We start from the raw sequence: 72,089 nt of genomic DNA on the forward strand, positions 1-72,089 counted from the left end.
CAGACCCATAGAATGGCAGATGTCCTAAACAGCACTCTGGCCTCAGAATCAGCCCTAAAGGCATTCGGATCCGGCTGAAAAGTCCATGAGAGTATTTCAGGCATGGAAAGCCAAGACACTCTGGGGAAAAAAAAAAAAAAAAAAAACCCTAAATGAAAGATCTCTGTGAGTGAGATCCCAGTGGAAAGAATGGGTCATCAAAGAAGGAGGTACCTTTCTCTGAAGGGAGGAGAGAACTTCCACTTTGACCATGGCATTGTCTAAATATGATCAGAGTCGGTGAACTCAGGGGGCTTCCATAGCTTTGGCAGCTCATGACAAGAGCCTAGGTTGATTACTGATGCCATAAACAAGAGTGTCAATTTGTTAAGTCAACAACAGGAGTCACTGTGCACTTACTCCTCATGTAGGATCTCTGTCCTTAGTGTGCTGTACATTGAGATTTAATGCTATAACTAGTACTCAAACAGCTTTTTTCACTTTATGTTTCTGTGTGGGAGCAAACTGTTGAAATCTTTACTTAATGTATGCTAAACTGATCTTCTGTGTATAAAGAGAATCGAAAATGAATCTTGATGTGAATGGAAGGGGAGAGGGAGTGGGAAAGGGGAGGGTTTGGGTGGGAAGGATGTTATGGGGGGGAAGCCATTGTAATCCATAAGCTGTACTTTGGAAATTTATATTCATTAAATAAAAGTTTAAAAAAAATCCTATTTGTGAAGTTGCCAGTAAGAATAATGCATTTATAAAACATAAAGCACTGCTATTACATTCTTTTTCAAACATGAGTGTGCATCAGAACCACCTGGATGGGGGTTGTATAGCACAGATCTCTGAGTCTCCTCCCAGAGTTTTTCATTAGTCGGTTTGTGTAGGGGCACAACAATGTACATTTTGAAAAATTTCCCAGTAGATGCTGCTGCCAGTCGGGGATCACATTTTGAAAATCATTATGCAAGGCTATGAGCTAGATTATTTGAATTCATTTGTGAATTATGAGAACATTTTCACCCTTACACAGTTTACATGCTAGTAGGAGAGAAAGACAATAATATGAGAAACAAATATGTACACAATATGAGCTCAGCAATAAATATTATAAAAAAAAAAGAGTAGGCAAAGGATAAATAATAGGCAGTATAGATTTTGAAAGGGTGACCAAGGAAGGCCTATCTGAGGAAGTGACATTTAAGCAGAGTCCTCAATGAAATAAAGGAGTGAGTCATCGTAGACAGGAGCTTTCCCAGAGGGCTAGCAAAGAAAAACAGGAAGGATATTATATGGAAAGGGTAAGTTTCTAAAATAAGACAATAATATCATATCCAGTGACAGGAAAGATGAAAACAAAACAGAAAAACAAAAAATGTGGTTATGACTGCATCTGCATCTAAGCTTTTTGTATGCACCGCACAAAGATATGACAAGAATGACATTGGATTATTAGGAGGTTAATAAAGTGGGGAGACTGACTCTTTTGATGCGGTCTTCATTGAAGCAAACCCAATCATCAAGTGATAGCAGGCATGCAGAAAATAAGTGATTCTCTATTCTAGGTGAATATATAAATAAATGATGAATAAGAGGTGTGGCTAATGGCTAAACTATAATGCACTGGGTAGTGAAGAAACCTCACAAAATTCAGTTACTATACATTAGCATGTAATGAAATTTAGAAGAACAGAGCATGGTCACAAAAGGTCTTAAGAAAGTTCATGGAAAAAGTGTAATATGAGAAAAAAAAACAGAGCATGGATTTAAGTTGTTTTATACCAACAGAAACTTTTCTCAAAAATATTTGAAATATTTTTATTTAAGGGGTGAGTGTGTGATTCAGAAGGTTAAACTAGAGCTTGGACAACAACATCCCATACCAGAGTGCTTGGTTCAAGATTAGACTCTGCCACTTCTGATTAAGCTTCCTGCTAATGCACATCTTCTGCATTTCAAATAAATAAACTTTAAAAAAATTATTTGAGAGATAAAGTGACAGAGAAAGTAGGAGAGGGAATAAACTCTCTGGTTACTGTCTCAAACTCATGGGCAGAACTGGGCTAGGGCTGAAGATGGGAGCCAGGAACTCAATCCAGGTCTCCCACATGGATGACCGGAACTCCATCCCTCGCACCATCACTGCTGCCTCCCAGAGTCCTCATCAGCAGGAAACTGTAGTCAGGAGCCGGGGTCAGGTGCTTTGATGGAGATCACAGATATCTCAAAGAGTAGGCCAAATGCCCACCTGTAAGCTTATTTTTTATTTCACTTTTTTAAAAAAATTTTAAAGCTCCCTCATACCTTTCTCTTGTTCATTCATTGTATTTCATATATATTTTTAAAATCACTTTCTTTGTCATTTTTCTTTCTGATGCTACTAAATGTAAGGTGTTGGTGGTTGTTCAAGTATGTGTCAATTAGCTCTTAGAAGAAAAACCAAAAAAAAAAAAAAAAGGGTCAAAAGTAAAAAAAATGTAATACTTTGTATTCATACATTTTGTATCAACAATGAAGCTTTTGGGTTGGTTCACTATGAAAATAGCCACATTTTTAAAGAAAATTTTTGAAAGGCAGAATAATGGAGGCAGAGGAAAATATAGACAGACAGAAAGACATTCCATCCACTGATTCACTCCCCAAATAGCTACAATAGCCAGATCTGGGTTAGGCCAAAGCTAGAGGCCAGGAACTCTCTCCAGTTCTCCCACTTGAGTGGCAGTGGCCCAAACACTTAGGCCTTCAGCCACTGCCTTCCCAGGAACATCAGCAGAAAGTTGAATTGGAAGCAGAGTAGCCCAGGCTCGAACCAGTGCTCCAACATGGGCTGCCAGCATCTCCAGTGATGTCTTAACCAGTTGTTTGTGATTGGAAAAGAGCTCCTGTAGAGTAGATAGAGTAGATGGGAGTATGGTGGGAGCCTTAAGTGTAGGGAGAAGGGAAAGACCATAAGCAGTGACTATTTCCTGTATACTGGTAACATAGAGCATGTTTCTAAAAGATCCCAATTTTCCCTAGAATAAGCGGTCTTTGTTTTATAATATGCCTAGAAATCCAAAATGGAAACCAATACTCTAAGAAAACTCTCTCTAGGCGTATATTCTCATTACATGGCCAAGAAGCAGCTTCATGGCTCATTTTTGTAAGACCAGGCACTTTCAACTATAATAACAAAAATGAAAGAAACCCTTGGGTACTACTATTTATTTCAATGATATACCTAAAGCAGGATCTTAAAAAAAAGATATTCATAATCTAGTTAATCTGAAGAGTCCTGGTTCTTTACTGTTCCAAGACTGATGATTCAACTCTACTCCTAAAACCTCAGGAGAGTCACTTTCATTTCATTGCTTCTCAAATTTTTTTATTTTCTTGAAGTTTGTGAAGTTTGGAGAACAGCTCAATCCAGTGTATTGTTCTGCCTAGGTATTCACCTCTCAATTCTAAGTCACTCTTCCTGTGATTTCTTTCCTCGAATTATTAAATTTTGCTTATTATTGAAATAGAAAGCATACAGAATTAGGAGGAAATTTCAAGTTATTTTGTGAATAAAGCTTGAATCTAAAGACCTGGTTTCAAATGATAGAAAAATCATTTACAAATATTTCCCAAAGAAATAACCGTCTTTTATATCCTTATTTTTATAACATAAATTTGTCTAGAAATATTCCCTTTATTATTGTTTTTGTGAGACAAAAGAGCCAAAAACATTTTTATTGAGGGAGGCGATTTTCAGTTAAAAGCAGGAGTTAGATTCATTGTCTTGTGGAATGAACAGTCTCATATAGTGTGGTGGAGATTATTGTTTGCTTTCAGCAATTTAATTAAAAGCTCAAACAAGTAAAGCCCACAGGGGATTTCTCCCACAGGCTAATTTATTGCTAAATGCTATTCTGAGTAGTACAGCACAGAAAGTAGACTGTCTGCTCTAAGTAGCCTAATTTATGAAGGGAATTAATGCAAGTGGCAGTTCTGAAAAGGTGTCCTTTCTATGGTGCAGGAAGAAAGGTTTTCAGCATTTCACCTGATTATCTGTTTATTTTGGACTAATTTATTATGTATAAATAATGATACCGTTTCCAAACAAATGCTTCACCTTATTATGTCTTATTTTACTGTGTATGTATAGTTTTTTCAGTGACTTTACATATATGTATATATTTATATCTTGGCAAATACACACACATCAGTGAATATATATTTTTAATTTGCTACAATGTATTATTTTTAATATATATAAGTATGTAAGACTGATTCTTCTTTCACAAGGAGTAGGGAACTATCACTATCACATGGAATCCTTGGGGCTTATGTAAAATAGTAGAGTTACTAAAAGGTTTAAGAACTGTGATGTGATGAATGCAGTTACACAGTGCATGTAAATAATATTATTGACATCTACTCTACCATCAGAATGTCCTTCAAGATCCTTTATTTATTTCCTCTCATATCTTTGCAAAAAGGGGTACATTGCTTTTAGGACTCATAATAGGGTAATGGATGAGCAATACTGCAGTATGGGAGAAAGATGAAACATTGAGCCTAGCACACTAATTCATATTGCAGACCCTAATACCAACCAAAATGCTTATCACTAGAGAAGGAGAACTTTGTATCAAAACTGTCTCAGTGTGACTACTACACTGGTTTGCCAATTATTGATCAAAACTTTTGAAACCAGCTCACTTGTCTATAAAATGGCATTACTTACAAGATTAAATGGAACAGCATGTTTAATGCACTCAACATTGCACTTCTCATGGTGCTCAATAATGTCTAAAATATGGATAAATTGGGGCAGGCATTTAGTGTAGCAGGTAGAATGCTGCTCAGGATACTCATTCCATTTCATGGTGCCTGGGTTCCAGTCTCAGCCCCACTCCCAGTTGCAGCTTCCAGCTGACATGTACCCTGGGAAGCAGGTGAGGACACATGTAGTTGGGTTCTTGTCATCCATGTGGGAGACTGAGATTGTGTTCCTAGCTCCTGATTTTGAGCTGGTCCAGGACATTATGGATATTTGTGGAATGAACTAGTATATAGGACATTCTCTCACTCTCTGTCTGCATTTCAAATAAATAAGTACTTTATACATTTAAAATATGGATAAATATAGTCATATTAATGTGATTGCAAACAATGTACTATGCAAACAATGCATTCTCACAAATATTTCTCTAGGGTTTAAGTGTTTATTTATTTCATTATTTTTTAAATTTACTTGAAAGGGTTACAGAGACAGGCTCAGAAAGATGTTTCATTCACTGCTTCAATTCCCACATGTTTGTGGTAGCTAGAGCTGAGCCAAGCCAAATCAAGGAGCCTGGAACTCCATCCAGGTCTCTCACATGGTGGCAGGGCCCCAGGCAATTCAGCCATCACTTTCTCACCCACAGGGTGCCTTAACAGGAAGCCAGATCATTTATGGGGTACTGAGAGTCGTATCAGCACTCAAATATGGGATATGGGTATCCCAAGCAGCAGCCAAACCTGCTATGCTACACTACCCACCCTGCCTGGGTTTTAGGTAGTGTTCCAAAGGAAGAGTTATTGAACAATGATTATTGGTTCAAAAAGATGAACAATTTGAAGGCCCTTGGCACACATTTCCAAATAATTGCATTAAAAAACAAACAAACAAACAAACAAAAAAAAACACGAACCCACTTCCAAAGGGGAGTGGTTAATTAACCTGGCTGTGGGTTTGTCACAGCTTGCCTTGATTGTCTTGATGAATGTTCCTTTTATACCCAATTTGCTTAAGGTTTTCATCATGAAAGGATGTTGTATTTTATCAAATGCTTTCTCTGCATCTATTGGGACAATCATATGGTATTTGTTCTTCAGTCAGTTAATGTGATGTATCCCATTTATTGATTTGCAAATGTTGAACTATCTCTGCATACCATGGTTAGATCCCACTGGTCCAGGTAAGTGATCTTTTCTGTGTCATTGGATTCAATTGACTAGTATTTTTTGAGGATTTTGTATCTATGTTCATCAGAAGAATTGTTCTATAGTTCTCTTTCTCTGTTGTATCATTTTCTGGTTTAGGAATTAAGGTGATGCTGGTTTCATAGAAGGAGTTTGAAAGGATTCCTTCCCTTTCAATTGTTTTGAAAGGCTTGAGAAGAATTGGAATTAGTTCTTTAAATGGCTGGTAGAATTCAGCAGTGAAGCCATCTGTCCTAGGCTTTTCTTTGTTGGGAGGGTCTTTATTACTGATTCAATTTCCATCTTGGTTATGGGACTGTTTAGGTTTTCCATGTCTCATGACTCAGTTTTGGTAGATTGTTTTTACGCAGGAGTTCATCCATTATTTCTAGGCTTCCTGATTTGTGGGCACACAGCTCTTTTTTTTTTTTAACCTTTATTTAATGAATATAAATTTCCAAAGTACAGCTTATGGATTACAATGGCTTCCCCCCCATAACATCCTTCCCACCCAAACCCTCCCCTTTCCCACTCCCTCTCCCCTTCCATTCACATCAAGATTCATTTTCGATTCTCTTTATACACAGAAGATCAGTTTAGCATACATTAAGTAAAGATTTCAACAGTTTGCTCCCACACAGAAACGTATTTGAAAAATACTGTTTGAGTACTAGTTATAGCATTAAATCACAATGTACTGCACTTTACGACTGAGATCCTACATGAGGAGTAAGTGCACAGTGACTCCTGTTGTTGACTTAACAAATTGACACTCTTGTTTATGGCATCAGTAATCACCCTAGGCTCTTGTCATGAGCTGCCAAGGCTATGGAAGCCCCCTGAGTTCACCGACTCTGATCATATTTAGACAATGCCATGGTCAAAGTGGAAGTTCTCTCCTCCCTTCAGAGAAAGGTACCTCCTTCTTTGATGACCCGTTCTTTCCACTGGGATCTCACTCACGGAGATCTTTCATTTAGTTTTTTTTTTTTATACCAGAGTGTCTTGGCTTTCCATGCCTGAAATACTCTCGTGGGCTTTTCAGCCGGATCCGCATGCCTTAAGTGCTGATTCTGAGGCCAGAGTGCTGTTTAGGACATCTGCCATTCTATGGGTCTGCTGTGTATCTCACTTCCCATGTTGGATCATTCTCTCCCTTTTTTATTCTATCAGCTAGTATTTGCAGACACTAGTCTTTTTATGTGATCCCTTTGGTTCTTAGTCCTATCATTATGATCAATTGAAAACAGAAATTGATCACTGGGACTAGTGAGATGGCATTGGTACATGCCACCTTGATGGGATTGAATTGGAATCCCCTGGTATGTTTTTTTTTTAACTTTTATTTAATGAATATAAATTTCCAAAGTATGGCTTATGGATTACAATGGCTTCCCTCCATAACATCCCTCCCATCCGCAACTCTCCCCTTTCCCACTCCCTCTCCCCTTCCATTCACATGAGGATTCATTTTTGATTCTCTTTATATACAGAAGATCAGTTTAGCATACATTAAGTAAAGATTTCAACAGTTTGCTCCCACACAGAAACATAAAGGAAAAAATAATAGATGATTTTTTAAATGATGATGAAATCAGATCAGACCTATTGTCATGTTTAATCCCAGTGAGAGTCAAGTTGGGAATTGATAATTTCTTCTTCTTCTTTTTTTTTTTTTTTACAGAAGATCAGTTTAGTATACATTAAGTAAAGATTTCAACAGTTTGCACCCCCATGGAAACACAAAGTGAAATATACTGTTTGAGTACTCGTTATAGCATTAAGTCTCAATGTACAGCACATTAAGGACAGAGACCCTACATGAGGAGTAAGTGCACAGTGACTCCTGTTGTTGACTTTACCAATTGACACTCCTGTTTATGGCATCAGTAATCTCCCTATGCACCAGTCATGAGTTTCCAAGGCTATGGAAGCCCCTTGAGTTCTGCGACTCTTATCTTGTTTAGACAAGGTCATAGTCAAAGTGGAGGTTCTCTCCTCCCTTAAGAGAAAGGTACCTCCTTCATTGAAAACCTGTTCTTTCCACTGGGATCTCACTCACAGAGATCTTTCATTTAGGTGTTTTTTGTTGTTGTTGTTGTTGTTGTTGTGTGTGTTTTTTTTTTTTTTTTTTTTTGCTAGAGTGTCTTGGCTTTCCATGCCTGAAATACTCTCATGGGCTTTTCAGCCAGATCCGAATGCCTTTAGGGCTGATTCTGAGGCCAGAGTGCATAGAGCTCTTTGTAGTAATTCCTGATGATTCTTTTATTTCTATGGTATGTGTTGTTGCATTTTCTTTTTACTTTTAGATTTTATTGAATCAGGTCTTCTCCCTCTTTGGTTAGTGGGGCTAATGATATATTAACTCTTCATTTCAGCCTTCATTTCACTGATCTTTTTTTTTGGTAGTTCATTTTGCTTGTTCTTCTCAAATTTTAATTCTTTTGTTCCATCTACTAATTTTGGGTTTCATTTCTTGTTGTTTTATTAGAACATTGAGATGCAATGATAGCTCATTTATTTGGTGCCTCTGTAATTTCTTGATGTGGGCACCAAGTGCTATAAACTTTCCTCTTAACAATGCTTTTGCTGTATCCCATGTTTTGATATGTTGTATTGCCAACTTCATTTATTTCCAGATTTTTTTGAATTTCTGTTTCTATTTCTTCTGTGACCCACTGTTCATTCAGGGGCATGTTGTTCAGTCTCCATGTATTTGCATATGTTCTAGAGATTCTTGAGTTGTTGATTTCCAGCGTCATTTCGTTGTGGTCAGAGAAGATGCATAGTATGATTGTGATTTTTTTTTGAATTTGCTGAGACTTGCTTTATGGCCTAGCATGTGGTCAATCCTAGAGAAATTTCTATGCACTGTTGAGAAGAATGTGTGTTCTGTGACTGTAGGATGAAAATTTCTGTAGATATCAGTTAGGTCCATTTTATCCATAATGTCAAATAGTTCTGTTGTTTCTTTTTTGATTGTCTAATTGAAAAGTTCATTGCTGAAAGTGAGCTTTTATGTCCCCCATTATTATGTATTGGAGTCCATGTCTCTGTTTAGATCCATTAACATTTCTTTTAAATAGGCAACCTAGAATTGAATGCATGTACATTTATTATAGTCACATCTTCCTGTTGAATTATCTCTTAATCATTTTAGTGCCTTTGACTTTTTTAAAGATTTATTTATTTAGTTGAAAATCAGAGTTACAGAGAGAGAGAAAAAAGGCACAGAGAAGATAGAGAGCTCTTCCATCTGCTGGTTCATTCCCCAATTGGTTACAATGGCTGGAACTGTGCTGAACTGAAACCAAGAGCCAGGAGCTTCCTCTGGGTCTTCCCGTGTGGATTCAGGGGACCAATGACTTGGGCCATCTTCTACTGCTTTCCCAGGGCAAAGCAGATAGCTGGATGGGAAGTGCAGCAGTGAGGACTTGAATCAGTGCCCATATGGGATGCCAGCACTGCAGGCAGCAGTTTTACCCACTAAGCCAAATCGCCGGCCACTTTGTCTCTTTTAACAGTTTTTGTGTTGATCTATTTGATCTGATATTAGGATGGTAATATCTGCCTTTTGCTTTCCATTAGCACAGAGTATTGTTTTTTATCCTTTCACTTTCAGTCTGTGGGTATTTCTGTTGGTGAGGTGTATTTCTTGGTGACAGCAAAATGATGGGTCCTGTTTTTTAGTCCATTCAGCCAGTCTGTTTCTTTTGACTGGAAAGTTGAGGCCATTTACATTTATGCATAGTGTTGCTAAGGAGTGACTTGGCCCTGCCATTTTCCCATAAATATTCCTATTGTTTACTTTGGATTTCCTTTATACTCTACTGGGAGATTTTTTGCGTTCACATTCATTGGTAATTATGATTATCTTTTTGTGTTTCTGTGCATAGCACATCATTAAACATCTTTTGTAAGGCTGGATTTGAGGTATCAAATTCTTTGAGAATTTTCATATTCACTATCTCATTTAATATATAAAATAATCTCAGAAGAGATAGAGAAAGACATACAAAGAATGTATAAAGCACAAAAGATCCGTCTAATCTCTGGGACTATGTGATATCCCATTTCCGGTGTTGTGGGACATAGTGGCTTTGGAAGATAATGGCATGGAGAGAAAACAAGTATAAAAGTCTGAATATGTGAAATTGAAAATATCTTTACCAAACCCAGTGCTATACCCTCCTCTTAAGAGAGGAAGCAGGGGGCTGGTGCTGTGGCATACTAGGCTGTCTCTGCCTGTGGCTTCTGCATCCCGTGGAGGTGCTGGTTTGTGTCCCAGCTGCTCCAGGTCTCTACTGTTGCCTGGGAAAGCAGACGATAGCCCAAATGCTTGGTCTCCTTGGGAGACCAGGAAAAAGCTCTTCGGTTCTGGCTTTGGATCCAACTAGTTCCAGCCATGTGGCCATTTGAAGAGTGAACCAGCTGATAGAAGACTTTTCTCTCAGTCTCTCCCTCTCTTTGTCTGTAACTCTACCTCTCAAAGAAATAAAATCTTAGAGAGAAAGCAGAAAAGAATGGAAAATTCTTTTATATTCTTCATAAATACTAATAGCCAGGATGAATAGCAGAGCTCTGTGCCCTGCAGAGAGGGCACAGTATATCTGCCTTGGTCTGATTTAAAGCACCACTCCTGCAACTGTACTAGGCCAAGGACTGCCATATCCATCCTTGGATAGTACTAGTATCAAATATGGTGGGACAACTCCAACTTGATATGGATTAAGATTGTGTCATGTTTAGCAGCAGAGAATTGCTGAAACAAGACCCATTGTTGTGGTTGGATCCTCTGTGGTGATATTAAAGCCAATGACCACAGGCTCCTGGTTTGGCTGCTCCAACAGAAAAGGGGAAGGGGAACCATAACCGTACTTTATGAATGGGAGTAAGGTACCCCTGGGGTGATTCCAAAATTATCTTGGAAAGAGCAACTTTTTAAAGAGCCAAAGTTCCAGCCAGCCAGAGGAATCAAGAGCCATGTTTATTTCAGCATTGTAGCAATCACTTCATAGACAATCTGCCCAGCTCAAAATAATGCTCTTAATTTCCTCTCACATACATAATCATTTATCTCAATTATCCATTATTTTCCTAAATGTCCCTATCTCTTGGACATGGTTGATTGGAGCAGAGTAGACATCTGACAGAATCACACAAGTCATCAGTAAGGTAAGCCAGGAAACTACAGGATGGCCACCTTTCATTCACTGTACAAACTGAAAAGCAAGGAGAGCAAATTTTCATGCTGAAGATGACATGGACTTTTTGCTTGCCTGGTTTCCCAGACTTCTGGCAGCTGCTGATGCCTTGGTTATGGATCCTTCATAGATCAGCTGCAACCCTGCTTTGGAAACTCACAACCTTTGGATAGCATCATCATGTTGGCATATAATAAATCTGGTTGTTTTATGTTGAGGGGAAATATTGTCCCAGTCAACTAATGGTTAATGTTACAACGGCTTACTGAAACCTAGTATGGTTAGATCAGGTCATAGCATATTGTTGACATTTAAATGTTTCTGTTTCATTACCCTCCTTTTACATTATGAGCTTCTCAATCTAGTATATACATTATAGTTCAGTTATGTCTTCATCCACTTAGGATGTATTTTAGTATACATTAAGTATTCATTGAAGTACTCTCATAAAATAGGAACTGTGCATCTTAGATTTAAAGGGCTGTTTTAGATCTGGAGACAGTTCTCATTATTGAGAACTTGAGTAGACATAAACTCCTTTATTTGGAATTCTGTCAAACTTTTCAACCATGAGTTGGGAGGTGGGCTTTATGAAATTTAAGATCTACATGTCCCCAACACTCTATGAGTTACATTATTTACCTAGGTTTAAATTTTGTTTCACAGAAGTATATTTATTGCTAGCAGCATTCTAACATAGTGAAATTTGAGAAAAAAAATAAAATCCCCATGGAAAATGTTCAGTATTTAACATCAGCATTCTCTGTGGGTAGAACAGAAATGAAGAAAAGAACAATGTGTCTTGAAGATGGGAACAAACATAGACAGGCTTGAATGAACTTTGATCTGCAGCAGAAGTTTCCTGTGGTTACTGACTTCACAGAGACAGAGAGGTAATGAGATTCCTGCAGAGGAACACAGCAAACTAAAGTAGATTCATTGAGCCCAACACGGCTGCTGGGCATTAATTTTCAGATAATGGAGCATAACTAAAATAAGTGCAGGCTGAGAGCTGCAATCGAGGCTCCAAATTTAAAGGAAGCCAGTGGGACATGGAGATGAGGAGTCAATGCTGGCTGTCATGGACTTAAAATAAATTCCAGAGCAGATATTATTAAAATAAGCTGTTCTTCAGTAGCAAGTGTATTAACTGTGCTTTAGGAAGACCAAATCACATGATAGGCTTAGATAAAGACAGTGAATAGAAACCTAAACCCTGCTTTGATGTAGAATCTTAAACATTCTCTAATGGAAGTTTTATATAATATTGGTTCCTTTATTCAATGAACATTAATGCAATTCAGTTTTTTTTATGTGCCAGGTGCTGGGCATGGAGAAATGAACAGAACTATGCCTCTATCTTCTAGAAGCTTAGAGTCTACTTAGTGAAATAAAGTACCACTGACTGCAGAAGAGCGTGGGACTGTTAGTAGAGTGTGCTCTGGGTGTTAGGGTAGGAGGAAATGGCCTCATTGGGTTCATACTGGGGAAGGGGTTCAAGAAAAGATTTTCTTGTGCAAGATCTCTGGTCTCGGTATTTCTTTCAGGAGACACACAGCTTTTTTTTTTTGTTTTCACCCACATGAAGGAGAATATTTCTTAAAAAAATGTTTTTTATCTTAGTGAAACAGTCTGGCATATTTGGTGGATTTAAAATCACTTTTTGAGGTGAATAGAAAATTTTATAAGGATTTCTTTATTTTTATTCCTGTGGCTGTCTTAAAGGTAATAAAAATGACTGTAAATGAATGAGGTCAGTTTATCCCATACACCAATGTCCTATTTCAGTGTTCCCACATAGGTATGGGTATTGTGTGTATATCATAAAATATTTATTTGCATATATGTATGCACACAGATACTGAAATTGAAGTGCATCTGAGTATTTTACAGACCAGGTATATGTTGCAAGAAGTAAATATGCAACAATCACAGGTTTTATTTGTTTATGGTTTGTTTGCTTTAAGAGGCACAGAGAGAGCTTTCCTATCCAAAAATTCACTCACAAATGCCTGTAATGACTACAACAGGGTCAAAGATGAGAGCTGGGGACTCCAGTCCCCCGTGTAGGTCCAAGGAACCCAGCCACTTGAGCTATCACCACTGCTTCTCAGGTTCTGCATTGACAAGACCTGCAAGGCAGGAGCTGGAGCTGGGTATGTAATCCAGGCATTCTGATACAGGGTGCAGGATTTTTTTAGGCCAGATACCTGCCCCTGGTGACAGCTTGACCTCCTTTCCCCCAGATGGTAGATTATACATGGACTTGCTTTCAAGAATACCAAGTTCAGAAATTCAAAAATAATAACTTTACCATAGAGAACCTAGCAAATATTATTTTTTTAAAAGCTTTTATTTAATGAATGCAAATTTCATTAAGTACAACTGTAGGAATATAGTGGTTCTCCCCCGCCAACCCCGATACCCATCCTCCCACCCTCCCAAATATTATTCTTAACCAAAGATGTAAAGGACAGCCTGACAAGCTGAGGAGTTTGATAGTTTTTCCAAAAACCTAGAGCCCCAAACTAACTGTGAGAAGAATAGTAAGAAAATCTAGAATGGAAGACATTCTATGGGATATGTGGAGAGTATTTTTCAAGATTTCCAAGGTCCTAAAGCACAAAGGAAAACAGAGAAATTTTCACATAGGATACTAGGGTGAAATAATTTCTCCATGCAGTGTGATAACCTGGATTGACTTGTGACACTGAAAGAGTGTTCACAGAAAGACTAGTAAAATAGAAATAAATCTGTAGTTATGTTAATAGCTATAACCAACATTGTTTAATGTTTTTGAAAATATTTATGTCATGATAATGGAAGGTATAAATAAAAGAGAAAACTGGATAAAGGGTATATAGAAACTAATAGAAACTACCACTTTTTTTTTTTTTACGATAACTAATGCACTTTTTCTGTACCTTTGAAATTATCTCACACTGTGAAAAAAAATTCCCATGAGGAGATATCCAATTTGAGTATGATAAGGATTAATATCTAATACACCATTTTAAAAATTTCAAACCCATCTAAAAAAAGAATCAGAATGCTTTTGTAATCTGAGAATGTTGAAACTTTGTAGAGCTGTGAATGAAATAAAACCCATGATATTAAGTGACAGAAAGTATTAATACCAACAATTGAACAGACAAATTGCAGCTCATTAAAGTGTGTTTTCAATATGTATTTTTCCATTTATTTTTCCTGTCTTTAGCTATAATTAATAGTGTCATGAATACAAGGGAATTGTAACCAGTGAAGAATATAGTACCATAATATTTTAAAATATCCTTTAAATATTATCAACCAAAAAATTGAAAGAATAAAAGTTAAAATGTTTAATTACCCAAAATTTCTCTCTCTACTGGCAAGGTGTTGACTAAAAAATATATATATGTAGTGATTTATAATTTTTTGTTGTATACACATGTATAAAATAGGATATAAACAAAACTAAATAGTATTAAAACCTTAGACAATACCACTTCATGTAATTGTTATGTATAGTTATATTTGTGTTCACATATATGGATTTTTTCTTTTTTACTTATATTATTTTTAAGAACAGTATTTTTACATATTTAGGGACTACATTGTACCACTTATACATGTGTATAATATACAGTGATCAAATCAGGGTAGTCAACTTTTGCCATTCTTTAACCTTGTGATTTCAGCCTTGGAGTTTCTTTCTTCTATTTGTTCATAGACTACATACTAGCTTATTGTGAACAGTCTCCCTACTATGTGTAACACTATCCAAGCTCTCTCCCTACTGCACCCCTCCTAGCCTCTAGTAATCACCATTTTGCTTTGAGTTCAGATTGAGTTGTTTTGTTTTGTTTTTGTTTTGTTTTGTTTTGTTTTGTTTTAAGCTTCCACATTTGAGGAAGAACATGTAGCATTTGTCCTTCTGTGTCTGGCTTATTTCCCTTAACATGATGTCTCCCAGTTCCATTCATTTTGCTACAAGTGATAGGATGTCATTTTTTTATCCTGTGTAATGCCATACTTTCTTCAGCTATTCATCTGCTGGTAGCCACTATAGATAATGTTTTAAATGCATTCTTTTGGACTAAAGCATACCTTCTCTCTTAATGTTCTTAATGGCAAACCCTCCATTCAGGCTATCTCACTGTAAGAATCTTGCAAACATTCCTAGAAACATCAGTAGCCAGGAGGCTGAGCCTCACGACGTGATACCTACCTTGATATCTACAACTCTACTGATCATTTCTAGCTTATTTCAATTAACCACTAACAGAGTAACAGATCAGAATTCATCATCACATTCTGCTTTTGGACTCTATCATTTGAAATTAGTATATTGTAACAAAGGGTTCAAGACTGAAATAATTTATTCAGTTAAATTATTTGAAAACACAGATATCAACAAGTTTTCACAAAAGCAAAATTGTCAATTTTGCATACTGCAGCTTGATGCGCAATAATTAGAGTAGTTTTACCATCACGTCTCCTTACCTATTTTTGACCTACTAAAATTGCATTTATTTACCCTGTGATTTGTCTTCTCAATCCCTGAAAATCAACAAAATATTCCTACAAAAGAATTAACAAAATTTTTAGGCATCGTACATAATTTTAAATTGTTAAAATTGTGGTTCTTCTTTTTTACTTCTGGTATAACTTGGCAATAAATTTTTCTGGCAATCTAAGCTCAGTTTAGTCACTGGAAAAAATGTAAAACTGATAAAATATGTTTCACTCTTAAGTGTTTTTGTGAGCATTATATAAGGATACAAATACACAGTAGAGGTATACAGTAGATCTATGATAAACATGAATTTTATTTCTTCCTCCAGATAATCTGGCATTATTAGCCTGAATCTCAAGGTCAACCATGATGATCATTGCAGGCCATCAGGAGGGATCACTTTTTTTTTTAGCAAGTAATTGATGAATTCCTATAGTTCTGGCACTATGATGGGTTGCGATGATAAATGGTAAATAAGCCAATACTGACCTTCATTGAGCTTACCATTTAATCAGAAAACTCAGCAGAAAATGAGCCAATAAACACATTAAAGTAGAATTACAGTAAATATGAAGACCTTGAAGAAAGCAGAGTGAATAAGAATAGAATAAAAGTCATGGTGCAGCACTAAGAGTATGTGACTCAGTGGCAGGAGGCAAGCCTCTCTCTCGCCTGCCCACATATCTGTTCTCCTGATCCAAGATTTGATTCCTCTTTGCTGCTTCTGAGTCTGTTAATCTTGCTGAAGTCAAAGGCTATGGCTATTTCACCATAATATATTCTATTTGAACCTCACTGGGGTTTATGAACTCTAAGTTAAAGGTTAGATAAGTAACATAGAAGTAAATTATTGATATGGAAGAATGCATTTGACACAATAAATGCTTATCCATAATTCCTTACTTTCTGATCATCAGCACAGGGCAACATTATTACATTGTGCTCAGCATGTTTTCTGCATTTGAAGTTATTAAATTTCTTTCAGGTTTCATGTGTTCAAGTTAACTAGATAACTTTTAAGATCTCAGATATGGATACTTTGAAGTGAACACAAGTTCTAGCAAAGTATTTAATTGGAAACAATTAAGGGTTGCTTCCTGGAAGAATTCTAAAAATGCATGAGATTCCTTAACTGATAGAATTAACTAGTCATTACTTCTCAGGTGTCCTCAACTTAACTGGTGTACAAAGGAGTCCATATGTACTTGACTAAACAGTTGCTCTAACTACTTGAAACTTAAAGAAACAGAAATGTATCACTCTTTTCAGGGCACCTCTGATTTCCATTTCTCCTTTCCTCCTTTTTTGGCTTCCTGTCTATTTCATCTCTTCATCTGTCTCAAAAGTTGCCATGAACGTGTATGAAGGACACATTAATATTAATAGTAAGTTGATGATGGCCTTTCAGTCTCATAACTCGAGAATGGACTTGGCAGTGTTCTGATCACAGAGAATGATCAATAAGACTCATTTATTTGCTGTGACTCTTCTGAAAAGTGCTGAGATAATTCTTTCAACACCTTCTATACCCTCATGGCCAGTGCTCAGTATATGTCTCATAAGTATGGGTGAAGAATAGGTATCAGTTTTTCTTCTGCCATCATTTTGTTTGAAGATCATATTGTCCTAGCTACAGCTGTGGAAATATTTTGGTCATTGACTCTGGATAAATAACTCTTTCTGTTTATCCTAGTGCAAAATACTGGAAAAGTATTCACACTCATCCATACCTTTTTCTCTTCAAATTGAAACGAGGCTGCTCATAGAATCATTTATATAAATGACACATATCAGCAGCTGACCTTGAAGAATATCAACATTTTCCAGATACAAACAAGTCCCCGCTTGGCACTTTACTACCGATAATGATCCAGAACAGGTGTTGATTCTCAATTTGCAGGTTCATTATGGATCTCTTAAAGTTTAGAAGTTGAGTGTGTGTCTCATGTGATTCCAAATTTTGCCATTTTCATCTATAGAGTGGGTTTATGATCTCTTACTTCCTAAAAACATATGCTCTGCAATGGTACTATGGACCACAGCATATTCAGTATTACACAAACATTCTTTCTTGTGAACCATTTACCTACAAATGTGATGGATTCTTAGCTCCACTCCTCATTTTCGAAGTTCATTTAGATGACAGACTATGGATTTCTTTATAGTAGTTTCACTTTCCCCCCACTAAATACATTTTTAAAAGCTGTACACATTTCTTGTGCTACAGTCTGCAAATCATGTATTTCCAGCAACATGGATAAATATATTGCTGCCTGTCTGAATCTTTTGTTTTGACTTCTATGTAGCAAGGACTATACTATAAACAAAGTAGACAAAGTAGAATTAGTCACCAGGGCTTTATCAAAAGCGAAGATGTCATATTCATAAATGGGCTGTCATACTTTAAGATCACCAGCAGCAGGCTCTGATTTTTATGTGTGTACAATGCCAAAAGCTGGTTTTTAGGATAAGCCATGTTTTAAGTCAGGAAAAAGTAATAGAGTTATCTGGTGTATCTTTAGAATGTTGCAAACCAGGAAACATACTGGAGTTAGTGAGAGAACTATTTGATTTACACTGATATAACAATGTAAATATATTATAAATACAACATATTAGAAATGTAATTTTCAGCATGGGACACAAGTAAAAGTGGGGACTACATATGTCAGGGCCAATAATGTTAGCAGAGATACCAAGGCCATAGTTGATTTAGTAAGAAAAAAATACATGAAATAATGTATTTGATGAAGAAGTAAATAATTTAAATTCGGCTACTTTCATTTACAATAAAGTATTTGAGTATTCAAAGTATTGTCACATCTTTTGATATTTCAAACCTAAATATTTCTACATCTTATAAGACTTTGCCATTTAATTATAGGTACTTAAGAAGTTATTGCAGGAATGCAGAAGGAAAGGAACAAGATATAAAGCTGTCATTCTTTATTTTTTAAAGGTTTTTTTACGTAACAGATGGAGTTACAGAGGGAGAGGGGGGAGGGAGAGATCTTCCATCCATTGGTTCACTCCCCAGATGGCTGCAATGGCCAGGGATGATTCAAACTGAAGCCATGGGCTAGGAGCTTCTTCTGGGTCACCCATATGGGTAACTTGCTTTTTTCATGTCATTAGAAGGGAGCTGGATCAGAAGTAGAGCAGTTGGGACACATATGACGTTCATATGGGATACTGGTGTTGCAGGTGGCAGATAAACCCACTACATCGTAGGGCAGGCTCTAAAGCTATTATTCTTTAAAAGCGTGTTGTTTGCTAAATAATCCTTTACACATCTTCACTTGAGTTTTCCTAGTTAAGGCTCACAAATAGCTTTATGTATCAAAATGTTATCAATTTGCAGGAAAAATAATTGAAAATTTGAAAAATTTGTCTAATGTATATGGATGTATGCAAGTACTCAGTAGTGGAGCCAGGATTCAAGCTCTTCTGTGTTATCCTCTATGATTTCACATTTTCAGAGGAAGCTTAGTGATGTCCAGCTATGCAGAAATATATGTGCTTGTTTGTAGGAAGGATTTGAACCTGCATTAAGGCGTGATCTAAAGTAATTTCAGTTGTAACAGGAGCCGTGAGGCAAACAGATGAGATTTTTAAGGGTTATTAATTGCAATGTGAGGAAGAGCTATGAAATTAGAGGAGATGCAGTCCACTGTCATGAATGAGGTAGCAAAGAGTCTGCAAAGGCATTGAGTACTTCTCCCTCGACCGAGTGGATTCCCAGATACGGATGCTCACTGAAGTGATAAAGAACAGGAGCAGACAAACTTAGTGCCTCAGGAACACAGAGATTATGAAAAACCCAGTGTATTGACAGTCTTTGACGTGTAAAATTTGGAAAGAGCCCATATTGGAAATGTCTGTGTGCTTTCTTGTTTTATTTTCCACCTGCTATACAACTGGTATTTAACTTAATGAAAGATGCTTTTTTTTTTTTTTTTTTTTTTTGACAGGCAGAGTGGACAGTGAGAGAGAGAGAGACAGAGAGAAAGGTCTTCTGTCGCTCCCCGTCTTCGTGGAGGAACAACACAGGACCCTGCGCTGTTCTTCTGTCTGCTCGGCCCTCCCCGGGTTTGCTGCTGGTCCTTCCCGGGTTGGCTGCTGGTCCTTCCACCTCCGTGGAAGGGCGGTTCCCCCTGCCACATTCCCCACTTCCGCGGGGGAGCGGCACACCGCCGGCCGGCTCTCTCGGGGGCTGCTCAGATGTTCCTCTTAGATGTTCCTGGTGCATGTTGTCTCTCTCCTCCTTTATAGTCCTCTTCCACCAATCCCAACTCTGCTACCCACACGCCGAGTACGCTGCTCTCCTCCAATCAGGAGCAAGTCCTACAGTTTATTGGCTGAACTGGAGGCAGCTGTGTAGAAGCTGTTTTCTTCTCTCCCAGTGCCATATTGTGGGAGAGCAGATGCATAGAATAAGTCTTAATTCCAGTAACTTAGTCTAGTCCGAGTTGCTCCCAGTTGCTCCCCACAGTCTTCCTTTGCCGTTGGTTCACCCTCCAATGGCCGCCGCGGCCGGCGCGCTGCGGCCGGCGCACCGTGCTGATCTGATGGCAGGAGCCAGGAGCCAGGTGCTTTTCCTGGTCTCCCATGGGGTGCAGGGCCCAAGCACTTGGGCCATCCTCCACTGCACTCCCTGGCCACAGCAGAGGGCTGGCCTGGAAGAGGGGCAACCGGGACAGAATCCGGCGCCCCGACCGGGACTAGAACCCAGTGTGCCGGCGCCGCTAGGCGGAGGATTAGCCTAGTGAGCCGCGGTGCCGGCCGAAAGATGCTTTTTCTATCCAGCTGTCTCTCGTGGATTGACAAAAATTTATTCAGATAACATTTTAAAATCAGGATATTTATGAAATAGCATACTTGAGAAATTTAGATTTCTGTAGTAATGCTGAAGATCCCCATCTCCCAACATTTACACATCTAGTTTTATTTACTATAAAGAAATTCAAGCACCTATGCATGAGGAAAAAGACTTTTGATTCCAAAATAAAAAAATTACATCTATCAACAGGAACTTGGATATAGTTACATGACATACTAAGTAAAAATAAATGAGCTAGAATCATTTTTATCAGAATAGTTGGTTCTAGAAAAAATGCTGAGTGAAAAAGTTAAGTTGCAAGGTTGATATCATCTTTAGAAAATAAAATATGAACAAAACAACTGTTTCTACTCCCATAAAACACAAAGGAGCTCCAAAAAAAAGTGGAATTAAAAGATAAGTTTAATTTGGTGTAAAAAATTTAAAATGGATGCATTCTTCCAAAAATTTTCATGAAAATGCATATTATGAAAAAGTACACATTTAAATTCTTTGCATCAAACTAAAATTATCTTTTAATTTTATTTTCCCACAACCTTTTTGAAGTACCCAGGTGTTACAGTGTATATGACTAGGTACAGACAGGTTTAGAGAAGAAACCATTTCCTTCAGGAAGGAACTTACTATTGCCTAGGAAACAAAAAGATTAAAACAGAAATAAAGGAATCAACAAGTACATCTGTAAGTACTTCGTCTATGTGTGTACGTGAGAGAGGGAAGGAGAGAGAAACTGTGCTTGGGCTCTTCGGGAAGAAAATTCGGATTCAGAATTGAGTCTGCTGGCTACTTGTCAAGGGGCAGTCTTGGGATCAACATCTGTTGAAGGAGAGGGAAAAGGTAAGGAAGCAAGAGAGGGCAACGGGGGGAGCTGAACCTGCAGTGCAAGCCCAATGACAATCTCACCTGGCCCCACGAGGACTCTGTAGCTAAAAGCGCCCAGTAGAGAGGCCCTGCACTGGGTCACTGGGGCAACCCCTGAAGGGGCTGACAGCTCACAGGTGTCTTGACTGACAGACAGTATGTCTTGTGGCACCTGACTCAATAAGCTTTTCATTTGAAGGAAGCGTAGGCACAACTCAATAAATGAAGTCACAGACAAATGAACAATAGAATGAATAAATATGTGCAAAGAAAATGGCTCACAAACAACTATGTTCCTTAGTCTGTAAAGACAGATCATAGGAGAAAAATCAGTCAAACAACCTGGTAGAAAAAGGGTGATCACTGTTGAATGTAAGTGTGGAATAAGAGAGGGAAGAGATGTGCAATTCGGGACATGCTCAAGCTGACTAACCTCAAACGGTAGAGTTAGAAACATACCAGGGGATTCCAATTCAATCCCATCGAGGTGGCATGTATCAATGCCATCTCACTAGTCCCAGTGATCAATTTCTGTTCACAATTGATCATAATGATAGGACTAAGAACCAAAGGGATCACATAAACAAGACTAGTGTCTGCAAATACTAGCTGATAGAATAAAAAAGGGAGAGAATGATCCAACATGGGAAGTGAGATACACAGCAGACCCATAGAATGGCAGATGTCCTAAACAGCACTCTGGCCTCAGAATCAGCACTTAAGGCACGCGGATCCGGCTGAAAAGCCCACGAGAGTATTTCAGGCATGGAAAGCCAAGACAATCTGGGGGAAAAAAAAATGACCTAAATGAAAGATCTCCGTGAGTGAGATCCCAGTGGAAAGAACAGGTCATCAAAGAAGGAGGTACCTTTCTCTGAAGGGAGGAGAGAACTTCCACTTTGACCATGGCCTTGTCTAAAAATTATCAGAGTCAGTGAACTCAGGGGGCTTCCATAGCCTTGGCAGCTCATGACAAGAGCCTAGGTTGATTACTGATGCCATAAACAAGAGTGTCAATTTGTTAAGTCAACAACAGGAGTCACTGTGCACTTACTCCTCATGTAGGATCTTTGTCCTTAGTGTGCTGTACATTGAGATTTAATGCTATAACTAGTATTCAAACAGTATTTTTCACTTTATGTTTCTGTGTGGGAGCAAACTGTTGAAATCTTTACTTAATGTATGCTAAACTGATCTTCTGTATATAAACAGAAATGAAAATGAATCTTGATGTGAATGGAAAGGGAGAGGGAGTAGGAAAGGGGAGGTTGCGGGTGGGAGGGACGTTATGGAGGGGAAGCCATTGTAATCCATATTCTGTACTTTGGAAATTTATATTCATTAAATAAAGTTTAAAAATATATATAAAAAAAAGAAAAAGGAGCAATAGACACGAACAGGCTATTTATTCCTATGTTCATACATACACACATGTGCAAAAAGCAGGCAACAAATGTTCACAGACTAGTGAGAAAATAAATCCCCTCGGGTTAATGAAGTACAAATTGAAACCATAATTTAGCTTAAATCTGCATTTAATAATTAAAATGACATTCTATTAGCAAAGATATGGGAAAAACACATTATATTGGCATGTATTTTTTAAAACATATGAAAGAAAATTTAGCAATTTTTTTCAAGTTTATGCTCTTTGATTGAGAAATTTGTCTTCCAAAATATATATTTGATAAACATGGTCACTTAAGTGCACAGAGAATATACAGTTGATTAGATTTATAGTGTAAATAACTGGAAATCAATAGCAAAACCCCATAAGAACATGAAACCTATTAAATAAATTAGAGTCATATATTAGAGGAATGTGCAATCATTTGAAATATTGGACTATATCTCTTTAAAGTATGGAAAATTAAAATCTAATTTTTAAAAAATATATATTAACCTTTACTTATTGAAATGTAAATTTTATTTAATTATTTGAAGAAAGGGAGTAGGAAAGGAAGAAGAAAGATTGATTTTCTGTCTGATTTTACATCTGCTGGTTCACTCCCCAAATGTCTGCAACCACTGGAGCTGGCCCAGGCTGAGGACAGGAACCAGGAATTCCATGTATGTCTCCCCTAAAGGTGTAGGGATCAAAGTATTTGAGCCATGATTATCTGCTGCCTCCCAGGGTGTGCATTAGCAGGATGCCAGATCAGGAGCAGGACTGTGTCCTTGGCACTCTAATAATGAAGGCAGCCATCCCAAGTGGCAGCTTAACCTGCTGTGCTATAATGCCCACCTATAAAAGTCAAATTTGTAATACGTAAAGTAGAAAAGTGTCCTAATGTTATATATATGGAAAAGTTCACTCTATATAACTATTCAACTCACACACATATACTATGTGACTGTCTTCTGCAGAATCCCACAGAAGAATATTCTTTAGATAGTTATAACACTGTCATGGGGATATATATTAAGTAAGTCAAGGTCAGGGACAAAAGACTTAGTTTTTTTTTTTTAAAGATTTTTATTTATTCATTTGAGAGGTAGAGTTACAGACAGTGAGAGAGTGAGACAGAGAGAAAGGTCTTCCTTCCGTTGGTTCACTCCCCAGCTGGCTGAAATGGCCGGAGCTGTACCAATCCAAAGCCAGGAGCCAGGTGCTACTTCCTGGTCTCCCATGCGGGTGCAGCGGCCCAAGCACTTGGGCCATCCTCCACTGCCTTCCTGGGCCACAGCAGAGAGCTGGACTGGAATAGGAGCATCTAGGACTAGAGTCAGTGCCCATATGGGATGCCAGTGCCACAGGCGGAGGATTAGCCTAGTGCACCTTGGTGCCAGCCCCAGTTGTTTTTTAAAGATTTATTTTATATATTTGAAAGACAGAGTTACATAGAGAGAGGTCTTCCATCTTCTGGTTCACTCTCCAGAAGGCTGCAACAGCTGGAGCTGTGCCTATCCGAAGCCAGGAGCCAGGAGCTTCCTCCGGGTCTCCCACTTGGGTGCAGGAGCCCAAGGACTTGGGCCATCTTCTACTGCTTTCCCAGGCCATAGCAGAGAGCTGGATAGGAAGAGGAGCAACCAGGACGAGAACCGGTGACCATATGGGATACTGGCACTTCAGGCCAGGGCTTTAACCCACTGCACCACAGCGCCAGCCCCAGGACTTAGTTTTCAATCTGTTATGTTCAATTATTTTCCCTATGAATCCATTTCTCTTTAAAAATTACAGGTTTTCCAATGATCAACAAATAAACAGGAATGAAGCAAAAACTCAAGACATAAACTGATATGCAAACTACTTTTTGTTCTGATTCTTAGGTTTTCTAGTTGCTCTATTTGTAGTAAATGTATTATACAAACACATAAGGATATATTTCTGAAAATATATTAATTATTTTCCAAATTTAAGACAAAGTCATTTTTACTGAGATATCACAGAAGTAACATCAAAGTTTGGGTTAAGGTTTTACATTTCCTTAAATTTATTTCCAAGAATATTTAGTATACCAAATTAGGTATCTAGAATTTTGCCTAATGAAAATTAATAACTAGCTCATAAAATACAGATGCCATAAAATAAGAAAATACAAATCTCTCACAATAATCACTAATAAAAAGTGTTAAAATATTTTTTGGTATTTCTATATTTTGATGTGTGAATTTGTACATAAACAAATGAGAGGATTTTATTTTAATTTTTTTTTTGACAGGCAGAGTTAGACAGTGAGAGAGAGAAGGAGAGAAAGGTCTTCCTTCCATTGGTTCACCCCACAAATAGCCGCCACGGCTGGCGCTGCGCTGATCCGAAGCCAGGAGCCAGGTGCCTCTTCCTGGTCTCCCATGCAGGTGAAGGGCCCAAGCACTTGGGCCATCCTCCACTGCACTCCCTGGCCACAGCAGAGAGCTGGACTGGAAGAGGAGCAACCGGGACAGAATCTGGTGCCCCAACTGGGACTAGAACCTGCAGTGCCAGCACCGCAGGTGGAGGATTAGCCAAGTGAGCTGCGGTGCCGGCCTATTTTTAAATTTCATTTTTGTACTTACCCACCATGAATATTTGCATGTTTTAATGTTTTACTATGTATTTATAATGTAATCAACACTCACATTTCTATTTGAATAAGTTATTTTTCAATTTAAAGTATTATTTATTTGAAAGCTGTGTGAGAGAGAGAGAGATTTCTTTCATCTGTTGATTGACTCCCCAACTGTCCACAACAGTCAGGGCCTGGCCAGGCTGTGGCCCAGAGTGAGAAACTCCATCCAGGTCTCCCATATGGGTGGCAGGACCCCAAGCACTTGAGTCATCGTCTGCGGCCTCCCAGGCACATTAGCAGGAAACTGCATTGTAAGTGGAGGTAAGACTGGCTCCCTGGTTCTCTACTGTGGAATGTAGGTCTCCCAAAGGGTGGTTTAACCTGCTGTGCCACAGCATCTGTAAAAACTTTAAAATTTTATTTTTAAAAGTCAAATATTTTGATACTCTGTTTCTCATATATGAACATAAGAAAATATTAATGATTTTATAGCTTCTGAAAGAAGGTACCTCCGTCATTTAATGCCAACTTCCTGGAAAAGGAATCCTAACAAGACATGGTTGTAGTCACTTGGGAAATGGCCTAGCAAATTCAGCTCAAATACAGCAATCCCAAAAACATCACGGCATGAAAATGGAAGAAAGTAAACAACTCTTCTAGGGACTCCACAATGAAAATGGCTGTGAGCAAACCTTTGTAATACTTGAAAATATATCAACAAAAGCATTTCAGAACAGTTTGAACTCATCTTCAGTATACTGCTTTCATCTCGGAAAATGAGCAACACATGCAGAAGAGGTTGGGGACTTGGTTTGCATTACATGGGATATGACGATCCTCTGCCTCAAAAAATGTGGGGGCATATATTCTAGACATCGAATTATGGTAATTGAAATGGGAAAATGTCTACAGCCATTCTCGATGTGTTTGGGTTAGTTGCACATGAACATCTGCTTTCCCTTTACAACCCGAGACTGGAGAATAGCATCAATTTGCAGGCATTAACAACTTCTGCTCACAAAGCAGCAGATATGCCTCTGTTGCAATGCCACACCAGCCAGTCTGCTCAGGGAGCAGGATCTAAGTGCTTACACCAACAGCAAGCCAGGAATGTACTGCAAAGGACCAGCGTGAGTGCTCGCCATTTTGTATGGGGTTATTCTTCCTTACTCTTTAGTTTTGATAATTTGCCAGTTGTGATTGAAAATGGCTACAGTATTTATAATATATTGATGTTCCTGAAAATTCTCCCAATTTATTCAGCCTTCTGCCTAGAGAAAAGCCATGGTATTGTTTTAGATCCTTTGTCTATACACATTATACCGTATTGTCTCTGCAGCTGGCTTTCCCATGCATATTGATTGATAAATGTGGACATACTATTTCATTTCAAGGGATGCATCCTCTCTCATTTAGGAATTTTAAACAATTTTCTAATTATTCCTTAACAGAAAACATTTTACTAATGTGAACAATGTTCCAAATATTTAAAGACAAAATAATTCTACTTTTATGTAGAATATTTGGAGAACAGAAACAGAGAGAATGTGCCCCATTTTCTATTAGGAAATGAAATAACATGACAAGGACTTCAAAGGAAAAGAAAATTGAAGATGCATATCTATCAAAAACATAAGCAAAAATCCCTCATCGTCACTTTTCTAATATACTGAACAGGGCAGTGCAGTTAAGCAAGGAAGAGAAATAAAGGGAAAATAATTGGTAAATATTTTTGTTCAAATATCCAATTGAATCTTCAGGTAAACTTTTAAAGTTTACTAGAAAATAACCATTATTCAAAAATAAATTATCCGCTGGCACCGCGGCTCACTAGGCTAATCCTCCGCCTAGCGGTGCCAGCACACCGGGTTCTAGTCCCGGTCGGGGTGCCGGATTCTGTCCCGGTTGCCCCTCTTCCAGGCCAGCTCTCTGCTGTGGCCAGGGAGTGCAGTGGAGGATGGCCCAGGTGCTTGGGCCCTGCACCCCATGGGAGACCAGGAAAAGCACCTGCCTCCTAGCTCCTGCCATCGGATCAGCGCGGTGCACTGGCCGCAGCGCGCCAGCCGCGGCGGCCATTGGAGGGTGAACCAACGGCAAAAGGAAGACCTTTCTCTCTGTCTCTCTCTCTCACTGTCTACTCTGCCTGTCAAAAAAAAAAAAAAATTATCCATATAACAGCAACAAAAATGATAAAATTAAATTTTATTAAAAATTTTTCATTAAAAAATGCCACCACCTTTGAGGCCAGCATCCCACACGGGCTCCAGTTCCTGTCCCCAGGGCTCTGCTTCTGATCCACCTAGAAAATGCAGCTTGAAGGTAGGTACCCAAGTGTTTGGGCCCCTGACACCTATGCAGGAGACTTGGAAGAAGTTCCTGGCTTCATTCTGTTCCAGCCTTGGCTTTTCTGCTTGACTGGGGAGTGAACCAGCAGATGGAAGACCTCTCTCTCTGTAACTCTGCCTTTCAAATAAATAATAAATCTCAAAAAACGCCAAGATGTTAGAATATGGTGTGAAAACCATAAAGCACAACTGAAATTTTAAAAACCCACATGCATCTAGGGATACACCCTGCTAAAGAACAAGGCAACATTTTAAATATGTGATTTCTTGCTAAAATTGTTTTTTTTTTTTCAATTTTTACTTTTTAAAAATTTCTTTGAAAGGAAGATGAGATGGATCAAAACTGAAACCAGGAGCTCAAGTTGAGTCCCTGCCATGAGTGGAAGTGACCCATGTAAAACTGAGTCATCATCTTCTGCCTACCAGGGTGTGCATTAGCAGAGAGTTGGAATCAAGAGTGAATCCAGGACTTAAAACTCATTCCATGTTCCAATAGGATGGAATGCAGCATCCGCTTGCCTGGTACATGTATTTTTAGACACAATGTAGCTCAGCCAAAATTCCAGCAGTTCTTCTTCAAATTTTCTTACTTATTTGAAAGGCAGAAAGACAGCGAGTGAGAGAGAAATCTTCTATCTACTGGCTCACTCCCAAAATGCCTGCAAACACCCAGGACTAGGCCAGGACAAAGCCAGAAGTCAGGGACTCCATCAACGTCTTCCTAAGTACTTGGGCCATGATGGACTGCCTCCCAAATGGATTAACAAGAAACTAGATTGGAGACAGATTGCATTATAGACACTCAGACATGGTGTGCAGGCTTCCCAAGGGGCTATTTAACCTGCCATGCTCAGACAACCCCCACCCCTTTTCTTGTCATTTTGTGAATTGATTCTAAAACATACAGAAGCACAACACATAGGATCTGCTCCTCTCCTCTTCAAGTGCACGAGACACTATGTCGCCTCTGATTGTTTACGTGGTCCAAGCCTTCCTTTACTGTCCCAATTTAAAGAGAAGCGGGAATGGGAAGCGGAAGCAGGTCCACCCCAGATTCTTCGCATGTCATCATCTAACACCTTGAGGCTGGTCTGTACCCAGAGCTGCCTGGGCTCAGGGCTTTTCCTGGAAATAGGTTGTGAATGGCCCCTTCCTTAGTCAGATCCAATGCCCTGCTATCTTTCAAAAAGAACTTTTAGTTACTCTTCTACCTTAAATACTTGCCTGATTATATAGTTATTGTTTTAAAGACAGTGTTCTGCCTTTTTGTTCCAAGTGTACTATCAGAGTTAGTCTTTTTAGAAACTTCACAATGAGAATGATGAATGCAGTACACACAGGACTTCGTAACAATGGTGCACTAAACAATAGGGATGTTGATTTAATTAGGGAAACACTGCTTCCTTCAGTGACACTGAGAAGGTAAGGAAGTAAACAGGAAGTGACTGCGCATGTTTGCAGTGGTGCACACGAACAATTTCCATGAATTACCTTTGGCTCCAAGCACACATTTATCAATGCTGTTGACGTCTTCCGAAGTCCCTCACCAAAAATCTGGCTGCATCTTCAGCTACTTTGACATGGAATTGTGATTTCCATCATGAATTAGCCTAGTGTTCAGTTTCTAAAGTGAGCGCTTAGGACTCAGCATCATGGCCCAGCAGGTTAAGCTTCTGCTTGGGGCTCTGGCATCCTGTATCACAGTGCTGCTGCTTCTCCAGCTTCCTGCCAGTGCTCCTGGGAAGGCAGCGGAGTGTGGAGGAACCTCCACAGGGGAGACCAGGACGGAGTTCCTGCCTCCTGGCCTTGGCTGGGCTCTGACTTTGACTTCTGGGAACTGAAACAGCAAATGAAAGAGCTCCCTGCCTCCTCCTTTGTTCCCTCCCCTCTCTTTGTTGCTCTGCTTTCCAAATAAATATTTTAAAACATAAAACTCTTGCCAGCAGTCTGCTTGGAAGAGAATGGCTTCCAAATCTTATCTTCCTGAGGGTAACAAAGTGTGAAATTGTTGCTTCATCAGTGTATCAATGATTTTCTTTTGCATACATCATGGTTATTCATGTATTACTTATGCATCTAATAGTTTTTTTTTCTTTAAAATACCTGTCGCTCCCCCTCTTCGTGGAGGAACGACACAGGACCCTGCGCTGTTCTTTCGTCTGCTCGGCCCTCCCCGGGTTTGCTGCTGGTTCTTCCCGGGTTGGCTACTATCCCTTCCACCTCCGTGGAAGGGCAGTTCCCCCTGGCCACATTCCCCACTTCCGCAGGGGAGCGGCACACCGCCGGCCGGCTCTCTCGGGGGCTGCACGGGTGTTCCTTCAGCTAGATGTTCCCCTTAGATGTTCCTGGTGCATGCCGTCTCTCTCCTCCTTTATAGTCCTCCTCCGCCAATCCTAACTCGGCTGCCCACACGCCGAGTACGCTGCTCTCCAATCAGGAGCAAGTCCTACAGTTTATTGGTTGAACTGGAGGCAGCTGTGCGGAAGCTGTTTACTTCTCTCCCAGCGCCATATTGTGGGAGAGCAGATGCATAGAATAAGTCTTAATTCCAGTAACTCAGTCCAGTCCGGGCTGCTCCCCACAATACCCTGTCTAATAATAGAAGTGTAGTTATGAACTACGAAGTAGCAGTGGTATATTTATCTATAGAGATGTGCTTAGAGACCTAACAGTAGCTTAAATTCCAGCATGTTGCCATTGTGCTCAGAATGAAATATCAAAAAAAAAGGCAAAGAAGTGCACATCAGAAATAAGATTCATTTTCTGACCAGAAACTAAACATTTTGAAAAGAAAAGACAAAAAAAGACTGACATATAAAATGTTTTCAGTTTATGAAGGCATGAAGGAATCGATGTAATACCTCATTGTTCTACATGACTAAACATGATTTATCTTTACTTCGATGACAATTCACAATCATTTCTCTTAACAATTGTTTCATTTCATATCTGACTGACAAGCATTTTTTCTTTTGCTAAATTAAAATAAATATGCATTTTAGCTTCACTTAATTATATACTTAGGAGTAAGAGATTTTTAGTAACTTATTCTTTGGTCCCAGCACCTCTGTGATTTTCTTTAAAAAACACAAAGTGCCAGGTAAGCAGCACCTTAGTTGAGTCCATTTTATCTTACAGAGACATAGAAGGGTTCCTGATGCTTTTCCTGATAAGATAATCTTGCAGATATGTTGTGACTCAGAATTTTAATTTCTACTCTTTTGTTTTCAAATGTATGATTTCCTTAGATACAACATGTTTATCAACAGGTTTGATATATTATTGATAGATAAAGGATGGAATATCTTGGTTTCATAATCATACATTATTCATCATACATCATTTCATTCTCCTGGGCAAAGAAGGATGTGACCTGAATTTTTAAAGTAGCAGCTGACTTATTTTCCTAACCAGATATACACATCCACATTAACTCTCATTCCTTAGGTATGGATTTATAGGTTAGAAATGTTCCAAGAATTTACAACTCTGATTATCTGAGTATCAGATTTTTCTAGAAAAGTAAATGTGGATTATACTAGAGAGGCCATCAGGCAAATCCCAGAACTCTGATGTGCATCGGGGTATTTGTAAGTTTGTGGGAGGTGAGACCTGGCACAGCACTTAAGACACTGGTCAACATGGGAGCACCTGGGTTCCATTCCCAGCTCCAGACCTCCAGTCCAGCTCCCCTCCAGTGCACGTCCTGGGTGGTAGCAGGAGATGACTCAGGTAGATGGGTCATTGCCACCCACAGGTGAGACTGAACTTCCAGCTCCCAGCTCCAGCTGGAGACCGGTCACACGTGTTACCTCCGTGGGGGAATGACCCACTGTATGAGGATACTCTCTCTCCATCTCTCTGTGTCTGTCTCTCCATCTCTCTGTGTCTCACAGTAAATGAAAAAATTACGAGGCAGCCCTTTGGCATAGGAGCTCATCAGCAGGTTAGGACACTTGTGACCCACAATACAGTGCCTGGGTTCCAGTGCCAGCTTTGACTTCCAACTCCAGCTTCCTATGGATCAGACCCTGAGAGGCAGCAGGTGATGGCTCACGTACTTGTGTTGTTGCTACAGATGTGGGAAGCCTTGACTGAGTACTTTGTTCTTAGATTTAACCTGGCTCTGCCCTGGCTGTTGCAGTCATTTAGGAAGTGGATCAGCAAATGGAAATTCCCCTTTTTTCCGCCTCTCTATCTGGCCATCTGCTTGGCTCTCTAATTATATATACACACACACACAAACACACTCCATTTCCCCACGAATATCGTGGGGAAATGGTGCTTACAGTAACTTTAGGGGCCAGGTTTATGGCATAGTGGGTTAAGGTATCGCTTGAACTGCCAGTATTCCCACATCAGAGTGCTTGTTCAAGTCCTACTTGCTCTGCTTCCTTCCCAACTCCCAGCTCACGCACTTGGAAAGACAGCAAAAGACAGCCCCAATACTTAAACTCTTGACATCCTTGTGAAAATCAGGAGTTCCTGGCTAACAGACCAAGCTAATGTGGCCATTTGGAGAGTGAACCAATAGAACATCTCTGTTTCTTCTTCTTTTTCTATCACTCTCTCAAGTGAATAAATTATTTTTAAAAGGTTATTTTGGTATAGAAATTTTCAAAGGTCATGCATATAAGGGTCTTCAAAAATATCATGCGAAATGCATTTTACAAAAAAAGAATGGATTTCAAAACTTTTTATACCAAATTGAGCTTATCTGCTAATTCCATCTGCATAAACTTTTTGAAGTATTAAAATTTATGTAACATTATAAAATACAAATTTTGTGGATAAGTTTATGTGAAATAGCTTTACAGCTTCAAAATTGCATTACCCTAGTGATAATTCAGAATTTAACACAATTCACAGACTCCACTGCACACAGACACTTGAAAAATATGGCACTTAGTATTTTAAGTTTTCAAATATGTTATCATGGTAAAAATGTTAGACAACTTCAGTTTCTTATAAAATATCAAGTGGTTTAGTTTGTTTAGACACAAATAACAGATGATAGTCTAAAGCTGGTATAAGAAAAAGACAGTAAAATATTTACAGTTTTGGACATCAGCTTGTTTGTTAAAGGGCATATCTCAGAGACCTTGCAGTGATTAATATGACAGCCTATCTCCTCATCTGTGTTCTCATCTTCTCTGAGTGAAGGAGAGCCTGCTTAGGTGGGCACTGTCTTTCCACCTATGTGCCCACCTAAGATTTGCTCCGGGCACCTACAGGTCACTGACTCTTCAGATTATTCTTTTCTTACCAACACTTTTTAACTTTATTTTATTTTTCTTTATTTGAAAGAGTAACAGAGAGGGAGAGAGAAAGAGATCTCAAATGTCCCAAATGCCTATACTAGCTGGGCTGGGTCAGGAGCCAGGAACTCTACCCATGTCTTCCACGTAGGTGGCAAGGACTCAAGTACCTGAGCTGTCATCTCCTACCTCTTAGAGTGGGCAATAGTGGGAGTATGGATTGGAAGCAGAGCTGGACCTCGAATCCAGGCACTCTAGTAAGATACTCCGACACCTCTAGTAGCAGTTTAACCTGCTATGCTGCAACCACCATCCTCCAGTCTGCACTGTAACCTGGCTCCCCCACTGTCCTTCCATAAAGCCCATGAATGCACTAGGATGCAAATGCCTTCCATACTGTCATTACCTTTATTTTACTACCTTGATGATGGTTCCTCTGAAGTTCTATACCTATCACTGGCTTTTGCTTTTTTGTTTCCCATCCACGTTTCTAGAAAGAGCTTTCCTTCCATCCGTTCCCACTCATTTCTTAGTCTGGTTTCAGAATCTGCCCCTGCAAACTCATCGTAGTGAGTTGCAGTTACCAGATATCATGAATCCTTCTGGTCCAAGATTGTGCTGCCCATATCCAACCATGCACCAACTCCTATCCTACCTCTCCAAAAACACCGCCTATCAGTCACTGCTGTCTTTGTAGTGGGCCTACTTGGCCAAGATGAACCACATTTTACTTTGTGTTCATGAGATTAACCCTACACTAAGTAAGGAGTTCAACAAATAATAAGTAGGAAAAAAAAAAAAAAAACTGTTCCTCGACAGTAGACACAAGGACTGTAAACAATCATCAAATCTCAAATCTCAAATTCACTCCCCTGGTTTACATTTTTTGTACTCTATTAATTACCACACATCAGGGAAAGCATACGGTATTTGTCTTGTTTGGAGTTGAAGTAGATCATTGTAAAAATTAAGAGAGGGAATAAGAGAGGACAGAGGAGGAAAGGTGGGAATGTGTGTGGGAGTGTGGTAGGGTGGACAGTATAACTGTGTTCCTAAATCTGTATGTGTGACATTTGTTTACCTTCATGAAATTTTAAAAAAGATAAGCCACATTTCCCAGAATTCCCTTCCCTGCAAATTCGATCCAAAGTGGATCACAAGAGACATTTTAGATATCTAAGTCAAAAGTGAAGCACAACCATTTATTGATTCAATACTTAGAAGGCTGGTGCAGGGGCAGGAGGAGATGTTGTACCCCCTGCATCCTGTCATTTACCTGCTGGCTTGCTTCATCGGTTTGGGAGGCAGTTATTCCACTCTCTTCCAGTGCTTTCATCATCATCTCCAGCTCGGGCCAGTGCCCATTTAAGTTTCTCAACAACTGACGATAGGAACAGTACACACAACCTAGTCTGTGGGAGTGGAATCCTATCCATGCTCACAGGTTCTGCTTCATCCTCGTTTTCCCCACTTTATATCCATCTGCCCTTTCTATCTGCCTGTCATTCAGATTTCAAGCTCCAGAATCAGATGTGAAGGCAGATTTTCACAGATTCTTTAGCCAAATCCCCCAGTTGTGGAAGAACAGATTCTTACAATAAATTACGTATTTAATCTGTAGCTCATCAATTAATTAGTCTATCATATACCTACTTTTTATTTATATTTCCTAGAGGTTCTGCTGTAATAATCAAGCCCAAATTGATGGAGTCCTCTTTTTTTGTCTTTTCTTACTTTACATCTCCTCACTGTTTTTTTCTGTCTACAATCTTCCACCTTTTCCAAGCATTTTGTCTAGCTCACAAATTCAATTTCATATTATAAAAATCTGTTCATGTCACTTCGCAGAGTAAAATCTTTTAGTGGTTTATAATTACTTCTGTCACACTACATAGATATCTAACAATGATAACCCAGGCCTTATGAATTGTGTAATATAATTACTTATTTTCCTTTTATTTGAAATTGAGAGAGAGAGAGAGAGAGAGAGAGAGAGGAAGAGAGAGGGAGGGAGAGAGAGGGAGACGGAGGGAGAGAGAGAAACAATCTTCCATGTGCTGATTTACTCTCCAAATGCCCATGACAGCACAGGCTGAGCCACACTGAAGTCAGGAGCCATCCCTTCAATCCAGGTTACTTGCTTGGGTGGCAAGGTCCCAAATACCGGAGCCCAGGGTACACATTATCAGAAAGAAAGCTGGAACCTGGGGCAGAGTCAGAGCTGTAACAAAGGCATTCTGACATGGGATGTTGGCAACCCAAGCAATATCTTAACTGCTGCATCAAATGCAAAAACCCCTGGCATTTTTAATTTCTCTACTCTTATTTTTCCTCAAAACCCCATTACCTGTGAGGGCCATGTGCACAGTTTCCATCCAAGCATGCCTAAGTATCTTCAGTTCTCTAGGTCTCCTTGCTTTTATTCATGTTCCTCCCTCACCTTCTGTCCCTAATGAATATGCATTCATCTTTGTGATTTAGCTCAAGCGATATCCCTAGGAAATTTCCCAATAATCTTCACTCACAGTCAAATTCATTTGAGGGGCTTATCTGGGTAAACTTCCCAAGGATAAAGCATAATTCACCAACTCCACTGGTTCCTAACCTTTCCACCGCAGCAGTTTAATAAACTAGTAGGACTGCGGAGAGTGTTTTGGGAAGTTAATTTGAGATAACCTCAGATGGTGTGTTAGCCAGTGCAGTTATGCAAAATATGTTGGACTCTGCTCTGTCTTACGCCTGATAAACCTGTAATAAATATCTTTTGGTTCTCTGTGATCAACATTTCAGTTCCCATGGGCAGCCTTTCTGATTCCTAATGATTTCCGTATGTATGGAGTGCTCTCTTGATTTTAGTCTTCCTGTTCCCTATATGGCTAATATACAGCAAACACTCTTTTCCAACACATTTAAATATACGTTTTGTTTTCCTTTTACATTTTTGATCCTTGCCTTGGATTGGTAGCTATCACATATCATTCTGTGTACTCAATATAGCTCTATCAAACTTGATTTGTGTAAACAGGCAAAAAAAACCAAAGGTAAGTTAAGCATATTTTCTATAATTCCACAAAGCATAAGATCTAATCACCTCAGGTGATCTACACCAAGCTGTGAGGTTAATATCCCATGCCAGGGCTGTGTGGAGATGAATGCAATTCTACTTCTGAGATTAGTAGTGAAGGCAGCAGAGGGCCTTAGTCCATGAGTTCCTTCAGAATTGTCGCTCTAAAAAATAGGATTGGCTACTTTTTCTCATCTAATATCATTGCCATTTCAAAATGGAAATACAGTGCCTGGTGAGACAGGGAAAGCTAATATTAAATCATGGGAGTCTGAGTCCAAGAGTCTGCTCTTTGTGCTTGCCTCCACGAGTTGCTAGTTTTGTGTCTACTAGCAAGTGTTGCTCTTTCCCTGGTTTTAAAATTCTGCTTCCAGAAAGTGTGTGTGATAATAATCCCTGTCTCAAAATGTTGTAATTAGTTGAATAGCAAGGTTAGAATTCTGTGGACAATGAAACATTCCTCACGAGAGAAAATGAAAAGACTTGATTTGTCATTTGGAAGAAAAGGGGAATCTTAAACATAATTTCCCATCTTTTTCTTTTTTCCCCTCATTCTTCTTTTCTTCCTTTCTTATTTCACCTCTTTCCTTTTCATTCTTCATACATAGACATTGTTCTCTAATGTTGACAAATGGAAGAAAGTGTAGGCCTTTACAGAAGACTCATGTACTGAACCCAGAAAATGGAGCCAATCAATTTCTTATTTGCTCCTGCAGGTTCACTTGAGCAAACCCACAGTGCAGAGAAGCACAAGAACTACTTCTTTTGTGTCCTTTTGCTTTTCCACAGGGTGCTTCTCTATCCCTGTTGCAATTGCTTCATCCTCTATGGTAGTTGTTAATCCTTTGCCTTCTCCCTTGAAATGTAGATAAATTTTCTCCCAAACACTTGCCAATTTCGCAACTTAGGGATGAATTTATTAGAATGCTGAGGACTATCTCTTTGAAATGCAAACTGCATGGATGACAGAGACCATATCACTATCTCAAAGTTCCTGTGGGAAGTTAGGAGTCTCATTAGGGCATAACCCCTGTCATGCAAATAATAGGAAGTTTAGGTTCCTCTAGGTAAGTCCAATTAGCAAATGTAGCCAGCCTAGGATGCCCCCAGCTCAGCCTCTAGTATCTCTCCCACCCTTTGTCTCCTGGGAACTGGGTATCCAAAAACATTGCTGCTGGCAATAGTATCAGAATGAAATTTACTTCAGGCTGCTCTTCGTGGCTGGTGCGATTTTGTCTTTAACAGGGCCCACCAGGAGAGTGTAGTGGAGATAACTGGTCACATAAAGATTTGTCTTCAGGAGCGAAAACAGGTTGGTGGAGCACAGGGAGCAGCTTCAGATAATACATTTTGCCATTGTACATGGGTAAGTAAGTATTTATCCAGGAACAATATGTGTAAGGTAAAAATGACCGGATTTAACAGTGCACATCCACATCTACATTCAAAAGTATGGCTTACTTCACTGTGGCTGGTTAATGAGAACATGATCTCCCCTTTATGGTGAGGTCTCCAAATTGCAGAATACTTTGGAATTCTTTTTGGAAAATGTATTGGGTAGCCTTTGATCAACACCCGGGGCTTGCTTTTAATTTTAGAAGGAAATCTCCATCTCCAACTATGTATGTATCCTTTGCACTGAAGAACATCTAAGTCTAGCAAGGGCTTCTGACCTGCCTCCCCCAGCCCTCTCTTCTAATCTCTTGGTAAACCATGGGTGTCTGCTCTTCATTCCTGCCTGCCTCTGTGACTTTCCAGTTTCCTTTGCTTTCCATTTGCAAGTGTCTCTTTCCCTGGGTTTATTTTTCCTCTTCTGTGATGTATCCCATTTCCTCACTAACAACTTTAGCCTTCAGTTATCTCTTTTTGCAATAAAAACGGACTCTGCAGGATTTTCTTCTCTGACTATAATTTCTCAGACTACCATAGAAATAACTGACTTGAAATATAAAAAAGACAGAAAGGAGATGAGAGTTTGACTATGATAGAAGAGCATACTGTAACTTGGGGAGACGTACACAGACTAGTAGATGCCAGCAAGGGTATAAACACAGGCAAGGATATTGCTAATTGTAGAAGATGTCAGAGGGATAGTTCGTTGTCAGCCATCATCAACTGGCCCCGTGAAATTTATAATTTTTTTTAACTTTACTCAATCCAAACTGTTAGTGTTTAATGGACTTATAGAGCCTTCATTTTGTTTTGAACTCATCAAGTCTTTTTCTTGCAAGTTCTTGTACAATGATTAAAGAGGTTGGGAATTCAATTTTCAGTACTTTCATGTGCAAAATTGATAACATAGAAACAGCCTCCTTTGTGTGATGTTCAGTGCCAAATAGGAAAATGTCTTAGTCGTACAGAGTTTCAGTTTCCTAATGCTTTCCTGGCTTCTCTCCACGATGGCATCTGGGTCTGTGGCGCTTACATGGGGGGTGTCTGTGGCTGACAGAGCTGGTTTCCAAAACTGGTTAGTGCAGCTTGCCTCTTCCCTACCAGCATCTGCAACTGAGACAGGTGGCTTTATATTCTGAAGTCTGGAGTCTCCTGGGCGGGTCAGTGCTCAGAATTGCTTCCTAACTAACTAGTGCCTACCCATGGCCCTGCTTATTGAAACTATCAGTTTTTCACATGGATGTGGATGACCTAAGAAGGCATCCAAATGGGCATGAGAAATTCTACTTAATTTTGTGTGTTTTGTGTAGGAATTTACTTGGTACCACAGCTACGGTGAGATTAATGAGAAGTTGTTTCTAAACGTGCAACATACTCCTGACAGGGAACAGTTGTTTCTATACTCTGAAACCAACTCAGTGTAAACCTGAGAGTGCAAAGGAGGCATGGACACAGAGTACACTAGCATGGAAAAGTTTTGCTGCCAAATTGCTTGGTGTTTTATTTTTTAGGGCCTTACCTTTGTGTGACTGATTTAACCTCTGATCTGCATTTTTTTCCTTTTTGAAAATGATTATAACACTAGCACTGGTCTCATAAAATTGTAATGAGGATTATGTAAGTTATACACAACATTTGGTGCTTCTCATATGGTAAACAATTGTTACTTATCACCATCTTTTTTTTTAATTTTTTCATTCTATTTTTTTTATTTGACAGAGTTAGACTGTGAGAGAGAGAGAGACAGAGAGAAAGGTCTTCCTTCTGTTGGTTCACCCCCAAAATGGTCACTACGGCTGGAACTACGCCCATCCGAAGCCAGGAGCCAGGTGCTTCCTCCTGGTCTCGTATGCGGGTACAGGGGCCCAAAGCACTTGGGCCATCCTCCACTGCCTTCCAGGCCACAGCAGAGAGCTGGACTGGAAGAAGGGAAGCCAGGACTAGAACCCGGTGCCCATATGGGATGTGGGCACTGCAGGCGGAGGATTAACCAAGTGAGCCACGGCACCAGCCCTGATCACCATCATCTTTATAGTTGTCACTGTCATTGTTATCATTATTATTTTATTACTAATATCAATGTCTCAGTTATCAGCAGTAAAAATAAAATCTCAGAAATATTTCCCAGATAGGTTTTTCTATGTATAGAGAGAAGTCATAAGTGATAATGACAGCCCACTTCTGGGTCCCAGATAATTCATTTGAGCTTTAGAAGATATGTAGTTACCTATTCAAAGTCCTCATTTATAAATCACACACCCTTGCCTTTTTTTTTTTTTTTGACTGACATAGTTAGACAGTGAGAGAGAGAGAGAGAGAGAGACAGAGGAAAGGTTTCCTTCCATTGGTTCACCCCCAAAATGGCCACTAAGGCTGGTGCTGCGCTGATCCAAAGCCAGGATCCAGGTGCTTCTCCTGGTCTCCCATGCGGTGCAGGGCCCAAGCACTTGGGCCATCCTCCACTGCACTCCTGGGCCACAGCAGAGAGCTGGACTGGAAGAGGGGCAACCGGGACAGAATCCGGTGCCCCAGCCAGGACTAGAACCTGGGGTGCTGGCGCCACAGGCAGAGGATTAGCCTAGTGAGCTGTGGCGCTGGCTCACCCTTGCTTTTTTCAATTGAAGCATAATTGGCCTCTTAATTCATGAAGAGAAAAAGAATTCAGGCCAACAAGTACTGGACTTGGTGTGAGAAGTTACAAATATGACAAAGATCCTGCTTCCTGTTTATCAAGCATTTCTGGAACTTTGATGAACTAATTTCTAGAACATTTTTTAACTTCTCTATAAAATGACTGTCTGCCAAAGAATTTTGATGGGATCACGTGAGATAATATATGATTGATTATGTGTTGTAATCTGTAAAGTCTTATAAGAATTGTCAGTATTCATGTAAAAGTCATTCATAAAGTGCTTACTCTAATACATCTTAGAAGTTATTTTTATGGTTTTTTCCTCTTAATGCAATTCTGAAATTTTAATCTAGACTATTTATTTCTGATGAGAGTTGACAACAAAAGCAGTGAAAGGGAAAAGACCGTGTATTCTCAAAGGAAGTGAGCACATCTTATTAACCAAAGGAAGAACTCTGCTGTGGGAATTCATCAGCAAACCTCATCAAGTATGGGAAACCACTTCCACTTTTCCCCTCCCTCAGTCCCAAATCTAGAATATAGAAAAACAAACAGCCAAAATGTGTTCCTCAGGACTTACACTGTCCTGAGGGGAAAAACAACTTGGTTCTTGTTTGTACTTTACTGCAAATTTCCATATAATTAATATTTTAATAATTTACCAAAGGACTCCAAGAAACTGTTGCACTAGCAGTGCCTATAAACTAAATTTTGTTTGTTCTTCCTTGGATCTGTGTGATGTAATTGGGATCCCAGTTTATTTCTAGAGGGTGGGTTATCTTTTACAGTGTATCTAGAAGTCATTAATGGAAAATAAAGAACAACCTATATTCAAAGTGCACCACATAATTATTGCTGTGACAGACAGCAGACTCTGTAGGATTTCGCATACTGAAATTGTGTACAGACAGGTATTATATGGCATTCAAAATAGATGGCACACGACTCTGATGCTCAGTAACTCCCAGAGGACTTCAAGTTTCACTAAAATTTTTCCCACTGCAGTGTCCTGCTTTGTTAGACTCCATATAAACAAGCACTGCATAAGAAGAGGAACCACAATAGCACAAACATGTACTACACACTTACTGTGCTTGAAATGTGTGCCTCTCACCGTGGTGTAGTAAGCAAAGCCTCACGTGTGGCACCGGCATCCCATATGGGTGCTGGTTCCTGTCCTGGCTGCTCCTCTTCTGAGCCAGCTCTCTGCCTACGGCCTGGGAAAGCAGTTGAAGATGGGCCAAGTGCTTGGGTCCCTAAAATAAAATAATGAAAATTAAATTTAAATAATTAAATAAATAAACTAAAATATTGTAACCATTTATACTATCTTTTTGTTTGAAAATTGTCCAGGACATATTGTTTCTTAAGTCACCCATTGTTAATAGGATACCACCAAATATATATGCTTTTACATTAACCTCAGTTAGTCAGCTATTTCTTAGTGTATTCAGCTGAATGTTATCAAAACAGATAAGAATATAAGGACTGGGAAAAGAAACAAATGTGTGCCTCCCACGTTCAGGCTGAAACCAAATCCTCCTGTGGAGGTACCGAGAAGTGAGGCCTTGGGAGGCGACTGTGTCCTGAGAGCAGAGCCCGAAGGGAAGCCTGAGGCAGTTTTTGGATGTTCTGCTTGCTGCGAGGCCCTCACAGACACAGGCCAGCACCTTCATCTGGGCGCCTGGCCTCCCGCACTGCAGCAAGTGCGTTCCATGGTCTGTCAACTGCCCGGGGCCAGGGAGTTTGTCATAACTTCACAAGCAGACAAATGGACTATGAGGACACTTTTATCACTCAGGTAATACACGTATTATGAAGATTTTCAGTTTCTTGCATATCAGCAAAATATTTCATAATGTGACAATTACCTATTATCAAGTAATATACAGAAATCTTAGTAAGATCACATAGATACACAGACTTAAGAGACAAAAATGGACAGTGGGAAGGTGTTTGGCCTAACACTTAAGATGCCGGTTGGGATGCCGTCACCCCATATCCCAGGGCGTGCCTTTGAGTGTTGGCTCTGCTCTGCACTCTAGCTTCCTGCCAGTGCACGCTGGGAGGCAGTAGATGCTGGCTCCACAGCTGGCTTCCTGCCACTCACATGGCAGAACTTGAGTAGATTCCAGGCTCTTGGACCAGGCTCAACCATGGCAGGCATTGAAAGAATGAACCAGTACATGGGAGCAACCCCTACGCTGTCTTTCTTCCTTTCAATATAAATAAATATATAAAATCTATATATTTAACCTTTATAGTAATATAAAGCTAACAGAAGTCATGTATTCCATAGGTACAGATTTAAGAAGGTAAACATACTTCCCTCCCTTCCTTAATCCAAAAAGCAAACAGCAATTTGCTGTTTCTGCCACTTCCCCATCTTCCCAATCCTTGATTCCTGCTCCACAGAAGTAATTTCCTTAGCCAGCACTGTGGCTCACTAGGCTAATCCTCCGCCTGTGGCGCCGGCACACCGGGTTCTAGTCCTGGTCGGGGCGCCAGTTCTATCCCGGTTGCTCCTCTTCCAATCCAGCTCTCTGCTGTGGCCCCGGAGTGCAGTGGAGGATGGCCCAAGTGCTTGGGCCCTGCACCCGCATGGGAGACCAGGAGGAAGCACCTGGCTCCTGGCTTTGTATTGACGTAACTCCAGCTGTAGTGGCCATTGTGGGGGTGAACCAATGGAAGGAAGACCTTGTCTCTGTCTCTCTCTCTCTCTCACTAACTCTGCCTGCCAAAAAAAAAAAGTAACTTGCCTTGGCTAATTTAGAAAAAAATAACTACCAATTTAGATCTTTATTTCACCATATTCTTATAGATTATACTCATTATACTGTATCTATGAAGTTTACAATCAATTTGTAGATACAATACTATAGTCCATAATTTAGGTTTTCATTTTTAGTATATATACATTTCCTTCTTTAAAAGATTTATTTATTGGAGTCGGTGCTATGGTGTAGTGGGTAAAGTCACCACCTGCAGTGCTAGCATCCCTTATGGGCACCGGTTCGAGTTCTGGCTGCTCAACTTCCAATCCAGCTCTCCGCTGTGACCTGGGAAAGCAGCAGACGATGGCTCAGTCCTTGGGCCCCTGCCCCCACACGGGAGACCTGGAAGAAGCTCCTGGCTTCGGATCAGCTCAGCTCCGGCCATTGTGGCTAACTAGGGAGTGAACCAGTGAATGGAAGACCTCTTTCTCTCTCTGCCTTTCCTTCTCCCTCTGTGTAACTCTGCCTCTCAAATAAATAAATCTTTAAAAAAAGATTTATTTATTTGAGAGGCAGAGTTACAGACAGAAGGAGAGACAAAGTGATGAGTCTTCACTCCCCAAATGTCCTCAATGGCCAGACCTGGCCAACCCAAACAGAAGCCAGGAGCTTCTTCCTGGTCTCCCACACGGGTACAGGGGCTCAATCACTTTGAATATCTTCTGCTGCTTTCCCAGGCCATTTGTAGGGAGCTGGATTAGAAGTGGAGCAGCCGGGTCTTGAACCAGCACCCATATGGGATGCCAGTGCTGCAGGCACAGGCTTAACCTACTACACCACAGAGTATAGAGAAGCCGCTGTATAGAGAAGTTATGTATCATTGAACATTATGATTATTTTCATTATTGCAAGATTTTTTCTTCTTTTTCGAAATTGATTCTGTCTTCTGTTTTAAATTCTTCTTTTGGTTATTATTATTTTTCTTTTGAAGGGAGAGAGGTGTATGTTTTATGGCACAGGTTTTCTCAACTAACCAGCAGCCCTTGCTTGTCTAATCAAGAATGAAGCACTGAGAAGCTACCCGGGACCTCCAAGTACACTGAAGGGATTTCTCAGTAACAGGTATCACATTAATTTGAAAAAATGATCATGTAATTTTTGGGGGGACTCTAATTTTCAAAATCTATAGATGTTTATTCTCCCTGGGGGATGGTAACTTCCCCTGAGAGATTTCTCCAATCTCATACCCAAGGGAGAGAGTCTTGCCAACATCTTGAGAACAAAATCCAGAAAGGACAAGAAGCCTTAGCCTCAAAGCCAATGGCCAACAAGTCATTGTTTTTTAGTGTTTCTGCTGCTTAAAAGTGGCCTTTCCTCTATTTACACTGCCAGACATTTCTCTGTAACCTAAGAACTGATACTGATTATCAAGTTGTTCTGTAAGAGGAAGAGAAAGATCAAGTTGAAAACAAAATGAGAGCAGCAAGCCAAGAGCCACCACAGCCCAGTGACCCAGATGTCCAGGAGTTCTGTGACACCTCCCTCGGTTCTGCAGCTGCCCGACGACAGCGGCTGTGGAGTGCAGCCAGAGATCCTCTGAGCAGCACTGACGCTGATCTGAGGGCCAGCCATAGCTTGCACTTGACTGACTGAGGAGACCAAGGAGACTCCTGGAACTGAAGTTGTACATGGACCATTCTAATAAAGGTTTTATTAAGAATTAAATTATTCTTTTCTCTTTGTTTAGGCCGCTTTCTTCCAGTAACACATTCTCAAAGTGTAGTTCAGGGATTATTACATCAGAATTATCTGGTGCAATTATTAACATATATGCCCTCTTTTTTTTTTTTTTTTTTTTTTTTTTTTTTTTTTTTTTGACAGGCAGAGTGGACAGTGAGAGAGAGAGACAGAGAGAAAGGTCTTCCTTTTCTGTTGGTTCACCCTCCAATGGCCGCCACGGTCAGCGCACTGCGGCTGGCGTACCGCGCTGATCCGAAGGCAGGAGCCAGGTACTTCTCCTGGTCTCCCATGGGGTGCAGGGCCCAAGCACTTGGGCCATCCTCCACTGTACTCCCGGGCCACAGCAGAGAGCTGGCCTGGGAGAGGGGCAACTGGGACAGAATCCGGCGCCCCAACCAGGACTAGAACCCGGGGTGCCGGCGCCACAAGGCGGAGGATTAGCCTAGTGAGCCGCGGCACCGGCCAACATATATGCCCTCAATTCTACCTTTACCCTAGCTCAGCAGAATCTCCTAGGGCGGGGTCCCGTGATCTGTAGAAACACCAACAGTGAGCAGTATGCACACCAAAGCTTTAATGTCTATCCTGTGATTCTTATCTTCAAGTGATCTCCAAGTGGGGGAGAATTATTACAACTATTATGCTAGTTACTGAAGAAATTTAAATGTTCTGCTTGCTGTTTGATTTATTTTGACCCAATTTGTGTTAAAGACCAGGGTGTTTGTGGATCGGAATTTTGTATCATGCATTTTGGTAAGAAGTGATAAGAAAGAGTGTAACAGAAGAGATAATGAGGGATTTAAGGATATATACCAGCACGTGTATCCCAGATATGTTAGCCATAGTTGTGCCAACTCAGACAAGTTTAACGTGTACATGCTTATATCATCGGCTTCAGCAGGGAAATAATGATTTCCACTGTGCTGGTTAATGGTGAACAGTAACTTATACAATTAATACAAACTACCCCATGCAATGTGTAGCATATAATGCCAAGGCTTGCTTGTGGCTGTATTATTATGTAATTGTGAGTATCATCCTTGTACACCTTGTACTGGTGTCATCTTCTGCAAAATTCTACAAGGGCTGAGGACTGAAGCCTGGCATGTTTCAAACGTCAGCTGAACAGGGATGTATTCCAGTTGGGGAGTGCAGAGCTGAGGAGTGACGTTGAAAAGAAGCACACCGTTAACATTACACCAGTAACAAAGTGAACGTTCAAGAATAAGCTTCAGAAACTAAAAACAGTAAAATGAGAAGAGCATTGGCAAATGAGAAAACGATTGCATTTTGTTCACAAATTATTATGCTACCATCAATATACACACAGAAGGAAGAAACAGAGAAAAGATCTCTTTTTTCCCAGTTTTCTTTTACCTCAGTAAAGGAAAAATTTGTGGTGATGGAAGAAAGTGTCACTTGGAAATATGATAATAGTTGTACTTACAAAGTATTATGAAACCAAAGAAAACAGTCACATTTACAGATCGCATACAAAATAGTATTGTGGAAATGCTAGCAAATTCAGGTCCACTTACAATATTGTTAAGGCTCATGCAAGTATATAAATAAAATAGAGGGCTACATGCTGTTTGTTTAAAAATTTAAATGTTATAAATCACATTAGTATAGTTTTATACTAAATATGTTTTAGGCTCCTATTGTCAAAAACATGAACTTTGGTGTTGGTGTTGTGGTGTAGCAGATCAAGTCACCACCTGCCATACCAGCATTCCATTTGAGCACTGGTTCTAATCCCAGCTGTTCCACTTCCAGCCCAGTTCCCTGGAAATGTACCTGGAAAAGGAATCAAAGAGGACCCAAGTACTTGGGCCCTGCCTCCCATGTGGGAGACGCCAATGGAGTCCCAGGATTCCTGCTTAGGCCTGCTCTTGCCCCAGCCATTGAAAACCAGCAGCTGGAAGATACTCTCATTCTTTCTCTCTCTCTTTCTGTAACTCTGCCTTTCAAATAAATCTTTAGAATACAGATCTTTGAGTCATCCTGGAGCCCTGACCAGAGCTCCCAGGCTACACCCAGCACACAACTCCAGGGATTCACTAAAAGAGCAGACATTCCACTAAACCACAGAAGCATAATTCAAAGATAAAATCCATCAGAGGAAAACAAAAGCAAAACAAAACCAAACAAAAAAATGCCAAGTATCTCCACAAACACCTAAAACAAAAATAGCAATTCAAGAAACAAGATTAAGGAAGACAACATAACCCACCTCCAAAGGAACCCAACAACACTTCAATATTAGGATATGAAGTTGAAGGGATTGATGAAATGTCTAAAATGGAATTCAAAAGGTAAATCATAGGGTTACTAAGAAGCAATGAGAAGCAAATCTGCAAATTAAAAAAATCCAGGCCGGTGCCACTGCTCACTTGGCTAATCCTCTGCCTGTGCCGCCAGCACCCCAGGTTCTAGTCCCGGTTGGGGTGCTGGTTCTGTCCCGGTTGCTCCTCTTCCAGTGCAGCTCTCTGCTGTGGGCCGGGAAGGCAGTGGAGGATGGCCCAAGTGCTTGGGCCCTGCACCCACATGGGAGACCAGGAGGAAGCACCTGGCTCCTGGCTTCAGATCTGCGTGGTGCACCGGCCGCAGCGCGCTGGCCATAGTGGCCACTGGGGGGTGAACCAATGGAAAAGGAAGACATTTCTCTCTGTCTCTCTCTCTCACTGTCCACTCTGCCTGTCAAAAAAAAAAAAAAAAAAAAGAAAGAAAAAAAAAGAAAAAAAGAAAAAAAAGAAAAAAAAATCCATACATGACATGAATGAAAATTTTCCCACAAAATTGAGATTTTAAAGAGCAATCAAAATGAAATATTAGAAATGAAGAAAAACTGACAACAATGTATCAAAATTTATGGGATATATTAAAAGCAACAAATGGAAAGTTTATAGCAATTGGTACCTACATTACTAGGACCAAGTGGGATTTATCCCTTGTTTGCAAGGATAAATGTTTTCAACATTTGCAAATTAATAAATGTGATAGATCACATTAACCATTAACAAACTGAAGAAAAAATGATATGGTAACTCAACAGAAGCAGAGAAAGCATTTGATAAAATACAACATCCTTTCATGATGAAAACCTTAAGCAAATTGTGTATAGAAGGAACATTCCTCAAAATAATCAAGACAATCTATGGCAAACCCACAGCCAGCATATTACTGAAATGTTGGAAGTATTCCCACTAATATACAGAACTAGACAAGGATGCACACTCTCACCATTGCTATTCAGTGTAGTCCTGGAAGTGTTAGCTAGAGCATAACTATCAGGCAAGAAAAATCAAAAGGATACAAATCGGAAAGGGGAAAGTCAAACTATCTTTGTTTGTGGATGATATGATTCTATATGTAGGGTATCCGAAAGACTCCACTAAGAGACTATTGGGCCGGCGCCATGGCTCAATAGGCTAATCCTCCAACTGCGGCACCGGCACACGGGGTTCTAGTCACTGTCAGGGTGCCGGATTCTGTCCCGGTTGCCCCTCTTCCAGGCCAGCTCTCTGCTGTGGCCAGGGAAGGCAGTGGAGGATGGCCCAAGTGCCTGGGCCCTGCACCCCATGGAAGACCAGGAGAAGCACCTGGCTCCTGGCTTCCGATCAGCGCGGTACACCGGCCACAGAGCGCTGGCCGTGGCGGCCATTGGAGGTTGAACCAATGGCAAAGGAAGACCTTTCTCTCTCTCTCTCTCTCTCTCTCTCACTGTCCACTCTACCTGTCAAAAAAAAAAAAAAGACTATTTGAATTCATAAAAGAGTTAGGTAAAATGGCAGAATATAAAAATAACACACACACAAAAAAAAACAGTAGCCTTTGTACCCACAGACAATACCACAGCTGAGAAAGAACTTCTAAGATCAATTCCATTCACAATAGATACAAAAAATTAAATATTTTGGAATAAATTTAACCAAGGATGTCATAAATCTCTAAGATGAAAATTACAAAACATTAAGGAAAGAAATAGAAGACAAAAAAATGGAAAAATCTTCCAGGTCTTAGGTTGGAAAAATCATTATCAGGAAAATGTCCATATTACCAAAAGCAATTTACAGATTCAATGTAACCCTAATTAAAATACCAATGGCATTCTTCTCAGGTCTAGAAAAAATGATGCTAAAATTCATATAGAACCAGAGGAGACCACTAATATTTAAAGCTATCTTATACAACACAAACAAAGCTGGAGGCATCACAATAACAGGTTTCAAGAAATACTATGCTGCATTATCATCAAAACAGCATGGTACAGGCAAAACAAAACAGATGGATAGACCAATGGAACATAATACAAATTGATGCATACATCTGCAACCAACTCATTTTTGACAAAGGAGCTAAAATCAATCCCTGGAGCAAGGATAGTCTCTTCAACAAATGGTTCTGGGAAAATTGGATCTGCATGTGCAGAAGTATGCAAAAACACCCCACCTTACACCTTCCACAAAAATCCACTCAACATGGATCAAAGACCTAAATGTAAGACTCAGTACCATCAAATTACTAGAGAACATTAAGAAAACTCTGCAAGACATTGGCATAGGCAAAGACTTCTTGGAAAAGACCCTAGAAGCACAAGTAATCAAAGCCAAAGTTGACAAAAGGCATTACCTCAAGCTGAAAAGCTTTTTAACAGAATGGGAGAAAATATTTTCAACTACGCAACTGATGAAGGGTCAATATCCAGAATCTATAAAGAGCTCAAGAACCTCAACAATAACAAAACAAGCAGTTTAGTTAAGATTATTCTTATAAGTATAAAGTTAACTGATCTTTGTCAAAAATAAGAATGGGAATAGGAGAGGGAGGAGGAAGGAGGATTAGATCATGGGCTAGAGGGAGGCTAGGGTGGAATGTATCACTATGTTCCTGAGTCTGTATATATGAAATATATGAAATTTGTATACCTTAAATAAAAATTTAAGAAACAAAATATGGCACTGGTGCTGTGGTGCAGTAGGTTAATCCACCACCTGCAGTGCTGGCATCCCATATGGGCGCTGGTTCGAGTCCCGGCTGTTCCACCTCCGATCCAGCTCTCTGCTATGGCCTGAGAAAGCAACAGAGTAGAAGATGGTCCAAGTGTTTGGGCCCCTGCACCCATGTGGAAGATCTGGAAGAAGCTCCTGGCTCCTGGCTTCAGATCAGCCCACCTCCGGCAATTGTGGCCATTTGAGGAGTGAACCAGCAGATGGAAGACCTTTCTCTGACTCTCCTTCTTACAGTCTGTAACTCTACCTCTCAGTAAATAAAATCTTTAAAAATATAAAAACCCATTTAGGGCATATGGAAAGCCAAGAAAGAGTTTTAAAAATTAAGAATAAAGAAAGACTCTGCTAAGGAGATGGCACCGTGAACCATGGCACCATGAAAACAACTCTGGCAGGAGAACTGCCCGCCCCCCCCATCTGACTCACTGCACAGCCAGTGCACTGCAGTCTCTAGAAAGAGTCACAGTCAAGGAAGCCCTTTTAATTTTCCGCATCCCCAGTGTAGGCAGTAATTTTCCACTCCTAACCATTCCCTCTCACCTTCTTACTTGTCCCAGAGCCCATGACATAGCCACAGCCTTGCTACAAGACAGTGGTCTCATGGAGCTGAATCTGCCCCTACCCCAGTTGGCCCTCATACCTCTTTTTAATTTTTTTTTGACAGGCAGAGTGGACAGTGAGAGAGAGAGACAGAAAGAAAGGTCTTCCTTTGCCGTTGGTTCACCCTCCAATGGCCGCCACGGCCGGCACGCTGCGGCCGGCGCACCGCGCTGATCCGATGGCAGGAGCCAGGTGCTTCTCCTGGTCTCCCATGGGGTGCAGGGCATCCTCCACTGCACTCCCTGGCCACAGCAGAGAGCTGGCCTGGAAGAGGGGCAACCGGGACAGAATCTGGTGCCCCGACCGGGACTAGAACCCGGTGTGCTGGTGCTGCAAGGTGGAGGATTAGCCTAGTGAGCCGCGGTGCTGGCTCCTCGTAGCTCTTATCTCTGACCTTCATCCATGAGAAAAAAATGGTATTATAGGGGTTCAACTCTTTGCAGAGATAGAAATGTCTATTTCCTATAAGAAGAACCCTATTCTTTCTCTGGTAGAGAAGAAAGCAGTTTTATTACAGCATTATTAAGAGTCCCTTCTATGTGTTGTGAAGTGTTATGTTTAAGAAGAGGCAGAGTGGAAAGAAACAAGGATAGCCCAGTCCACACTTTCCACAAGCCCTGCTATGACTCACATCAGCTTTATAAAAGAAGACTGCAAAGAAAACACACAGAAATGTCATTTTTTAGATGTTCAAGAAAGAAATTCAGTAAGCAAAGGCAAATTGGTATTTTGGTATTAGAGTACAGTCATGTATTATTGGAAGGAATTGAAAAAATTACATGATCACTGTCTTTTTTGTTGTTGTTGTTGTTGTTGTTGTTTGTTTTTTTGACAGGAAGAGTGGACAGTGAGAGAGAGAGAGAGAAAGAAATGTCTTCCTTTTGCCGTTGGTTCACCCTCCAATGGCCGCCACGGCCGGCGCGCTGCGGCCGGCACACCGCGCTGATCCGATGGCAGGAGCCAGGTGCTTCTCCTGGTCTCCCATGGGGTGCAGGGCCCAAGCACTTGGGCCATCCTCCACTGCCTTCCCGGCCCACAGCAGAGAGCTGGCCTGGAAGAGGGGCAACCGGGACAGAATCCGGCGCCCCGACGGGGACTAGAACCCGGTGTGCCGGCGCCACTAGGTGGAGGATTAGCCTATTGAGCCACGGCACCGGCCGATCACTGTCTTTATAAATGGAAAAAAAGGAGGGAGTTGTTCCAATGTAGAAAAAATTAAACACTTAATTTTAAGATAATTCTGTATTATCCATGGGTCAGTCTGTTCTAGTCTCTTTTTCTGGTTATTAAATATAATGATAAAATATAGCTCCAATTTAAAATACAACTTCTCTGCCAGAATAACTTTATGCTTGTTAAAAGTTCCTGAGTTTCTAATTGCCAGAAATATCTTATTCTCATTTAGGCTTTATTTCTTTGGCTTACCATATGCCCTGGACCTCCTAGGTTAGCGGTGAGTTTGGCATTTTTGACTCACAGCCCTTCCCTTCTGCTTCTGCCTTTGGACTAGGTGTATGCAATGCGTTATAAATAAGTGTGGTCTGAACTTTTGTCAGGTCTATGGATAATATATATCTGTATCAGTAAGTCAACTGTGAACTGGTGGTACAGAAGCCTTCATTCCGGCCAACCTCTTTCTAGTGGTTCCAACTAAGCTGAGTCAAAAGACTTACATGTGAATTATGGCCATAAGACCCAGGTCACATGTATTTCTGCATGTAGGCAGAAATAAGCTTCTGAGTCCAAGCTTACAGAAGAAAATCAGGGGAAAGGATAGGTTCTGAGAAAAACGACATGGTGAGAAGGCATGAGAAGTGTTAAGGATGGGAACACAGGAAGCGCAGGGTCTCCTGGGATTGTAACTCCAAGTAAGTTCCAGATGTCACTCATGGATGAGATAGAAGTGTTACAATGTGGCTAAGCTTGATTCTCAGCAGAGGATTGATAACAAAACAAAATGCTTGCTAATGACAGAGATACAAATAGATGACGCATATTCTGCTGTAAGTGCACTAGTGCTCACAGGAAGAGGACTCACATGGTGGGTGGGAACAGGTGCATCTCAGGTCCAGGCAGCGACTGCCATTTAGACATACAGCCTCAGGCATCCTCTCAAGATTTACAGTAAGTGTAGGTGAAATCTCCTCATGAAAATATTGGCAGAAATTGAGAAAAACAAGCAAACATACAAACACATTATGGGGAAAAAATAAAGCCAAGTCTGCATTTGGTTGGAGATTACCTATTTGAGAGACCTATTTAGATTGTAAGAGAAACTCAGTTGGCAAGTCAAAGTCTGACCCTGACAGTCAGGAAATCTCTGTGGGCATTGGCTTAAAAAGGGATCAGTAATGTTGACAGATACTGAACCCGATTATTAGAGTAGAAAGGTTGACCCCAGCTCCACTGATTTCTGTTAACAGAATTTTCCTAAGCGCATTCCTGGCATCTGTCCCACATTGCCACAAATGGTTGTCAAGAGATGCTTGGTGAGTATGGGACAAAGAACTTAGTACGAATGGCCTAGCTCTTCCCTTCTTTCACTTGAAGGGAAACTGCTTCTAGGGAAAAGGTGGTTGCCACTGTTGCTTCAGCTACGTTTCCACCTGTAGAATTGGAATCCCAGGTCTTCAGGACTTGGCCTGAGTGATTAAATAGTTTGTCCAATTTTGAGAGCGTGTTTGAGAAAGTTGGGTTGACCAGTGACATTTCTGTAAATCAAGCAGCATACAAGTTATATTTTGGCTACCGTATATGCCTTCTTTATTTTATTTCTGAATTGAAGCCATTCAGAGAACAGGGTTGCTATGTATCAGCTGCCCTCTGGGAAATCTCAATGAATATTTGATCATTTTATTTTACCATCAAATAGTGTTCTATTTGAATGTCTGTCGATGTAATTAAAATATTTTGATCTTGTCAAAATAAAAAACTTAGAAGTAATAAAACTGATTGGCCTATTGTTATCCAGATTACAATAAAAAATATGGTAAAAGGTATGATGGACCCCTGGTTTCTGGTCTGTCACATAAAGGGCTTGGAAATTGTCACCCTCAAACATTGTCAGACAAGAAAATGTTGAACAATTTAAAAAACAACTTTTCTAAATCCATCAGAGGATTGAGGTGAGCTGCCACTACAAAAGTTGGAGAAACATGAGTAGTGATAATCATGGTTCATCTGGCTCGGATGGCTGAGAGAAGTCTGGCTCTGAGGACAGTACCAGTTAGAGCATCACACTGTGACTGATGAACTGCTGGTGGCTCAGTGTAGACAAGCTGCAGCTCAACACTCCAGGGGGCATGTGTCTCTGATACCGACATGGGAGACCCAGATGGAGTTCCTGGCTCCTGGCTTCAGCTTAGCCCTGCTCTGGCTGTTGTCCCTTGAGGGAGTGAATCTGTGGAAGGAAGATCTCTCTCCCTCCATCTCTTCCTCACTGCCTCCATCTGACCGTTCCTCTCTCTGTCTTTCTGTCTGCCATTCAAGTAAATAAAATTTATTTAATTAAAAAAAAGCCTACCCTCAAGGGAAATTCTTGACAGACCTTAAATGAGGTAGATTTTATTAGAGCAAGTGTCATTTATCAATAATATGTACAGGAACAATAGTATCAGCACAACTGAACATCCAATACAACAAAATTTTGTCACAAAAATTAATTCAAGATACATCATAGACTAAAATGTAAAAAGCAAAAATATTAAACTTCTATATACCATTAAAATCTTGGATTTGTAAAAGGATTTTATACACAATGTCAGATTACCATGAAACAAAATATTGATAAGTTGCATTTCATTAAAACTAAAAGCTTCTGCTTTGCAAAAAAACAAACAAACAAACAAACAAACAAACAAACAAAAAAACACCCTCCTGTCAAGCCATATACTTGGAGAATATACCTGCCAAACATATATCTAAAAATGACTTATCTACAGAAAATACAGTGATTCTTAAAATATAACAAAAAACGTTATTTTCTTAAATGAGAGAAAAATTCAAAGACCTCACTCATAAACATATATAGTTGAGTAAATAAACATATGAGAAAATATTCAGCATCATGTGTTATTAGAGGATTACAAGTTTCCCAGTTTTTATTATTTGCTTACCAACATAGAATTGCTTTATTACCATATCCATGAAGTAGTCCAAATGTTTGCATTAGTTTTACTATTCTCAGAGCTAACAGGCATACAGCCATAGATTTTTTTTTTTTTAGCTAATTGGGATATTATCTTTCTTTGTGACTTGGTAATTCAAGAATGATCAAAGAGATAACACTGAGAAACCTGTGTTGCTGTTCTCCAATGACAAGAAATCTAAATCATAGTAAATCTTGCTAATGTTGTTACCTGCACTGTGGACTAGAATACATAACTCAACAAGTCAGTGTTGGCCCTGAGATTCAGTCAAAATATATGATGAAACCATTTGTATGTCATCTAAAGACCCAGTGAAGGAAATAATAAAATATAACCACAATATAAAAGCAAAACTGTGGCAAATGAATGCATAAAGACACTTGAAATATTTACCAATACTGGTCTTAAAATATAGTTTGAATTTGTACTTTATGTGAATAATAAATTGAGGTAAATAAAATGTGAGTTTCAAATTCGTAAACCAATTCAGGCATTTCCACTTCTTAATATCTCATTACAGAGATAATAGGCTATGTTTACAGACACCTTATTGAAGGAACCTGCTGTGCAGAAATGTAGATATTCGGTTTGGGAAAATTATAGGATTTTTTTAGTGGCTCATTTTTCTTTTATTATTTCTTGTTTTTCATGAATCCAATATTGAATATATAAAGATACTGATATTTTATTTAGAGGTTCAATGAAATTGCAAAATAGTATTCTACTTAGACGATTTTCCATAATATCATTTTGAAGATTAGCTTATAAATAAAACACTTCACACAATAAGAATTCGTAGCATTTTTTGTTTGTCTGAGGAAAGGGATTCCAGTATACCTCAGTGTATAAGTACACATTCATAAACCTGCTTGTATGTGGGCAGGATTATGTCTGGAAAAGAGACACTTGGAATGCCAAGTAGGATTAGCATTAGTAGGCACATACAGAATTACTTACTAAAACTCAGTGATAGAACCAAATGTTTACATAAAGGTTTGTTTTGGTTTGTTTCAATGCTAGCAACAATAATAAACAGTGAAATGTAGATTCTTGCAATTTAAACCACCAAAGAATTTTTAGATAGAATTTCAAAGTGGATTTACATTTTTTTAATTAATGTATTTGACAGGCAAAGAGACAGAGAGGGCTCCAAGACTCTGGTTCACTCTCCTGATCCCTGCTACAGTAGGTCCAGGTTTAAAGCCAGGAGTCAGGAACACAATCCAGATTGGTCATGTAGGGGCCTGGAAGCCGAGTAATGGCGCCACTGTGCTATCTACCAGGGTCCACATTAGCAGGAAGTTGGAATCAGGAGCCGAACTGGAGCTGAGGCTCAGCGACTCTGACGTGGGACACGGATGTCTTTACTGGAGACAATCACTAGGCAAATGTCTTCCCCTATGGAGTTTTATTTTACAACACATGCATACACTTGAATGGTGGAAGGATATTCTGTAAACAGTGGACAATGCTTGTGTTGTGAGATAAGGGATACATCACAGTTTAATTTTATAGCCAATTTACTAAATTAAGTAGAATGCACAAATTCCTTTTAAATGAACATGTTCTTTATAATACATAGTTCAATGAGAACCATAAAATAGACATTTCACAGTCTTAAGTTCCAAAAGGAAATAATTTTTTTTAAAAAGGGAATGTTCTAAATTACATCTAACCATGATAGCTTCTGATGAGCAGAATAATGAAAAATAGTTAAATTCATGGTTCTTGTCAAAGAAAGACCCTAGGGAATATCTCATTTCATAACTCATTAATGTAGGAGATATTTAAGGACACTTGTCTGATACTTCTAGAACCAAAGAAATAGGAAAAAATGAGTCACTGCAATGATTTGAAAAGTTTATGAATGACAGAGTTTCGTATTTATAAATTACAATCTTTGGCATAGTTCTCCCAGCCATTATCTAATGCTAGAGTTACAGAGTATCTGATTAAATCTGGAAAATAATTATTGAGTCTACCATAGTGAGCTTTGTGATAACACCTTTGAGAAGGTTTCACTGTAACAAGATATTAATTATTCCTTATGCTGTCTTTGGCTATAACTGCTAAATCATACTACTTACAGACATAAATGGACATGATACACATATGTACATTAGATGCATGTATAGATATATATACTTTGTGTAGCTAACTCAAGATTATTTTTGAAAGAACAAAGTACAGAATTGCAGTTGGGTTTATAAAGCAGATACTTAGAATGGCAGTAAAGTGATTTTGTGGGAATTTTGGAAGAGCAAATAAAATGGAAGGAATGACTCATGACTTTCTGTAGCTTACTGCCTTCATGGAGAGCTAAAATGTGTGTAGGAAATGTCACACACATAATTGAAAAATAATATACCCCCAAGAACACAGTGAAAGAATAACAATTGAACATGTAAGCATTAAGACAAATTGAACAAGATTGTTTTTTCTTCTGTAGGATTCAAATGACAGACTGCCATTTGTATGTTCTTTCTATAGTGCTTCCTAAATAACAATGGAACAACAATAAAAATATCATGGCTCCCTCAGTGCTACAGAAGCACACACAAACAGTACACTCAAAAATAGCTCTCTGCAATTCATGCTCAAAAGCAGTGTTCTGATCCTTGTGTAGAAGCCGAGGGTTTGCCTCTGATTTTTCTGCTTTGTTATTCTAATAACAATTTTATTAGTCAAAAAGGTATTCATGGCTGCAGATGACTTCCCTGTAGAGTAGCTTGTGCTAACCAGGAACCTGGAGAACAGAAGCCTCCACAGGATGTGAACATGAATCTACCCAGGCAAGCCTACCACGAAAGCCAGTCATGCCGGTTTCTGTCTTTCTGCTTTGGGATGGTCGCAGTCGACTCTGTCAGCTTTACCCCAGGCAGTCAGAACCCCTCCCACTTCACCTTTCTCAGAACCTCACTTTACTTGACCCTCATGAATCTGGAATTTCAAGCACGAAAAGGCCTTTCATAATGAATTCATTCACAGAGCGTATTGAACGTGTAATTACTTCTTTCTGCTAACTCTAAACAAAACAAGGGTGTTAATACCTTATTTCTCCCTGAAGAAAAGGTGTAATGATCTAAACTCTTTCTTTGCTCCCAAATAATTCAAACACTTGGCCTACCTTGGAAACTGCATTCTTGAAAAACATATGTAGATGGTGCCAAAAAAATAAAATAAAAAATAAAACATTTTATGTAGAGAGAATAAAAATAATTCATGTCTCCATTTCATTTTAATATCCATGCATATATAACCCCACAAGTTTCAAAAATAAGCAAAGCCTTCTAAAATGTTGAAATATTAAAATAAGAGAAATTGGTAGAATTATAGACACTACATAGCTTGTAAGTGACCTCAGAGGGCTGCGGATGTAACTTGTGCCTAGTTGACTGGTGTCTTGAGAAAGGCGGAGGCATAGTGGCTGGGCAGTTTCTGCTTGAAGACCTCCGGGAAAAGCAGCCCACACTTAATACAACCAGGCACTTCCATTTCTGCAGAGCGTAACTAGAGATCGCTTTATCCTAAAAAAGTACAAAATCCCATATTCTTTATAAATGTCACTTTCTGCTTCAAAGTTTAAGTTGGATCAGAGCACGCATCAGAGGCCCTCACCAGGAAGCAGCAATTTTCAGATGCCGGAGTTAGATGGCATCTGACGTGGCCCTCTTTTTAGGACAGATTTTATTTTACTTTATTTTTAAAGCAAGCAGTATGTCATCCTGGTAGTCTGAGAATCTCTATACTTAGATATTCAAAGTAAAGCAGAACTGTTTCTTAGCAAAATAAAACAACATTGTGGAAATGTCAGAAAAACTACATTAGTTGAGGAATGTGTAGCTACATTTGTGTGTGTGTCCACATGGAAGTGTTTGTGTACAGTGTATCTGGGTGTTATGATGTGTCTGCAGGTGTCTCTGGGTGCCTGACAAGTAAGCAGTGAGTGGAAAATAGAGGTTGAGTGTTCTGACTTATTCTTTGGATATCATCTAAACTTAACTCCAAGCAACATTTAGCAATGGAGGGAACACACTTGTTATGCCTCCATCTGTGAATCATCTATATTTTTCCTTGAATGAATGTGGCATGGGAAAGTAGACATTCATAAACAGCTTTAGGTGAATAGCGTATGCTCTTGTATATGTATAACAGGTCAAATCTGTAGAAATTTTTTGATGTTGATTTCCAAGATGGCGGATTAGGGAATGACATACTATGCTAGGCTAGGGATAAATAGTGTAAAAAAAAAAATAGTGTAGCAGGAGTGTATTAAAGAGAAAACCACACTGGAAATTCTACAAAAGGAAGACGAACACCTTGGATGTCTGTGAGAGGTATGAACACACGGCACGAACACAGACACAACACACAATGCAGTGGCCGAGAGCCAAAGTGGGTGTCAGCTTGGAGCTGGAGCTGGAGAGAGAGAGAGCTGGTTTGAGTCTGCACTGGGGCCCTGGAGGCTAACAGTTACTAGTGGTTACCTGCGGACCCAGAGCAAGTAAAAGGGGCACGTGTATCTCACCCAGTCCGCCCCACAGCAGCGTCTGCTGCCTGATGAGAAAGGGTGGGCACCATCTGGGGTGCTGGCGGCAGCTGCAGAAGCCTTTGTGTGCGCACACAGCAACTGGCTGAGACTGGAAGCCCTCTTCTCGGCAGACTGGCAGCAGTGGCAGGGAGGGGGCAACATTCGGCTGAATGCGTGTGAGCCAAAGATTTTAGCAGAGGGAAACATTCGCAGTCCCCACTGACTTTGAGCCTGGTTGGTAGAACTGACAGGTGGTTTTGGGCACCCGTGTAGGACTGTGAGGCACCCACAGCCTCCCAATATACCACAACCTCTGTGGCTGATGCCGCCTAGGTGGCGCTGGCGTGGGGAACATCTGCCCCTCTGTTGACCAGACGAGCTGGCAGGGCAGAGCTGAATCTCTGAACCCAGCGACTGTGGGAGCCTTGTGTGCTGAGACCATGCAGACTCGGTGGCTACACGAGAGGGTGCAGGGTGCAGCTGGGTCTCTGGGCAACCACTGGGTGCAGCTCCTTGCCAAGCATGTGGGTAGGACCCTCCAAAGACTTTCCTAAACCCATCGTAACTAGGCCCCTAGTTTGAGTTTGGTGCAGGTTCTGGCCCTGTGCTCAGCTCTACCTGGAGCCTCTCCTTTAGCTCACCTGTATTACAGGAGAGACCTAAACTACCACTGCCATTTCAGAGGAAGACAATGAGGTGGACAAGCTAAGAAAATTTCCCAAGCCCCCGCAGTTCTGAACCAACAGCCTGATGCTCCAGCAGCCCCCACCTGGCCCTCAGTCCTCCCCTCTACAGAAAGCAGGCCCTGCCAGAGAGGCGAGATCAGGTTGATGCTTCTGGAACCTGGAAATCCTGTTCACATCTGCTGTTCTTCCTGGTTTTCCTTTTTGCCCTTGGTGGGTGTGTGATAATATTAGACTTTGAACTTAGTTGACATTTCCTTGTTGAATAAGGAGCTTGAGCACTTCATCATATGCTTATTGGCCATTCAGAGGCCTACTTTTTTGACAGCTCCATTTTGGCTTTTAAAGGTGATTTTTTTTCTAAAGGGTTTTCTGCCTTTTCCTTATTGATGTACAGGAGTTATTTGCATTTTCTGGGTATTAGTCTTTTTCTGACATGTGTAGTAAGATATATTCTGGAAGTCTGTGACTTTCCACTTTCTTCATAGTGACTTTTGGGGACCCAGATTTTCACATTAACATGATCCTACTGATCATGATCCCCATTCATGGGAAGGAAATAAGGACTAGCTCTGTTCCTTTGGGCCTGGCATCTTGCTGGGACAGTTACCGTCATGTTGGACATGCACCTCCTTGGGGGACACCAACCTTAGACAGTGTCACTCTCAGATGGTCACAGAATATGGCAAGGCCACCAGCAATCTTTCTCTACGTGTAGACAAGGAAATTCAATGTCAGCCAAAACCACTAAGCAGCCTCTCTTTTAGCTGATACGTGTGGCACCTGCTGCTTTGCCAAGCCCTGCTTCTACTCCCTATGAGTCTTCCCTTCTCAGATGAGTTATTGGGATGCCAGATCATAAGGTCACCTCCAATTCCAACAGTATCTGATCTAGAGTGAACCCAAGCTTCCTTAGGTCCTTCCTCAACACCACCAGTGAAAGCCCAGCCAAATCATGGGTTCTAACACCTGGTCCGAGACAGACCATGATTCCCGTGGTGTATGTGTCCCCACTCCCCCACAGGAGGTCATGAGCCCAACTTGCTCATCTGTAAGTCGGGTCCTCGTGGCCTGCTGCAGGGCATTGGCAGTGGTGACCGTGACAGGTGTTAATCAATTTCAGACAGGAATGTAGCCAGGAGGGTGCAAGTTAATAGAACTGAGAATTTCCACATTAAAAATTGAGAACTGGGCTGACATTTTGGCAAAGGCGATGAAGCTACCACGTGCAGTGGCGTCCCATATGGGAGTCAGTTTGTATTACTTCTGAGCCAGCTCCGCTCATGGCCTGGGCAAAGCAGTGAAATATGGCCCAAGTGTTTGGGCCCCTGCCACCCACATGGGAGACCTGGATGATGCTCCTGGCTTCAGTCTGGCTCAACCCTGGCTATTGTGGCCATCTGGGGAGTGAACCAGCAGATGGAAGATCTCTCCGTGTCTCCTTCAATCTCTGTAATTCTGACTTTCAAAACATAAATATATATTCTGAAAAAAATGGGAAGACCCCAGGCAAACCTGGACCAGATGGTCAGCCTGGCAACTTCTCCACAGGGCTATCTGCTTCAGAGAGACAGTGATTGCCAACCAGGAACTGCCCAAGACAGGGACTTCAATAGGAGGACCTCGAAAGTTTCAAAACTCTTTATTTTCACCCAACTTTCAGGGACATATATTAATTGACTATCAAAACAAAATTAAAAATAGGGCTGGACTTTCCCTGTTTCCATGTAAAATTAAGTTATATGGGACAAAAGATTTCTTTTTAAAGGGCTTTGGCAGGTAGACCATAGGGTACTGAGCACTACAGGGAAACTAACATATTGTTGCAGTATGGACTACCATATAAATGAGATAAAACATGCACATCTTATAGAATTGTGTGCTGAATGGATGAATGTTCTCTGAAAAGTTTATAAATTCTAATTCTCACATGGGGTATATAGAAAACACATCACAAAGTGCTCCCGTAGGAAGGATTTCTTGTGTCCAGTGTGCCAGTTTGGCCCATGGAATCTGCGCTGAAGGAGAAGCCCAGAGGCACAGTCACAGGACCTATCCTTGGCAAGCAGAGGCAAACCCTGGTCTGCAGGAATTAGAACCACTGGCTTATGGATGAGCTCATTTTCCATTGCCACTGTGTTTACAAATAAACTTTAAGTCTGCTAAGACACTAAAAATCAGTGCTTATCTGGGAATTTTCTCAGTAAATGTGTCATGCTCAAGTGAATCCAAACCCATAATGCTTGAGGCTGAAAGAGTTTTTTTTTTTTTTTTCTGCATGAACTTCATTTTTTTTTTTTGTTTCTAAATCAAGGGGGAATCACCCTGCACAACCTATCCCAGTACCCGTGAACCTCCAGTGCCCAGCAGTCCTAGAGAAGGGAACAAAGAGGAACATTACTTGTTGATAGTCAAGCCTAGGGGCTCTTCTAAGACCCCTTCCTTCTCAGTGCACCCCTCAGGAAGTAGGCTCAGACCAGAACACCCCAAAATGGGCCCTCTGATCTACCTCCCTGGAAGCTGAGGCCTAGCCCAGCAAGGACCTGAGACTCATGAGTGCTGATCAGCCCTCACTGCCACCTGAACATGTCCAGTTTGCCAAGATTGAGTCATGAAGCAATAGAAAATTTATACAAAAATATTTTGTCATGGATTGGTTACTATTTGCTAAGATCTTGCTTAGTCTATATTCCATTTCCTTTCCTCAAGGAAAAACAATAGCCAAACATGTTCCAATATTTTTACTGGGAATTTTGTAAGACCTGCCCCACAAGCAAGGATCTATGCATGCCTGGAGGACCCGAAAAGCCCTAAATCGCCCAGCTAAGCCCAACATTGGGTCTCTGAGCTATCAGAAGGAAGGCAAGGGGAGCTGTAAATCCCTAGTGAGTGTCAGAAGCAGGCCCCAACACACTTAGAGAGAGTACTTGGAGGCCTATTGGTTCCAGGCATTTAAAGAAATCCATATTGCATCATTAAACTGACTGACTTCAGTGAACAAGCACAACAAAGAATAATGACTTTATAGAATCAGTTCATAACCATTTTAACAAGCAGCAACAATATAGCAGGGTAAACAGGATAAGGTGATAAAATTCCCACACTACATGTTAAAGGTGGCTAATTCCCAGCAAAATTAGTAGACAATCAAGAAAATGGCATATAAACAAGAGATAAATGAGAAATAAAACTATGCGTAAGACATCCATATGTTGGATTTACCAGGCAGAGATTTTAAATTGGCAATGTTCAAAAACTAAAGAAAATCAACTAAAATTACTAGATGAAAGTATGAAAACAAAGTATCAACAAATGATTAATATCAATAAAGACATAGAAAGTATTCAAAATAAACCAAAGAATAATTCTGACATTTAAAATACTCATACATAAGGAATATTTAGCATTCACTAGCTAAGTTCAATAAACAATTTGAGCTGACAAAAGGCAGAATTAGCAAACATGGGGATACATTAACCAAGCCCATCCAATCTATGGAACAAAATGAACAATAATGGAAGAACAAAGGGACCATGATGTGTGGCAACATATGCAGAAATGGGTCCTGGAAGGAGAAGAGAGAGAGTTTGAGGAAGACTATGTAAAGAAAAACTTAAGAAAGGAAAAAAAAAACTTTTTCTACATACACTGGAAGCTCATGATGCTCTGGTAGGAAAGAATTGAAGATCTTCACTTTTAGACACAGCGTAGTAAAGACGTGGACAGACAGAAACAAACAGGAAAACAGCAAGAGAAGTGATCCATCAAGTACTGAGTATCCTTGATGAGGTGGACAACTGACTTCTCATCAAGCAGAATGGAGTCCAGGAAGAAGTGGGACTAATATTCAAAGTGCTGAAAGAAAGTAAGTCAAACCTGGGCAGAGTTTCCTCCAACATTCCAGATTCAGCCAGGTGAGCAGAGGTAGGCTTTACAACGCAACGTCAGACCTGGCTGGGCTGTAGGTCCCTCCAGTCAGGGAGGACCCTGGGCCCAAGCAGGTGGAGGGGAGCCTGCTAGTGGCATTCACAGTGAGAGTTGCAAGTCCCCTGTGCCTGCTCTGGGCACAGGGTTGCTCACACATCTGACTCATCCTAGCCCTACATGGTCAAGAGGTCTTTATAAAATGTCAACCCCAATGTAGCACTCCTATTGTGCCTTCATGAGCTCATCTCATCACCAAGGCCTTTATGGCAGGTCCTTCTGGGGGCAGTCCTTTCTCTCATTTCTTTGCTTTAATCCCCTGTCAAGAAGCCAGCAGGAAGTTTGCTCTGTAAAACTGAGAAGTATGGCTCATCTCCTGCATGTGCCCCTTTTAAAGCTGATGTCCTTTCTCTCTGGATCGTACTGGCTGTTGGCTGGAGTCCTGTGCCTTCAAACAGTTGTTCATATTTTGTCCAGAGTCTTATTCTGAAAGGAGCTTCCCTGACATTTCCAGAACTGTATCAATCTCCCTGCCATGGTCTTTTGAACAATGCTAGACCAGTGTCTTACAGAAGTCCCATACCCAGACTTTTAAAAACTGTTTCTTATTCTTTGTCCTCTGAACATCCCTATCAATTGGAAGATTTAAAAACTCTACAGTGTTGAACTAGCAGTTTTGTCAAGCAACATTGCAGATGATGTGGTTCCCATGGAATTGGTTTAGAGGACATGAGCTACCTACCTTCCACTATTGCTAGGACCATGATAGACTCTTCATTAAGGTGGTGCCCACCAGAACTCTTTGATTAAAGTGCATGTTGTACAATGCAAATTAGTAAATAATCTGTGTGCAAACTTCCTCTTTATCAACTGTGTGCCCCTAGTATTTTAGCAGCCATTGACAATTCTGGCCTGTATCAATCTACTACTTAGGCTTGCCAATTATGACTTCTTAAATTTTTCTTCTGTCAAATGTCAAAATAGGGCTTTGTGTCATAGGCTGATTGCTTAATTCTTTCCCCATAATTGCCAATTTTCAAAGAAAAAGTATATCATAGTCATCTAAGATGGCATTATTTTTTTTCTCTCTGGCTTTTCAGTGTGAAAACCAGTGAAGACCACCCCAATGAGAACACACTGAGACTGTTCATACAGAGCATGTTAATTATAAATTCAATTTATGCACTTGAAATTCTATGCTTTTAGATCTAGAAGATATAAGTAAAAGAATCACTTAAAATGTGTCAGTAATTCTAATTAAAAGTTCCACCCCTAAGTTAGTGAGACCAAAGGCATCTGACTTTCAAAAACATCATCGTTTTTGAGGATAGGCATTTGTTAAACAGGTTAAGAAACCACTTCTGATGTACATTCAGGTCCTAGCTCTGTCTCCAGTTCCAGCTTCCTTATAATGTGCACCCTGGGGGACAGTTGGTATTGGCTCAAGTACTTGGGTCCCTGCCATCCAAGAGGGAGACCCAGATTGAGTTCTTGGCTCCCGGCTTTGACTAGAATTGCCCAGATGATGTAGGTATTTGGAAAGTGAACCAACAAATGAAAGAACTCTGTTTCCTCAATCTGTCTCTCTGCCTTTCAAATAAACAACATTTTTTAAAAATTATCTCTATTATTAGATATAGATCTAGCTGTCAATTAGATGTGGTATTGTGCAAGCATCTTGAATATTGTGCCCATTATATAATTTTAGTATGTAAAATGGTAAATAGTTTATTTTATAAAAATCATATTAATTATTAAATGTTCTTTTCCATTGTATGAATATATGCTTTTGTTTTCCAGAAAAAATAAAATGTTAAAAAGACATTTTACAGAATCAAATCTTTGAATAATTACAGGCCTTGGAGTAGCTTTTTCCTTTGTGTTCTTTTCTATGGTTTTAAATTTTCAGGACAAAGGAACCTCAGCTTACTTTTCTTGGCTTTGATATCTCTTTGGATCCATTGTGATTATAGCTTACTGTCTTGATACATTTTGACTTACTAAAAAAAATTCTAACCTGGTGCTTCACACTTTGCTATAGTTAAGTGGAAAATCAACAATCATTTATATGAGCTAAGATCTAAATCTTGAACAATAATATGGAACAATATATCTGACAAAATAAGCATATTTTAAATATAAGAAGACTTATCAATTAATAATGAAAAGAAAAATAACCAGTTATTTTTATATTTGCAAAGGATGTGAATATACAACTCACAAAAGAAGATCTAATAACATCTTATTAACACAAAAAGCTGGCCAACATCTCAGTCAATAGGGAAAGGCAAATTCAAATCATAAATCATAGTTAAATAGTGTTCAACAAAGAAGTCGCTTTATTTTACCCTCCTACTAGCAATGTATAAGATTTCTCCCTGCTATGCATCCTCATTAACATTGTGTATTATCAACTCCCCACAACATTCTAGTGAACTTGAATTAGTATTTCATTGCTGAATAATATGTCTTTTTGTGACAGTGTCTTATGAAGATAAACATCCTTATCCCATTATTAAGCAATCCCACCCTAGGTATTTTCTAATGAAAAATAAAATAAACATATGTTCAAGAAAGAAACTTACAAAATGTCATGAAAGTCTCATTCATAAAAGTTGGAAGTGGGGCTGGCGCCACAACTCACTAGGCTAATCCTCCACCTTGCGGCGCCGGCACACCGGGTTCTAGTCCCGGTCGGGGTGCCAGATTCTGTCCCAGTTGCCCCTCTTCTAGGCCAGCTCTCTGCTGTGGCCAGGGAGTGCAGTGGAGGATGGCCCAAGTGCTTGGGCCCTGCACCCCATGGGAGACCAGGAGAAGCACCTGGCTCCTGCCATCGGATCAGTGCGGTGCGCCAGCTGCAGCGCGCCGGCCACAGCGGCCACTGGAGGGTGAACCAACGGCAAAGGAAGACCTTTCTCTCTGTCTCTCTCTCTCACTGTCCACTCTGCCTGTCAAAAGAAAGAAAGAAAAAAAAAAACTTGGAAGTGAAAGACTTGTTAAATAATTATGATGTAGCTGTTAAAATGGAATACTATTTAGAAACAAAAGAAGCTACCAATATATACAATACTGCAAATGGATCTCAATCACTATGAGTAATAAAGCCACTTAAAATTTTTGGTGGCTATGAATTTTTTTTAACTTTTATTTAATGAATATAAATTTCAAAAATACAGCTTATGGATTACAATGGCTTTTTCCCCCCATATCTTCCCTCCCACCCACAACCCTCCCCACTCCTGCTCCCTCTCCCCTTCCATTCACATCAAGATTCATTTTCAATTATCTTTATATACAGAAGATCAATAGAGTATATGCTAAGTAAAGATTTCAGCAGTTTGCACCCACACAGAAACACGAAGTGTACAGTACTGCTGTTTGAGTATTAGTTATAGCATTAAATCACAATGTACAGCACACTAAGGACAGAGATCCTACATGAGGAGTAAGTACACAGTGAATCCTGTTGTTGATTTAGCAAATTGACACTCTTGTTTATGGCCTTGGTAATCACCCTAGGCTCTTGTCATGAGTTGCCAAAGCTATGGAGGCCTTTTGAGTTCCCTGACTCTGATCTTATATTTAGACAAAGTCATAGTGAAAGTGGAAGTTCTCTCCTCCCTTCAGAGAGACGTACCTCCTTCTTTGATGACCCGTCCTTTCCACTGGGATCTCACTTACAGAGATCTTTCATATAAGTTTTTTTTTTTTTTTTTTCCACAGAATGTCTTGGCTTTCCATGCCTAAAATAGTCTCATGGGCTCCCATGGCTCTTCAGCCAGATCCGAATGCCTTAAGGGTTGATTCTAAGGCCAGAGTGCTGTTTAGGACATCTGCCATTCTATGAGACTGCTGTGTATCCGCTTCCTATGTTGGATCATTCTCTCGCTTTTTTATTCTATCATTTAGTATTAGCAGACACTAGTCTTGCTTATGTGATCCCTTTGTCTCTTAGTCCTATCATTATATGATCAATTGTAAACAGAAATTGATCACTTTGACTAGTGAGATGGCATTGGTACATGCAACCTTGATGGGATTGAATTGGAGTCTCCTGGCCCATTTCTAACTCTACCATTTGGGGCAAGTCTGATTGAGCATGTCCCAAATTGTACATCTCCTCCCTCTCTTATTCCCACTCTTATATGTAGCAGGGAGCACTTTTCAGTTAAATTTAAACACCTAAGAATAATTGTGCATTAATTACAGAATTCAACCAATAGTATTAAGTAGAACAAAAAAAAAAAATACCAAAAGGGATAAAGTATTAAGTTGTTCCTCGACAGTCAGGACAAGGGCTGATCAAGTCAGTGTTTCTCATAGTGTCCATTTCACTTCAACAGGTTTCCTTTTTGGTGTTCAGTTAGTTGTCACCGATCAGGGAGAACATATGATATTTGTTCCTTTGGGACTGGCTTATTTCACACAACATGATGTGTTCCAGATTCCTCCATTTTGTTGCAAATGACCGGATTTCATTATTTTTTACTGCTGCATAGTATTCTATAGAGTACATGTCCCATAATTTCTTTATCCAGTGGCTATGAATTTTTAAAAGGGACTTTCTATGACTTCCTGCAGAGTTCTAAATATATGCTGTCTATTATGCCCAATACCTTTATGCCAGTGGCCATTAGTCCTGGCAGGCAGCTACTAAGAACTTAAAATATCATTAGTGTTATTAAGGAAGTAGATTTTTAAAAAAATATTTATTTATTTGAAAGGCAGAGTGATAGAAATAGAAGGATAGACACCGATTTTCCATCTGTTGATTAACTCCCCAGATGTCCACCATACCTGAGTTCTGGCTAGGCTGAAGCCAGGAGCCAGGACTTCATCCAAATCTCACATGTGGTGGCAGTACACAAGCCCTTAGGTCAAAATCTGTTGTCTTCCAGCCTCATCAGCAGGAATCTAGATTTGAAGCAGAGCTTGGACATAATTGCAGGTACTCTGATAGAAAAGGTGTGGTGGCTTAACCCACTGTGCCACAATGCCTGTACTGAGGAAATGAACTTAAATTTTATTTAACTTTAATTAAGTCTGAAGTTTAAATAGCCATGTATGTCTAGTGATAACTACAATGGAAAACACAGTTTTATATCTTATTTTGGGAGGTGGCTAAAACGTCTGTTCAATTAAAAAATCATCAATCTTAAATCCTAGTAGTTTATTTAATTTATAGTTTTAAAAGGACATGGAAATTGCAGTGTTTATTTGTGAAAATTTCCATTTTAAACAAGCAACCCATAAAATTCAAAACACATATGGACAAGATTTTAGGGTGTATTTAGGAGGATACTAAGAAAAATAAAGCTGTGGTTTAGATATAGCTTAGGATACCTTTATCCTATATCAGAGTGCCTAGGTTCAAATTCCAGTTCTGCTACCCATGTAGCTTCCTGATAGCGGGCACCCTGGGAGGCAGCAGGTCATGGCTCAATTACTTGTGTCCCAGCTACACTTGTGGGACATCTGGATTGACTTCCAGGATCCTGGTTTTGGCCTCACCCTGCCCTTGGTGTTGCAGGCATTTAGGGAATGGACCAGATGATAGAAGAGCTCTTTTTCTGTCTTTGTCTCTCTGCCTCTGCATCTCTGTATGCCTGCCTTCCAAATAAAACGGAACATTTATAAATTAATAAAAATCTGAGTAAAATTTCATCTGTCCTTGAAATTCAAATAAAATCCAACAAATCAACAGATTAAAGGAGAGCCTCTAGATCTAATTCAGTTTTTGTCTATCCCAACATTTCTTAAAAGCTTTATTTATTAGCTGGATACCATAGCATGCCATTTATTTCTACTAGTGAGTGACATGTGATTAACTGTATTGCCTTAATTAAACAGCAAATGCCTTGAGTGTGATTACTTACAATGATCAACCTCCAACCAGATTAGTTCCATGAACTCCTGCTCTTTCATTACAGTTAATTACACCTTTTTCATGGGTCCCCAAAGAATCCCCATATGACAGTGTCAAGAACTAAAATGTTTTGAGATTTTTTTTTTACCTTACTTGGAACTTAACAATTTAGCCTGCACAGTTTCATGGAAGCTACCAGAAGACTGATGGGCAAGAGACAAAGATTGTATCACTCTTATCAAAGCAAAAGCATGAATTTAATGTTTCTGGGTTCTTTTTGCAACCCAAATCCCTCGATGGTGCAGTAGGATGGTCCCTGTGGGTGTTGCTCACAAGCTGGATTTCTATCCCAGGTAGATTCCCAAACTTACAAATCCCCAGTCTTCTACTGTGGCTTACAAGCAAATCTGCAGCACCTTTGCCCTGGAGTGAGACTGCATCTTCCTCTGCCAAAGCTGTTTTCTACTAAACCTCTTTGAAGAGATGGTCTGCAACGAAAGCTGTTCATGACTGTGGCAGAGTTAGCACAGTGGACCCTAGCAAGGCCTGTTTGCAAGCATAGCCCTTGGAGGGCATCTGAAAACAGAAATGGGAAACAGCTCCTTACAGTGATGTCAAACTTTCCCTACACCATAAGAGTAACTCACTGTGCATCATTATTATCTGCACAGACTGAACACCTTTCCTCCTTCTGGGAATCTAGAATTTTGGGCTTTGCTGGGCAGACTCTGCCAGTGGAACAGCCTCCAGGAAAAACCCTGGATAGTTCATCTCTGATGCACTTGACAGGTAGACAGTCACCACGCGCCTCACATTTTTTTTTTTCCAAAATTTTTGGATTAAGTGGTTGCTGTGTGACTGCAATAGCAGAGGCTTTCTGAGAGTTTGTGCATGGGGGCTGCTGCGTGGTCCAGTGGGTTAAATCCCTGGCCTGTGGTGCCAGCATCCCATATGGTCAATGGTTCGAGTCCTGGCTGCTCCACTTCCGATCCAGCTCTCTGTTATGGCCTGGGAAAGCAGTAGAGGATGGCCCAAGTGCTTGGGCCTCAGCACCCATGTGGGAGACCTGGAAGAAGCTCCTGGTTCCTGGCTTTGGATCAGCTCAGCTCTGGCTGTTGTAGTCATTTGGGGAGTGAACCAGCGGATGGAAGCCCTCTACCTCTCTTGCTTTACCTCTCTCTGAAACTCTAACTTTGAAATAAATAGAAATAAATCTTTTAAAAAAAAGTTTGTGCATGGTTTCTGTTGGATGCTACCCCCAGTATTTTATCCCTTTGCTGATTTTGCTTTGGATTCTTTGATTATCATAAATTATAGCTGTCAATTCAGTAAGGTAGATCTGGATACTACTTCAAGCAAACTACTGAATATGAACTTGGACTTAATGATCCCCCCAAAATAAAAAATACAGAAACACAAGAGACTCATATATCATTGTGCATCAGTGACTTGGAGCTAAATGTTCATTGTCTTGGTATGCCTTCCTCCCCTGACATGCCTTCAACCACCACACTATGAAGACAATACATGCAGCTCCAACCAAGTTACAACCTCCTAATACCCTAATTCGGGAATGACAGGTCAATACAAGCATCACCAGAAGAGGGCTGTGGTAAAATTTCTCTGAAGTGGGTTTTCACGACACTTGCCAGCTCTCCTCTAGAACTCTAGCATCCGTCACTGCATCAACTGTCACCCACTCCATCATGCCCTGTGATTTGCCAAGTTTTCCAAGAGTGAGCTTTTCCTACTCATCTCTTATTCTTAAAATGTGCCTGTCTCGTATAAGGCAAATAAAATTCTACCACCTGAGGGGTTAGCTGGCTATTTGACAAATACATCTAGATTAATTCAATCATACATTCTGGACCTTCAGGTTTAACTAAATCAGTTCAACTGAACAAACATGAATTGCACACTATTTATGAGCTAGATATTGTTACAGGTGATATGAACAAAGCTTTGCAGGCTCTAGCCTAAAAAATAGATGACTCATTGTGAAAGACACAAGATTTAGTAAAATGTGTGCTTGACTAGAAATTACTTGAGCTAGGTTCTAAGTCCTAACAGTTTGAATGGCATTAAGCAATCAGCCTCCATTTCCAAAAACATTTTATAATAACACTGATTCATATATAATCAAATATGTGAGAGGCATGTTTCAGGGCTATGTATAATGCAGAAGTTATTTTATTGATAACCATCTGTTGTTCATAGAGTATTATGAATGTGTGTGTATAAGGGGCTGTAAAAATAACTTAATTTTAAATAACTAATAGTAGGTTGTGATGCTTTCATATATACAGTGATTTAATATTAAAAACATTGCTGAATTAATTACTCTTTTTCATATTATATGTGTAAAGAAAAATGGAAAACAAAAGGTTGGAGGTTCACCATCCATATGGATGATAAGCTACAAACCAGAACTTGAATTCAGATTTCCTAACTTGAAATGTTGTTTTATTTTTTGCTTGCTTTCAATACATCATAACTATCTCAACAGCAACAAAGCCACATTACTTATGAAAATTCTGCCCCATTTCTTCAATAATTCATTTGAAAAATAAATGTTTTGATAATGTAATGATAAAATACTTGAAAGCTTTTGCTAAATAGCACATGTATGCAAGACACTGTTTCACCTTTAAAGAAAAAAACAGTATTTGTAAGCTGAAACAAGGTAAATCATATGTAGGAAATGTCTTTAACATTTTCAGAAGAGATCTTTCTTGTAGAAATAGAAATTAACCTCAACAAAATTATTTGCAATAATTTGTATTAATCCTTCTATTAGTAATATTTCCACTAATGAAGTTTTAGCAAGAGCAATTAGGGAAGAAAAACAAATCAAAGGGATACAAAT

The sequence above is a fragment of the Oryctolagus cuniculus genome, chromosome 15, assembly GCF_051225735.1.
Source record: "Oryctolagus cuniculus isolate XC-2025 breed Fujian yellow rabbit chromosome 15, ASM5122573v1, whole genome shotgun sequence".
Classification (NCBI taxonomy): domain Eukaryota; kingdom Metazoa; phylum Chordata; class Mammalia; order Lagomorpha; family Leporidae; genus Oryctolagus; species Oryctolagus cuniculus.